This window comes from Malania oleifera, chromosome 9 (assembly GCF_029873635.1).
Source record: "Malania oleifera isolate guangnan ecotype guangnan chromosome 9, ASM2987363v1, whole genome shotgun sequence".
NCBI lineage: Eukaryota > Viridiplantae > Streptophyta > Magnoliopsida > Santalales > Ximeniaceae > Malania > Malania oleifera.
In genome coordinates, this window is record NC_080425.1 from 24,565,700 (window position 1) to 24,637,788 (window position 72,089).

A 72,089-nucleotide genomic window follows, 5' to 3' on the forward strand; every position below is an offset into this window, starting at 1 on the left:
TTTTGATAATGACAAACCAAGGCATCTAATTGTGTTATCAAGTGTATTTACAGGTATTACTACATAAGAGCACAATGAAAGATGAATAATGGAATGCCATGAAGAACACAAGAAAATCAAGGATGGCTATTGAAGAAAAGTTTGGATGAAAATCAAGCTTAAGGATACGAAGACCTAGTTAGTTTATTAAGTGTATTGTTAAACTAGGTTTCTCTCAATTGGTCTTTGTTTATGAAGTTCTTAGGTTAATTACTTGGACCTAAATACTTTTTTAAAGACTTGGAAAATATTTTTACAAAGTCCAAATATCATTTCAAAAGGACAAAAATCAATTTTGGAATCAAAAATACAAAGAACATTGACTTTTAGGATGTTTGGGTGCCTGAGGCTTATGCTCAGTCGACCGAATGTAGGAGCCTGAACAAACTAGTCTGACATTAGAGAGTTCGGGCGACCGAACCAAAGGTTCAGTTGACCGAATGACTACTTGTAGTGCCTCAAAAATTCTTTCTATATTTTTTTTCCCACATAATAATAATAATAATAATAATAATAATAATAATAATAATAGAACTCTAATACCATAATATATAATCAAAGTCAACCCGGACCCAAAGGGGTAATGGGGATCAACCTGTTTATACATACATGTCAACTATGCGGTGGAAACCATAATATACTTAACCTTATATACAATACCAGAGTTTTACTGTAACCAAAATACCCATATACATCCCAAAAAGAACCATAAATACCCTAGGGTCATACCCCCAAAAATCCATGCTGATTTCAACTCAACTACTTACCCTTTAGCCAGGGTAGTACTATCAGCCTCCTCTATCTCGGAGCTCAGTCCGCTCGTCTATCTAGGTTTCCTATAATATTTGTATTTTTGGGGTGAGACACCTCTCAGTAAGAGAGATAGACTAATATCAGTGTATGGAAACATGAGTATTAATGTATTATAAACATATATTGTTCGTGATAAACTGAATGTGATAAGTAAGGAAAATTTGTACATAGTTTAACTGTATTTGACAAGTGAGGTAAAACTGTTCTGTATAAATTTAAATAAATCGTAAATCAACATAACATACTATATCATACTAAATTTTTGTATACATATAAATCATCTGCTATATCTGTATATTACTGAAATTATACCCTGGATGGAAGGCTAAGTCATGAATTAACCCCGCATGATCGGATTGTGCGGCCCAAGGGCTAGACTTATCCATGGCTGGCCTACCAAGTTAAGTCAAATATGACATAACTACGCACGATTGCCCACCTAATCTAGTCTGCCCATCCTACTCTCCGCAACACTTCTCAGGTTGGAACACAGTGGGTATCCTGCTCTCCGCAACATTTCTAAATAGTGTGGTTGCACTGTCGACTACACTAACCTAGTCCGCCCATCCTACTCTCCGCAAGACTCCTCGGGTCGGCACACAGGGGTTACATTGTCTGATATAGCTAGCTAGTTACGGTACCATGCTCTTAACATACTTAGTCCATCAGGGTTCTGCTATCATATAGTATATTTCATATATAGTTGTATAATACTGTTTCATGATTTTGTATAAAATCTATCATAATAATATTTCTAAATAACTATTATAATTATATCTAGTCACGGTATCTGCGCCAACTGAATATCATGACATCTACACCAGCTAAATATCATAATATACTGAAAATATAATTTCTGTATTATTTATAGTTTTTTCTAAAAACTGTCGTCAAATCATGCTAGTACTGGGAATTCATAAAATATTCTGACATACCATTATTTACAATAAAATTTATACTCATGCCACACACAAGTGAGTACTACTTTGTAATAAATTATCAGGCCTGGGAAAACATATTTTTCTGAAAAAATAATATTAAATCTACTTTCAAAGTTTCCTCAGTTCAACATCAGTATTCCAAAAAACTATACTAATTCATATATATACCTTTCTGAATCAAATACTATATATTCAATGATTAATTTTTTGAAAATACCTGATTTAATCTATCCCCTTACCTGTTTCCTAAGAAACCTCCTAAAAACCCTAAACTATGCCCGTGGTGTTCATAACTCCAAACCCTAAAATTGCATTATCCCTAGTTCAATCAACTCAACCCCAATATATTTATCATCTAACATATTTCCTAGGTCTACATATTCCAAATAATCATTTAAACCCTAAAATAACTCACTTACTCTGATTTTAGAGTGCCCAAGGACTCCAAATCAACAATCGGCCTTGATAAACTTGCAAAGAATCACCCCTAGATCATCATCATGGTTCCTGATCGTTGAAATGGGGTAAAATTGGGCCGAAAATGGAAAGAGAAGGAGGAGAAGCCGAAAGTTAGAGAGAGAGAGTGATGAGAAAATGAAATCCATGCTGAAAATATGATTTTAACATATATATATATATATATATATATATATATATATATATAGACTGTTGCCTATGTGTCCTCGTCGACAAGACACGTGTACTTGTCAATGAGTCAAAGAAGAGCATTCATCAACGAAGACAATGGGTTCATCGATGAACCCTTAATGATCTGAAATTCCTGCTCTCAGCATCTCCTCGTCAATGAGTGCAGGGCACTCGTTGACGAGTCCCTGCTGATGCCCCTTTTCAAATTTCTTTTTCCTTCTTTTTTTCTTTCTCTTTTTCCTTTTTCCTTTATTATTTTCATAAATTAAATTTTTCCGGGTCTCTACACTGCTGCCATTATAAAGTTCCAAACAATGTTTGTTCGGGTGACCGAACTCAGAGTTCAGTCGACCGAAAGGCCACTGCCTGCTTTGAAATTCATAACTTAAATTGGTTCAGGTGACCGAACTACCAGTTCAATCAACCGAAACGTGCAATAAGTTTCGCGAACGGCAGAAAATCTTTCTAATTTTCAAATATAATTTTACCAAAACTTGCACAAACGGTCAGAATTCAAACTTAACTATAAATAGCTAACCCTAATCGTGTTAGGGAAAGAGAATACATTGATTTTACATCGAAAATTTTTCTGTGCACTGTTCCTTTGCTGAAACTAATTTTATGGTTTACACTTTCAAGTTTTATGCTTTCAAACCTAGAAAACTGAGTCAATCTCTTTGAGCTTCTTAGCACATACCTTCTAAGAGTATTATAGTGATTATTGTGTATGAATCCACTCTAGTTGGAGAGTATTTCTTTGTATAAATCCATGCTTGTTTGGTTGTGAAAAATTGACGACTCTGTGATTGAGTTTTTGACAAGCGGAAGGTTGTTTTCACTTGAGAGGCTTCTCCGCCTACTGAAGGAGAGAGGTGTCTCCACTTATTGAAGGTGAGAGGTGTCTCTGTGAAATTAGGTGTAATCCCAAGAGGGGGTGTGAATGGGTTATTTTAAAATTTCTAAGTCTTTAAGTCCTAATTTTAAAATGACACAACCACACAAACACAAGTTTGGAGATACACATATTTCAGTATTGCACACCCTCATAGATTCAAGCTATGTATTTCACAACCAATCAGTATTTCCCAATCAATCACAAGTGCATGAAATATTTAAGACATACACAATAGGTATATATAAAATAAATAATCAAACGCAAGCAAAAATAAAAAAGAGATAAGGGAAGAGAGATGCACACTCCAGATTTACGAGATTCGGCCAACCCAACCTACATCCTTGCCTAAGGCAAATTACCCAAGGATTCCACTATACCACTCTTTAACCTGGGACAGAGCTTTCCGATACAATCTACTGCTTACAAGAGGCGTAGCTACCTCCTTACAATCTGTTGCTTACAAGAGGCGTAGCTTCCTCCTCCAACCCGGTTCACAACTCGAACCATCAATACAATAAATGAAATTTTTGAATACACTCAAATGCTTCTTAACAAGCTAATGAGTCCAATAAAATCCTGAACATACCTCACAAGATATAACTTGAAGCTCAATGGAGTAAATGTGTTTTCTTAATAAGAATTTTATAATAAAGGAGTGTATGATCTTTGTATAAAGAAACATATATATATATATATATATATATACATATATATATAATAAGTTTTCTCGAAGATCTAAACCCAATGCAATATATCTCCAAAAATTTATTTCTCAAAAATATGTGTGTTGGGGATCCTAGGGTTTGCTCCCAAATATCTTTTGCAAAAATGAAATCTTTCAATAAAATATAAAAGTGAATAGTTCCAAAGATTCAAGTCCTAGTGAGAACTTTTTTCCAAAAGATTTTTCAAATAGTGAGTATATGAAAAACTAGGGTTCTTGCTCCCAGTAAAGATTTTAAATAAAATAATATAAGAGAAAAAAATACTTTGAAAATGATGATTGAATGCTCAAAATAAAAACTTGTTTTACCAAACCTCAATACCAAAGATGCTTGCCAAATATGTGAGTGAATGCCCTTTGATCTTGACAATAAATGTAGAGAATGCCCAAGAATGTTTGAGTGTGAACGTATATTGGCAAAAGGTGTAAAACTAGGTTTTTGGGTTGATATTTATAATTACTTTCGGCATCTAGACGTTTTCTAACCGTTGTATCATTGAAAGATATTTTAATTAAAAAATTCTTCCCATTGAGCGTTGGAGCGTCATTCTACTTGACAGACTTGTCGACGAGTAGAGAACTAGTCGACGAGTGTTCTTCACTCGATCATTGAAGAGACTAGGGGATTAGTCGTCAAGTGGCCTATTTGAGAAAATTAGGGTCTCAGTACTTTCTCGTTGACGATACTAGGAACTAGCCGACGAGTGTACTTCACTCGCTCGTCGACAAGACTAGGTGACTAGTCGATGAGTGCTCTGTAATTCAGCACTATTAACCTTCTAAAATGCAGATCCAACCTAAGACAAGTGCATATGAATATTTCATGAAAAACATGCATCCTAGGGTTCGTATATTGGTCATTTTGAGCTTCCTATCATATCTTATGAGACATGTAAATACAAATATGACTAAATGCACATTACAATTGAAAAGTTGAATTATCTTCATCCTTTTTCTTTTCGACTTCTATGGAATGAGTTAAGTCGTATGTGCTTCAAGTTCTTCATAGCTTCCATAGCATTCTTACCATACATGCATGCTAAGTAATGATCGTGTTCAAAATCTCAATGCACAGGTAAGATACTATTTGATTTGTCATTATCAAAACAAGATTGGAATCATAGTGTCAACAGTCTCCACCTACTAAAGAAGGGATTAGTGAATCCTCATAGCAAGTAGCTTGAGGCAAGGATTTAGGCTCGGTTGTTGAACTTTGTAAAAAATTTTGGTGTCACTCTATCCCTTATCTCCTTTATTTTCAAGCATAGTTATTTTGACTTGTGGATATTGTTAATATTGTCTAGTTAAGGATAATCATATTGATATTGATCAACGGTGAATATTATTAATATTGTACAGTTAAGCATATTTATTTCAATATATATATACGTGAATGCTAAGAATCCTCTTACTTTTTATTGTGTTGATTGGATTAATTTCTAGAATCATTGCAGCAACTTAGTCGTAGTTGAGCACATCTTTATTCATTAAAATCTGATGAAGTTGAACATAAGTTTTGTTTGAAATTTGATGTGAACACTGCTATTTGTGAGGAGATTAATTATGTATTAAAATTTTAGCTTAAACTCTTTCGTATTTAGAAATATCTATATTGGTATAGTTGTTTGCTGAGAAAACACTTCTATGATTATTGAAAAGTTGGTGCACTTGTGAAAATCATAACATTTAAAATTGGTTAAGTTTCCGCGCGTAAAATTTTAAAATACCCAAATCACCCTCCTTTTGGGATTACACCTTAACTTTCAAAATGAAATCTTTAATACAAAGTCAAAGGCACTTTAAAAAACTTCATTCCAAACATACCACTAGTTTCAAGAATTTGATCATGTAAATATGCTAATGTGTAGAAGATTGAAAAAGGGATACCTTGCTCTTCTTGAATATCAAGAAGATTCAATGATTCAAAAACACAACGAAGAAAGAAGCAACAAGCTTCAATCAATCCTCACCTTCAAGCATGTTTTCTCTAATGAAGTCTTCTCCAAGAGCTAAGGGAGTGGGGAAACTTGTTCTCATGGCTTGGACATCTGTCCTTTTCTCTTTGCGCTGTCCAAATGGGAGAGTGAGCAATTGGATGTGTACTTTTCTTTCTTTTGGCTTCCTCTTACTTCCCTTTTCTAGAGAAACAGAAGCAAGAGGTATTGCCTTAAACCTTAATTTCTAAACACCCCTAAGAAACAAGGAAACCCTTTCCTTGTTTTAAGAGGGTGTTCATTCACAAGCTCATTCAAACCTAGGGAATATATCTTTATCCAAGTTAGGGATAGCCCCCTATTGGACGGCGAAAACAATTAAACACCAAAAATATAAAATTTGGGGCCAAGACTTGGTCAAATTTAAGTTGCATGACAAGCTTAGAGAAAAGCGAAAATCACAATTAATTGTTTCTAAACCAATTATTATCCATTATACTCCAATTAATTGAGAAATCCCCGAATTTATTCAAATCTACTTTAAACAAAATTGGGTGTCACAACAAACATGTTACATGTTGTGTCTGTAACATATTTTTAATTGATTCTTCTAAATTATTCTTATAAAAGTAATAGTTGAATATTAGTAATTTGTTAACTTTTTAAATGTGTACGGTAATATTTTAGAGAGAAGGTTAAAGCAAAGGTATCTAACATATATAGACTTTTGTTGTAAGCATAAAGATAGTCATACATAAACGCCTTGTGTTAGATGTGTACATACTTATTTTTGTTAAATGTAAATATAGTAAATTTTATAGAAATATTTAGTAGTGCTGCAATTGAATCGATTGAAGTTAATATTTAATATGTTCTGATTTGACTCATTTAATAAATGAATTTTAAAATGGAAATTGATTTGGGCTCATTAATTGAACAAGCTAGCTCAACCTTGTTTATGTTCAATTCATTAATTAGTTAAGCTTAAAACAAGCCCAAAAAAGTTGATTCTAATCCAATTTAAGTTTTCATTATTAATTAATAAGTTTTATAATTAAGTCAAGACTTTCTCGTTAATGTAAAGGCACAAACGATTTAGTTCACTCACAACTAGTGAAATGCTTTGATATGTCTTTTACTATCACTATTTATGTCGTAAAAAAAATTTAAAAGATAAATTAACATGAAATGAATAAAGAGAAAACACACCTAAAATATATAGGTAAAACAACATTTATTTAAAATAAGCTTTAAATTGAATATATAAATTAATGGCTCTTTTAACATGCCAACAAACAAGTCAATTTTGAGCCGATATACAAATATAAATAACTAAATGAAAACTTATGAACAAACTTAATTAGTTATCTAATAAGTATGTTAAACAATGTCTATTGGCTGGAAGCTTGTTAAGCGGGGCATCTTGCCAGCTTCATAAACCAACTATCTATTAGCTCGTACTTGAACTTATTATGTTTTCCAAATTCAAATATAAGTTTCAACTTGCATTATTTATCTTAATAAATGACTTCAAACAAATAATTGTCAAATGAAGCTAACTATTCATTTACTTGTTACCAACCTTATATTTAGGAGGATAATTAAAACAAATGTCCGTAATTATGAACGTATTCTATATTTTTTGTAATTTATCATTTTAATTATTGTAAAAATATTTTATACAAATTCATAAAAGTTTCATACAAAAGCGCGAGAAACTAGTATATTGAAAACCCAAATATACCAACCTAAAAAAAGCTTAGCCCAATTGCTTGCGCTTGTCTTTATCCCTTCTATATCCCAAATTTAAACATTTTCCTTTTCTAATTTGGATCCTGCCGTTATATATCATCTCTATATTTTCCTGTTTTTGCTCTTTGGCATCAACAAATATGCACTTGACGTGTAAACATGAGTAGGGTATGTCGTATTTGATGAGCGTATGTAACGACCTGATTTTTCATGCCATTTTTTTTCCTCTTATAAATAAATACTGTGAAGTTTCACTACTCTGATACCCTTTAATATAAATCAACCATCATCACGGTCCAGGTAGGACTCGTGGAATCTGAGACACCATAAACTACCTAAACAACGAGAAGCAGAATTCATACAACCAAAACCATATATATGTACAATACAAGAGTGTCAAAATCTTTCCCAGAATATACATACACAGTTGTATCCAAAATACCCATAACTAGACCTAGGGACCAATCAAAAATAACTTCCCAAAATACTCACCCTACAGACAAGGTAGTACTGTAATCCCTTCTATCTGTGAGCCTGTTCTGCTTGCTTAACTGGATCACCTGAAAAATGTTAAATCACTGGGATGAGACAATGCTCAGTAAAACGAAATATGCTATTGCTAGTGTGTGGCAAGTGAGCTTACATATTTATAGAACTGATTTGGAAATAGCATAAATAATTGAGTTTGAAAAACACGTATAAACATTTCAATAGAGCTCATACCTATGTTGCTTAATATAAACTGTTTTTTTATTTTTATTTTCTAAACATAATACTTCTAATATTCATAGGTACATCTGTGGTATCTATAAATTTGGATATACATATATATAATAATTGAGAAAATTTCCCTGGATGGATAACTAAAAGTCCTTATTTAACCCCTCAAGACAAGGTTGTGCGGCCCAAAGGTGGGACCTATCCTAGCTGGCCGACTAGGGTAAGTCAATTGAACTCCGAAAGTCAGATCAGCCTCCTTAACCCTTATCTGAAGGAGAGCCTCTCCACAACGTAGGCACAATTGACTACTGAATACAACATACTATCTAAGTAATGTGGTCGCACTCTAAACTGAATATAGCTACAGTACCATACTCTACTGACTGAATCTGGTCCATCAGGGTCTGATACTATATACATATGTAACTGATATATCTACATTACTATTTTACCATGATTTTATAATAACTAAAACGCTGTAAAATTGATCTACTAATATGAATAACTGGCTGAACATTCAATATCTGTATATCTAATTATTTGACTGAATTCATGTGACGACCTGCTTAAATTCCACATTTTTTTTTTCATATTACAAAATAAAATCAATATGGCAAATTTCAGCAGATCATAATCAACCTAAACTCGTGGGTACCAGGGATACATCAGAAACACATCACGGAAGCCTATGTAGTAGGAAACATAAATCATAAACACCTTATTGTACCATACATCACAATACCAGAGTTACTACAATCACTATGTATATATATATATATATATATATATATATATATATATATATGTACACAATACACAACCCAAAAGATTTCTAGGGTTATCCCACAAAATACATTCGACCTTATCAAAACACTTACCCTTCTAGAAGGGCAGACCAACCGTATTAGATCAGTGGGGCTTTACCTACTCTCCTATCAGAGGCTCTTGAAGTATTTATAAAATTCGGGGTGAGACACCTCTCAATAAGGGAAATAAACTAATACTAATATGTGGCGACATGAGTATTCTGTGTTATACATATACCATACAGAACATATTCAGTAAGTTGTTATGTCAAATGTGGGAAAACATATGTATCATCAAAACATGGTAGAACATACTGCATTTTTATAAACATATTTCATCTCATATAATAATAATAACACAAAAGCATTCCTGGTAGGTTAGTTGGCTATTGTCATGTATTACCCCCATATTACTGGGTTGTGTGGTCCGAAGGCGGGACCTGACAATGGTTGGCCGACCACTGTCAAGTCAAAAATACAGTCTGTAACTCTTATGGGTCTGCCAGACCTGGTCCGTACACCAAGGGTGCTCACACACTTCTTAAAAACCACATCAACCATCCAATCTCACACCACTCCGTACAGCGGCGTTAACACAAATATCATGATCACGAAGACCATGGACACATAGCAACGATACCGTGCAAGTGCTAGCATAGACCAAGCCAACCAGGTTCTGATATCATAAAACATATACTGAAACTGTGATACATGGATATTTCATATCATTAATTATCAAATCAATCATGTCATTTTGCATATATATGTATATCATAAAAATCATCGGCCCGTACGCCAGTATTACATATTTTATCATAGCTCGGCCCGTACGCCAGCAAATCATAGCACAATCCGTACGCTGGCAAATCACATCCATAGCACGGTCCGTACGCCGTCAAATCATATCATAGCACAGCCCATACACTGGAAAATCACATCCATAGCACAGCCCGTACTCCAGCAAAATATATCCATAGCTCAGCCCATACGCTGGCAAATTATACACATAGCACGGCCTATACACCGCAAAACATATATAAAAATCTCGGCTAGTATGCTGGTTTTCCATTATAAAAATTCGTATCATAATCACATTTCCAGAAAACAGTATTTCAAAACAATTTCTACTCATGCCACACTAACAGGTTTTCCACATATTTAACATACCATCATTCTCAACAGTGTTTTCTCAAATATAAATCATATATATGAACATATTTACTTTCCTGAAATAAAATGCTATATATACATACATTTCTTAAAAAGAACTAGCTTAGTTTATCCCCTTACCTGATTCCTGAAAAGCCCCTAAGAAAAAATGTCCTACACTCGCATGGTTCCCAACTCAACACCCTAAAAACAAAATTTCCTAGAATTAAAGTTCAGTATTTCTACGCGTATAACACTTTCTACAACTGTCAAAAATTCAAATATTGAGTAGAAAGTCTTACCCTAGATTTGGGATGGTTTCCACTTCAACCCCACCGATGATCCGCTCCGGCAGACTTGCAGAGAACTTTCCCAAAAGTGTCGTGGTGGCTTCAGATCGTCGAACCAAAAATCCGGGCCAAAATCGAAGAGAGAAGGAGGAGGGACCGAAGGGTAGGAGAGAGAAAGGATCTACGCAGAAAATTTCAGCTGAAAATGAACTTTAGGCCTATTTAAACTGTGGCCTTCGTCGACGAGGTTAGTAAAAAATTTGTCGACGAACTCTCCCCTTCATCGATGAAATTCAGAAACCCCAAAATCATCCTCTCAGTATTTCCTCATTGACGAGCCCAATTATATTTTCGTCGACAAATCCCATCCTCGTCGACGAGCTCCTGTTATACCCTCGTCGACGAGTCCCCTATATTCGTCGATGAGGAGCTGAAAAATTCCTTGGGATTAATCCTTTCCAAAATGCAATGTTTTCGACTACCTCCTTTTATTTTTGGTTTCCATTTCCCTCTCTTTTATTATTTAAATATCATTATTCTTCGGGTCGTTACATTCTCTCCTTCTTATAAAATTTCGTCCTCAAAATTTACTGTTCACGTAACTCATCATTCCTTAACAGGAAAAAAGGTCTACTTATTTTATTACTTACCCTCACTTATGGCAGAGGAATATCGTGGTTACATTCTGAGTCCTGAAAGATTACATATACAAAAGAAAAATTCTCTCAAAACTAAAATGTTACACTAATTAAACCATTACATGTACCTGCAAAAGAAATATAACTTAACTACTTAAGTTTCTTGAAATAGTTGTGGGTACTTCTGCTTCATCTACTCCTCGGACTCCCAAGAAGCCTCTTCTACTGCATGATTCCTTCACAAAAATTTTACCTAAGGAATCTTCTTGTTACGTAGCTCCTATACTTTCCTATCCAGAATTTGTATTGGTACCTCCTCATACACCAGAGAATCACTAAGTTCTAATTCATCATAACTGATGATATGAGAATGATCTGGGACGTATTTCCTCAACATAACAACATGGAATATGTCGTGAATTCTGGACAATACAAGTGGTAAAGTTAGCCTGTAGGCTACCGGTCCCACTTTCTCTAGAATCTCAAATGGACCAATAAACCTAGGACTAAGTTTACCCTTCTTCCCAAATCGCATAACCCTTTCATCGGAGCTATCTTCAAAAACACATGATTACCCACATCAAATTTCAGATTCCTGCGGCGATTATCAACATAACTTTTCTATCAGCTCTAAGCTGCACTGATCCTGTCCCTGATAAGTCGAACCTTATCACACACTTGCTGCACAAGCTCCAGCCCCACTACTCACCGCTCACCCACTTCATCCCAAAATAAAGGAGAACGACATCTCCTACCGTATAAAGCCTCAAACGGTGTCATGCCAATGCTGAACTGGTAACTATTATTATACACAAACTTTACTAGTGGCATGAACTGAGTCCAACTAGCCCCAAAATCCAATACGCACGCACGGAGCATATCCTCTAATGTCTGTATCGTCCTCTCAGTTTGCCCGTCTGACTGAGGATGGAATGCCGTGCTGAAAGATAGTTAAGACCCTAAAGCTTCCTGTAAGCTTCTCCAGAAACGTGATGTAAAATGCCAGTCTCAATCTAACACAATTGTTACTGGCACCCCATGAGAGCGAACTATCTCCTAAATGTAGATCTCCACTAAACGGTTGAGGAAGTAGCTGATCTTGATAGGTATAAAGTGGGAGGTCTTAGTCAAACGGTCAATAATCACTCAGATGGAATTCTGGCCATGTAATGTCGTCGGCAGTACTGACATGAAGTCCATCGATATATGATCTCATTTCCACTTAGAGAGAGAGAGAGAGAGAGAGAGAGAGAGAGAGCTGCATGAAGTTTTCTGCGCTAAAAATCCGATTTTGGCATACTTATACACCAACCTTCGTCGACAAGACATGTCACCTCGTCGATGAGGTCAAGAAGGGAGTTTGTCAACAAACTCATAACCTTCGTCAACAAATTTCAAGCCTTGAAATAGCCCTCTCAGTAACTCCTTGTCGACGACACACGTGTCCCTATCGACGATCCCAATAAACCACTTCGTCGACAAATGCGTGTGCCCCCCTTTACAATTCCCTTTTTCTAGCTCTTTTATTATTTAAATACTATAATTTTTTGGGTTTCTCATTCTCCACTCCTTATAAAAATTTCGTCCTCGAAATTTACTATTTGAGTGATTCACCATCCCTTAAAGAAAATGGGCTACTTATTTTATTACTTACCCTCACTTGTGGTGAAGGAATACCGTGGTCACATAAGCAGTTCTGGGAGATTACAATTATACCCATAAAAGAAAATTTTCCCAAAACTAAAAACACTACCTATCCTATATTCTATATCACAATGACACCGTACGAACCAAATTAAACTACCATTTAAACTTACATATCCCTACTATAGCCCACTAAACAGGTGTAGGTATTTCTGTCTGATTTCCTCTTCAAGTTCCCAAGAAGCTTCCTCCACTATGTGATTCCTCCACAGGACTTTTACTAGTAGTATCTTCTTACTGTGCAATTTCTGTTCTTTTCTATCTAAGATCTGTACTAGAGCTTCCTCATATGCTAGAGCATCACTGAATTCTAATTTTTCAAAACTGATAATATGGAAAGGATCTAGGGCGTATTTCCTTAATATATAAATATAAAATACATCATGTATTCTGAACAAAACAGGTGGTAAAGCTAGTCGATAGGCAATTGGCCCAACCTTCTCAAGTATCTCAAATAGGCCAATAAACCTAGGGCTCAACTTACCTTTCTTCCTGAATCTCATGACTCCCTTCAGTGGTGCTATTTTCAAAAATACAAGGTCATCGACTTTAAATTCCAATTCCCGGCGGTGAGTATCTGCGTAGCTTTTCTGCCAACTCTGTACTGCACTGATTCTATTTCGAATGAGTCGGGCTTTATTATACGCCTGCTGCACTATCTCTAGCCCCAAAACTCGCTTTCACCTAATTCATCCTAGTATAAAGTATAATGACACCTCCTACCATCAAGTGCCTCATAAGGTGTCATGTCAATGCTAGCCTAATGGCTGTTATTGCAAACAAATTCAATCAGCAACAAATACTGGGTCTAACTACCCCCAAAATCCAATACACATGCTCGCAACATATCCTCAAGTACTTGGATCATTCTTTATGTCTAACCATCTGTCTAAGGATGGAAAGTGGTGCTGAATGCTAACTGAGACCCCAAAGCCTCCTACAAGCTTTTCCAAAATCATGATGTAAAACATGGGTCATGGTCTAAGACTATAGACACTGGAACTCCATGGGATCGAACAATCTCCTGAGTGTAGATCTCTACTAATCTGTTCATAGGGTAGCTAACTTTAATAGGTAAAAAGTGGGTTGTTTTCGTCAATCGATCAACAACTACCCAGATGGCATTCTGACCATGCGGTGCCGACTGTAGCCCAGTAACAAAATCCATGGATATGTGAACCCACTTCCACTCAAGGATGTAAAGTGGCTGCAACTGCCCTGCCGGCCTCTGGTGCTCATCCTTAACCTATTGGCACGTCAAGCACTGCTGCACAAATTCTGCAATCTCCCTCTTCATGCCACTCCACCAGAAATACTCTCACAGATCCCTATACATTTTAGTACTGCCAGGATGAACCGTGTATAGAGATCTGTGAGGCTCCTCTAGAATTGTTCTCCTAATATCATCATCTGCAAGAACACACAATCTGGTGCGAAACTTTAGAGCCCCGTCATCAGAAATGCTGAATTCCTCTCCTTGACCATCTTGTACTCTGGCTATTACCTCTGCTAATTCTGGGTCATCCCCCTGAGTGGCTTTAATCTTTTCATATAGCATAGGCTGCACAACTAGGCTGACAATAAATGCCTGAGGATCATCCTCTACTAACTCCACGTCGAGCCTTTCCAAGTCTATCTGAATTGGGTGCTGAATTACTGCTGCTAACTGCGTTGTACCCTCTAATTTATGGTTCAATCCATCAGCCACCACATTTGTTTTACCTAGGTGGTAGCTGATAGTGCAATCGTAATCCTTGATAATTTCTAACTATCTCCTTTGCCGCATATTCAACTCTTTTTGCGTGAAGAAATACTTTAAACTTTTGTGATCAAAGAATATCTCGCATCTCTCACCGTACAAGTAATGCCTCCAAATCTTTAGTGCATGTACCACTGCATTTAACTCTAGATCATGGGTAGGGTAGTTCTTTTTAAATTCTTTCAATTGTCGGGAAGCATAAGCTACAACCATACCATGCTACATCAACACACAACCAAACACTTTCGAAGGCGCGTCACTGTAAATTACATAGCCATCACCTCCAGATGGAATAGTCAGTACTGGTGCAGTGATGAGCCGCTGTTTCAATTCCTGGAAGCTCTACTCGCATTCATCATCCCATGCAAATCTGGCATTCTTCTTGGTTAGTCACGTCAAAAGCCTTGATAATCTTGAAAATCCCTCTACAAACCAGCGGTAATATCCCGCCAGTCCCAAGAAACTTCTAATCTCCTGAACATTCCTCGGCCTTTCCCAATTTACCATTACCTCTATCTTACTGGGATCCACTGAAATTCCATCTCCTTATATAATATGCCCAAAAAATGCAACTTTCTCTAACCAAAATTCACCTTTACTAAACTTGACATACAATTTCTTTTCCCTGACCATCTTAAGTACCAGCTGTAAATGCACCTCATGCTTCTCAAGTAGACCAGTATATCATCAATAAAAACCACAATGAACTGGTCTAGGTATTGATGAAACACCCGATTCAATAAATTCATAAATACTGCTGGTGCATTAGTCAACCCGAATGACATCACCAAAAACTCGTAATGCCCGTATCTGGTTTGGAAAGTTATCTTAAAAATATCTTCTGTTTTAACCTTCACCTGATGATAGCCTGATCTAAGGTCGATCTTAGAATAGACCCATGTACCCTGAAGCTGATCAAATAAATCATCTATACAAATTAGAGGATATTTGTTATTAATGGTTACCTTATTTATTTCTCTGTAATCTATGCACATCTTCATAGACCCGTCTTTCTTCTTTACGAATAACACTGGTGCTCCCCAGGGTGATACACTGGGTCTGATAAAACCTTTATCAAGTAAATTTTGCAATTGATTCTTTAATTCTGCCAACTCTACTGGCGCCATACGGTAAGGTGCTTTAGAGATCGGCATTGTACATGAAAGCAAATTAATGGGAAAATCTATCTCATGATCAAGTGGCAAGCCTGGTAGCTCATCTGGAAAAACATCTGTAAACTCCTTTACTAGTGGCATCCTAGTGAGCTTCAATTCATTCCCTGACATTTCCTTCACAAAGGCTACAAATCCCTGATAACTACTCAGGAGTGGTCTCCTCACCCGAATAGCTGAAACTAACTAAGGTAGGGATTGCACTCGCAACCCTATAAACCTGAATTTTGGTCTTCCCAGGGATTCGAATATTACTTCTCTTAAACGGCAATCTATACTAGCAAAGTTAGCTGCTAGCCAATCCATGTCGAATATTACTTCAAACTCATGCATGTCCAGGACTATCAAATCAGCAAACAAAATGTTCCCCTGGATATCCACTGGACAGCCTTAGGGCACCCTACTACACCTCACTACTGACCCGGTCGGTGTAGATACTAACAATTCGGTGTCTAACAACTGTGTTTCTACCCCACATAATCTAATACATTCCATAGACATGAATGAGTGTGTGGCTTCTAAATCAAATAGTACAATAACTTTAAATGAAAGCATGCTAACCATACCTGTCACCACGTCATCGGTTGTCTCAGCATCACCAAGCGTCAACGCATATACCCTTTCCGGAGCTATATTCCTCTGCTGGCCTCCATGAGGCGCCTGATAACCTCTACAGTAGGGTCTGGGAGCTGGAACCTGAATTGGCGATCCTGGACATGCTCGTTCCATGTGGTCTGGTCTTTTACACTGATAATAGACGTCTCTTTAGCTCGGCACTCTCCCAGATGTCATTTCCCACATATCTAACACATAGGGTAGGTCTGCACTCCCTAATTCTCACGAGGTCCTGTCATCTATCTCTGACCTCCCCTATAACAGTTTCCTCTCCATAGGCCCTGACTGGAACCTGCCTGAAAACCCTGAGGCATGGGCCTCTTTCTTTGACTCTGAGCTGCGATGTCTCTCTACATGCCACTCTCAATATCTGCAGCCCTATCTATGACCTCTCAAATGTCTAAGCCTAAAAACCGATAACCTGCTCAAACAAGTTCTGCCTCAGGCCTTCTTCAAACTTTCTTGCCTTCTTTTCCTCTTCTGGTGCCAAATATGGGGCAAAACGAGACAACTCAATAAATCGAGCTATATACTGAGATACTATCATCTGCCTTTGGACTAAGTGCATAAACTTTGCTGCCTTCGCACTATGAACGATAATAGGGAAATATCATTCGAAGAACAACTCCTTGAATCGACTCCACGTGACCGACATTGGATCCGACCTCTACTCCTCAATCAATCTTGCTGATCTCCACCAGCGTTTTTCCTCTCTTGTCAGTTTCAACGTTGCAAATACTACCTTCTATTCATCTGTACATGGAAGCACTACCAATGTCTCCTCAATGTCCTGGACCCAATTTTTAGCCATAATTGGGTCAGCTCCTCCAACAAAAGATGGGGGCTTCATCCGCGTAAACTGCTCGATCGTGTAGCTACGCTCCCCTAAGCTCCTAGCCATCTCAGTCATCACCTGCTAAGTGACGCTGCATAACACTGCATTAGTATCTCCACCTCCTATACTGGAAGGTCCTGCTCTATCACCCCTAGCATTCGTATCACTGCTCCCTGGGTCCATCCTGAAAAAAAAAAAAAAAAACACAATTTAAGGACCCTATCTCCCGTACAGATCTAATTTATTTCATCTAATTAAATTCTCATTCACATTTAACTATTCTCCCTTATTTTAATTCAAAATCAAATCCTGTAACCTAGACACACGACCCGACAATAGTTTACTATGACTTTCTTGAAATCGTCACCCCAGGAAAGACACAGAAACCACCACGAAAATCCTGCACCCAGACTATAGAACAAAACTTCAAAGCCTTCCCTATACTCTGGTATTGCTTCTGCTGCACTTTAGAGTCTGCAGAACCTAGTAAACCTGGCTTTGATACCAAACTGTAACGACCTGATTTTTCATGCCATTTTTTTTCCTCTTATAAATAAATACTGTGAAATTTCACTACTCTAATACCCTTTAATATAAATCAACCATCATCACGGTCCAAGTAGGACCCATGGAATCTGAGACACCATGTAGTGACCCGAAGAACTATGGTATTTAAATAATAAAAGAAGAAGAAAATGGAAATTGTAAAAGGGGCGAAGCAGGCCTCATCGACGAAACTGAAGGGTTCATCGACGAAGTGGCTTTTGGGCTCGTTGACGAGGGTTTGTATCATCGACGAGAAGATACTAAGAGGTTATTTTCCAGCTCTGAATTTCGTCGACAAGGAATAGCATTCGTCAACAAACTTCCTTCTTGACCTCGTCGACGAAATGACGTGGCTCGTCGATGAAGGCCCGTGTATAAATAAGCCTAACCCTCATTTTTTGGGCGAAAATCCTGCAAAAATCCCTCTCTCTCTCTCCTCAATTCGTCCGTCCTCCCTTCTCTCTAAGATTTCGAGCCGAATTCTCGCTGGTTCGACGATCTGAAGCCATCATGACACTCCTAGAAAAGTTCTCTACAAATCTACTGGAGTGGATCGTCGGTGGGGCTATCTTGAAATTCATCCCTAATTCAAGGTAAGGCTTTTTATTTGAAATTTGACTTTCCTATAGTTATAGGAAATGTTGTATATGAGGAAATACTGAAATTTAGTTCTGAGAGATGTTGATTTCAGGATATTGAATGGGGAACCCTGCGAGTGCAGGACTAGTATATCATAGGGATTTTTTCAGTTATCAAGTAAGGAAATAAACTAAAGCAGTGATTTTTCCATGAAAATTATTATAAAATAATTAGTAAATTTATGTTCAAAAAGCATGTATTATATGTGAGTATCACTGAGAAAATGTAAATTTGAGGAAATACTGTCGTTACACTAGAATGTATGCTTTTAGTATAAAACACCAGAAAATATGGTTTCAGTATAAAATGCATAGTTTTATTCAGCATTGTGTGACATGAATATTATTTTACACAAATTATATATTATGTTAAGGCAATTTTTATAGATAAAGTATATTAAGTGATTTTTAGAAATTATGGAAAAATGAAGTACATTATGATTTTAAAATACATGATAAACGAATTATTTATTCAGATTGATATGTATGAAAAGTTCGGCGCAAGGCCATGTATTTATGTATGATTTCAGCGCAAGGTCGTATTTATGAATGATTTTGGCGTAAGGCCATAGATATGAAAGTAAACGGCGCAAGGTCACATGAATGTATGTTATTACAGAAAATGCTATCAATCTATTTACGTTAAATAGTATATTATCATGTAATATATGTTATCAGAACCCGTATGATAGTTTAGTTCAGTTTCAGGAGCATGGTACCGTAGCTATACAGATCAGATTATTACAGTTCATACTTGTGCTAACCACCCCTGCAAGTAGAGTGAGTGAGAGATGAATAGTCGATGTGGCTTTCAGTGTAGAGTTGTTGACGTCCACCTGGCATCCGGACCAAGGTGTGGCGGGCCCATCGTACTTACAAACATTTTTGACTCGGCAGTGGTCAGCTAGCCATTATCAGGTCCTGCCTTCGGGTCGCACAACCCGTCATGGGGGGTAATACATGACATCAGCTAACTATACATCTTGGGTAAATTATAGTATTACCAGTTATATTAGACATTCCATGAGCAATATGATTTATTAGAATTATGAAATTATATATTTACTCAACCATGTTATTTTCAGTATTTTCTAGCAAGTGAAATGTATAGTATATCTATTATAGCATTAAATATTCATGTTGCCACACAACTATATTTAGTTTATTTTCTCTTACTAAGAGGTGTCTCACCCCCAGCTTAAATAAATTTTCAAGAAACCCAAATAGACTGGCAGATTGTGGTCACCGCTGAAGCTGTAGTTATTACCCTGCTAGGAAGGTAAGTTTTTGGAACTAGGATAAGGAGATTTTATTGTGAAATCCTAGACATAAATGTTTTTTTGATGTTGTGGTGGATTATACATAATTACAGTGTTGTGGTGGATTATAGACAACTTTGGTATTATGTATTTTATAGTTTGATGGATGTAATTTACATTTACTGCTGCTTAGGTTTCCGCTATGTATGTTAGGTGTACGTCCCCGTTACCCATGGGTTCGGGTTGACTATATTATGTGTGTATAATTATATGGTAAGTTAAGCAGTTCGTTACACACCATAAACTACCTAAACAGCGAGAAGCAGAATTCATACAACCAAAACCATATATATATATATATATATACAATACTAGAGTGTCAAAATCTTTCCCAGAATATACATACACAGTTGTACCCAAAATACCCCTAACTAGACCTAGGGACCAATCAAAAATAACTTCCCAAAATACTCACCCTTCAGATAGGGTTATACTGTAGTCCCTTCTATCCACGAGCTTGTTTTGCTCGCCTAGTTGGATCACTTGAAAAATGTTAAATCACTGGAATGAGACAACGTTCAATAAGATGAAATATGTTATACTAGTGTGTGGCAAGTGAGGTTACATATTTATAAAACTTGATTGGAAAATACCATAAATAATTGAGTTTGAGAAACACGTATAACCATTTCAATATAGCTCATACCTATGTTGCTTAACATAAATTGTTTTTCTGAATTTTGTAAACATAATACTTCTAATATTCATAGGTACATTTATGGTATTTGTAAATTTGAATACACACACACACACACACACACACACACACACACACATATATATATATATATATGTATGTATGTATAATAATTGAAAAAATTTCCCTAGATGGATAACTGAAAGTCATGATTTAACCCCTCATGACAGGGTTGTGCGGTCCGAAGGCGGGACCTATCCTAGCAAGTCGACCAGGGTAAGTCAACTGAACTCCAAAAGTCAGATCGGCCTCCTCAAACCTTATTAGAAGGGGAGCCTGTCCAAAACGTAGGCATGATCAATTGCTGAATACCACATACTATCTGAGTAATGTGGTTGCACTCTGAACTGAATATAACTACGGTACCATGCTCTGCTGACTGAATTTGATCCATCAAAGTCTGATACTATATACATATGTAACTGATGTATCTATATTACTGTTTTACCATGATTTGTAATAACTAAAACACTGTAAAACTGATCTGCTCTGAATAACTGGCTGAACATTCAATGTTTATATCTAATTATCTGACTGAAATCATGGTATTCTGAATATGTTGTAAATATATGTTTCTATACATATACTGTAAATCATGATACCATGGAAAATAGATAAACCATGGTATTCCAAATATTCTGTAAAATTTTTATCTGCATGTATATTAAAAATCATCATTTTATGAAACATATATTTATTCCTCGATATTTTCTGCCTGATACACTGTAAAACTTGATATTTGTAAAATGTAAAAATACAGTACTAGTTTGCTATAAACTCATGCCACACAATTCAAATAAATAAATTCACTTGTTCTAAAATCTGTATTTTTTGCGTTACAAATATATAGTATAATCTGAATAGTAATAGTCTAGTAAAACATATAATTTATGCTGACTATCATACTAAAATTCCTAACATAACATATTTCCCTTACCTGACTATCTAAGCACTAACTACTATTTGCAATCCACGTGTGCGACATTCATAATTTCAACATCCTAAGATAATACATGTATATTTCCTAAATAGAACAACTGAATTAACCTAAATAATTATCATACACATACTCCCCAAATCCACACATGCACAAATCCTAAATTATAATTCATATATCATTTTACTTGGGTTCCTAAAGTACCACCCACTAGGGTCCTCAACCCTTATCTGAAGGGTCCCAAAACACCCTATTCCTAAAAAATAATATCTTAATTTTACATCACAAAATCCCAATATTTTCACATATAATGCAGAATCTAACTTCAAATGAACTGGGTAATACTAAAAATGCTTAAATAATCGACTCACTCTAGTTTTGGGATGATTCCCAAGTTGGCCTAACCAACGGATTACTCCAGCAGATTTGAAGAGAATCTTTCCAGGAGTAATGTGGCGACTTCAAATCGTCGATTTGGCAAATAACTAGGCCAAAAAGCTAGAGAGAAGGTGGAGAGGATGAAGTTAGAGAGAGAGAGAGAGAGAGAGAGAGAGAGAGAGAGAGAGAGAGAGAGAGAGAGAGAGCTGCATGAAGTTTTCTGCGCTGAAAATCCGATTTTGGCATACTTATACACTTGCCTTCGTCGACGAGACGTATCACTTCATCGATGAGGTCAAGAAGGGAGTTCGTTGATGAACTTATAACCTTCGTCGACAAATTTCAGGCCCTGAAATAGCCCTCTCGGTAACTCCTCGTCGACGAGACACGTGTCCCCATCGACGATCCCAATAAGCCACTTCGTCGACGAACGCAAGGACCTGCTGTGACCCCCTTTACAACTCCCTTTTTCTCCCTTTTTTATTATTCAAATACCATAATTCTTCAGGTCTCTATAGCGTATCTATGGGTTCAGAAGCTCGTCATTATCTCAAATAATTTGTACCTTGATTACAATCTTCTAACTCTTTTTTTTTTTTTTCCCTTTTTATCTTTATTTTAAAATAATATATTAAATAATATCCTGTTTGAAAAAATATTTCCCAGAATGACTCTGACATAATCTCGCTGCTTGGTTAAACAAATCTCGCTGGACCAAGCGACGAGATTTAAAAGTCTAGGGCAATTGAGACGTTGACACGTGGCAAGAAAATCTCGCTGGACCATCTAGCGAGATTTGCTTGAAAATAAAATGGTGTCTAACAAAAAATGAAATCAAAGGAAAACCTACAAGAGAGCTCAAAACTGAAGCTCAAACCTACATCGTTCTGTGGAGGCAGTAGTAGAAGTGTTTGAATCAAAGATTTCAATCCTAGAGAGCTCAAATCAAAAGCAAAAATTGTACAACCAATGGAAGTACCCTCGAGTTGTCGGATTGGAGGAGAACACGAAGATTGTTGAGGCAGGGGTCTTGAATCTCGAATTAAAGATTGGTTGAGGCAACTCGAATCAAGGATTTATTGATGCAACAGCCTGAAGTCTTGAATCTGGACTCAGTCTGAAGTATATTGAGTTCATCCGAGCACCTTTTTTTTTTTTAATCAACCTGAATTTCTCATCCAACATAATTGAAAATGAAATCTTACATCCACATGAACAGATCTTGTTACCTAAAAAAACATGGAAATTTGGTCAGCTGAAAGCAACATACTACCAAAGAGACAATACTAGCAGAACATAAATGAAGAAAAAAAAAGGGCGAAAATGAAAATTACAATCACCACCCTAACGTTTTTTAGCTAATAAGCTCCATCAAGACAAAAAAAGTTCAGAGGTTGCAGGAAACAACAATTATTATAAAAAAGCTTGTGCTTCGACGACCGCGGAGAAACCCTAATTACTCCACCAAAAGGACTCTCACTTTTCTTCCCACTCTTCAATTTCGTGCTCTTAGGTGTCGATCTTCTCACCTCCTTTACCGACTCTGCCTCTGAAATAGGAGCACTGAGACTTTCATCTTCCTTCACAGATCCCCGGCTACGTGTCCTCAAAGCCACCGACTCGAACCCATCTTTCTTAAAGGGATTCTCCTTGCTTTTCCGAGCACTTCATCTGAAGAAGAAAGGGTAGAATGGTCGTCTCGCCGGCCACTCCATTCGACAACCTTCAATGGAAGAAACGTTAGAGAAAGGCTACAACACTTCATCAACGGTCACTCCATTTGAAGAAGAAAGGGTAGAAGGCATCGTCTCACCGACCACTCAATTTGAAGACCTTCGATGGAAGAAACGGTAAAGAGAGGCAAGGGATTTTGGGGATTTTTAATTTTCAGAAAAATCTTGTTGGATGGTCTAACGAGATTTGCTTACACGGGTCGCCGTATCAGCAGTCTTATCTTTTCAAACAGGATATTATTTAATATATTATTTTAAAATAAAAATAAAGGGGAAAAGACTAGGTAGATGCAGCTATGGAGATTGGTTTAAATTATTGGAGTCAATTCTCTACATACATATTTAATTGGGAAATTTTTTAAAAAAATTTTAAGGGGAAGTTGACACTGAAATATCTATTCGTGGAAACTTCTTGTATTCCATCCTCGTTCCTTTGACATTTTTCCACGTTATTTTATAATTGATAAATTAGTCTTTTACTATTTCAAATTTCTCCGCCCTGGCTGGTTGTCAAACGACTTTTCAAGAAGGCTAAGGGGGTGATCTGTGATGGGTCTCGATGTGTGGTGATGTGGGTCCGGTCGTTGAGGGCATCGGCTGTTGAGTTTGGAGGGTTTAAACCAGGTAAACCGTTTGTTGGCTTTTATCATTCGATTTCAATTTTTTTTTCTGGTTGATAATGTGTCTTGATTTAGATGGGCATTTTGTGAAAGGATTCCTGGGGTTGAGTAGATGCTGAAATATTGGTTTTTGATGAATTTTTTTTTCAGGGATGGATGAATGTTGACAGAAATTTCAGAAATTTCTTGGCTGGTGATGGTGGATTTTTTTTTTCGTTGCTCTATTGAATGATTCTATTTGGGGTTTGCTTTGGAGCTGTTGCATTGATTTTTTGTCGATGTGATTCAATTCCGTTTGATTCAGTATTGCCATCTTCATATGTTTGAATTTGTTCAAGAGGGATGGATAGTCTAGGTTCTTGGATGCTGAAATATTACAATTTATAGAAATTCGCAATTGGGTATTATTGGTACTGCAGTTGAATTGTTGTGCGAGAGTGGGAGTCGATCATTTTGTCATTTGTTCTGTCTACTGTGATTCATTGGAGTTTTTTCTGAGATAACTGGGAAAATAATGGAGCTAGTTCAAGCAGAACCAAGTGGCGATCGGGAGGAGGACGAGGAGGAATTGGGTCGAGAATCGTCTTTGGACACTCCTATGAAGGAACCCCGTCACTATCGAACCCATTACCCGGGTGCCGTGAGAAAGAAAGCCTATATATTTGATGGACTTGGAAAATTTTATGACAAGGAATGGGATCTTGCAGAAGGGACAGGTAGAGAATTTTGTTGGTACCATGTGGAACTTCCAAAAGGGAATCAGAAACTGTCACAATCTGCCCAATACCTCATTGATGTTCTCTGCCCACCTTTGAAACTCCAGGACATTCTCTCACTTGTCAGTAATGGACCTTTTTGCGGGCATGTTGATGGGGCCCTTGTATTTAGGGTTAATTCTCATGGCCCTGCCTCTAGCAATTTTACATTTAGAATAGCTGCAAGAGTTACAGAGAATTCAGTGATTACTGTGTCGTTGGGCCGTGTCCCCAGATTGGGCTTCTCACCAATGGGTCAATCTCTGCTTTCAGAGATCCCTAGTGTGGAGAGTCCCAGTTACAGTAGGGGAGAGCAGACGGAAGGTGGTGGGATTGTGATTAGAGAGCATGTTCTTGAATTTTTATTAACAATGAATCATTCCGAAGAGGCTGATAATCCTGTGCCAACGTCTGTCTCAAACCTAATTGTTCACATTATTGACACGCATATGGATCACCTCCAAGATGTTGTGACTAAACTTGAGATGGAGTTGGACTCTGTTGAGATCGAACTGGATAAAGGTGAATTCCATTTGACAGCATATTTGAACTGCCCCATACTACGTCCTCCCTCCTATCCCTTCTCTCCTATTGTTTAATCTCATTTACCATATGTTTACTGATCAGCACCTCTATGAGAAATGACTCATGGGTATTTATTTCCTGAATTCGTTATGAACATAGAAAAAATTGATGTTTAGCAGGTACAAGTTTCCTTTTCTGTTTATTATTTTTCTTTTTAATGTTCTATATATTTTGTTGCAAGCGACCTACGTAGATGCTTGGCTGGGATTTTGTTTTGAGGTACATCCAAATAGGATGTCATTACCTGACATTCACTTGCTTATGGCATACATTAGCCTAGCCTTTTTCTTTTTATTGAATACCTTGATGTCATCTCAACATGAAATTATGAAAATTATTATTTCAGCTCTCACTTCTGTTGGTTCCCAGTAAAGAGTTAGCCACTTCTTATGTGCATTAGAGATTTGAAATAATAGAATCTGAATGATTTCTATTTCCTTCACTTTCATGCTCTTAATCCTTGTATCATTTGGGCTGGAATACTCCTTAAAATTCTCATTTCTTCATTTTCTTTAAATATTTTGATAGAAAATTATTTTCCTTAAATTTAGTAAATGATACAATTTCCAAGGTGGCTATGTGGATGTACAGGCCTCCCTCACCCTGATTTTCATTTGATTTCTACCCCGTAGAATGACTTCTATTAAATTGGAGATACGTGCTAGTTTTGGACAATTCTGGTTTTGAAGATTGTGTATAGATTAGATTTGTGTGTATACTCTTGTAACTACATTGGTGATTCTCTATATGTGGCAATATTATTTAAAGAATAAAAAATAATTATGTTAAGAGATTATAATCTTGTTCCAATTTCCAAAGCCACGTTCTAGAAAATTCTATATAGACCACAGTGGGAGACAAACCATGCAGCAAAACTACAAGGTGCATGGATGCTTTTAGGTCAGTGAAGTACCTACTTAGGACTTGCCCAAATCAAACAATTCATGGATTCTGATAGACAACGTCAAGCTCATTTTACTGTAAAATCTTTAATATGGATGCTCTACAAATTATAGGTTATTTTGACGCCTTAATTCTTATGATGTGAAAAAAGAAAATATTAGCAACTTTCTGTTTACTTTGAAATTTCCTCTCATGCAACTGTAAGATTTGATAATTTTAACTGATAGTTGCATGCATAACATGTGTTACCTACAAATGCTACCAAAGTCTAGAAATAGCTGTCATTTTATTACTATTTTTCTTTGGTCATCTTAATTCAGAGCCTACCTACATGCAGCACAAGGACTAAGGAAGCCAGGGAGGTCGCTACATGGAACCTGGTTAATAGGGCTAATGATTATCTTTGTTGATAAAATTTACAAATTGCAGAAGTAGTTTTCACTTAGGATGCTGCTTTTCCATTTTTTATATCCAACACTGCATAGCTATGTCATAGTCATGCTGATAGCCTTGGAGGGTTTTGACCGTATCAGGGAGAATATATAATAGCGTTTTCAGTTGTTAGAAACATTTTTCCTTTTCCATTTTCAGTGTTCCAAATAATTACAACATTTATATGGAGAACTTGGAAAACAATAAAAAGATGTTTTCCAACTTTCCTAAATAAATGTCAGGAAACTGAAAAATAAGGTAGTAGTTTTGTAATTTTTTGAAAAAAATAAAAAATGGCTTCCGACAACTAAAAGCCCCTAAGGACCTGTTCAGTTCTAGCAAATACTTTTTTTTTTTTCCTCTAACTGGCCCTTAGGGCCTTTTTAGTTTTAGGAATCCATTTTCAGTTTTCCAAAGAAGTTTAAAACTACCACCTTGTTTTCCAGATTCGAGACATTTGGTTAGGGAAGTTGGAAAACATCTTGTTATTGTTTTCCAGCTTTCCCATGCAAAAGTTGGAAACATGGTGACATTCTTATAATTCTTTAGAAAACTGGAAATGGAACATGAACTGTTTTTCACAACTGAACAGACCCTAAATATTTGCATTTCAACTGTTCGAAAACAACTGCAGATCATCTTGGCTTCAGTATATAACAGAATCAAGACTTTGTGCGAGTTCCCCCCCCCCCCCCCCCTCCCTCTTTTTTTTCCCCAACTTCTCCTTTTTAAAAGCAAAAGTTGGATCTAACATGTTTGGTAATCATATTTTCCGACTTCTAAAAGCCAGCTTTTAGCTTTTTGGGAGAACTTTTAGAAGTTACAGATTTGAAGCTTTAAAAAGTTAAAAGCTAGCTTTTTCTCCAACAAATTATTCTATTCCATTGTTGTCCTGAATTTTTTTCAAATATTACAAAACTATCAAAGCATTAATTATATTTCCTAAAAATAGATAACCAGTTTAGTCATTTTAAATACATTTGGGCACCTTACAACTCTTTTACTAGACACTCAATGCTTTTTCTTTCTAACAGCTCCTTTTTTTTTTTTTTTCACAGGGGGCCAAACATTTTTAAAACAATATCAATAAGCAGCTTTTCATTAGCTCCTTTTTAAAAGGTCATTTTAAAAAGCCGCAGGGGGCTAAACTAAGCCTTAGAACATTATGTTTTTTTTTTTGGCTAAACATATGAATCATTTTGTCAATAGTCATGCGTGTCCAATGAACTGTGTAATTGTATGTGTATGTCTTAGAGTTTATTGTTATTTTGTTTACTGGGGTAGGTGTCCAATGAACTGTGTAATTGTATGTGTATGTCTTAGAGTTTATTGTTATTTTGTTTACTGGGGTAGGTGTCCAATGAACTGTGTAATTGTATGTGTATGTCTTAGAGTTTATTTTTATTTTGTTTACTGGGGTTGGGGAGGGTGCAAAGCTGACAACCTTCATATGTTTAATTTTTTTTTTTATGTAATTATCCCATATATCTTGGATAACATTGTGGTTCTTATCTTAATTATGTTATAAAAGTCATATATACACACAGGATTTCTATAGACAGATGTTGCCACTATTTATGAGAAATGATCCTGTAATCTTGACAATTTCTCCACTATCAGAAAAGCAGGTGGAATGTGTGTTAAACTTCCAAGACTCAGAATGTGCCCTGATTCGTGTTTAGCTTTTCTTTGCTGAAATAACAAATAATTTAAAGTATGGGTGTGAAAAAACAACAGATTATTCATGATACATAGTTGACTACTGTTAGATTACCACTTTTCTTAAAGCTTAAGTTATTAGGTTGTTGGCCAACAATGTATATCAAGCTGCACATGGAGAGGTAAACAAATGATAAATAACACCCATTACAGGGAATAAGATGATCTTTGTAGCAACCAAACAGTAAGTGTGGGCAACAAGGCTAGAACTCAATGCCTCTTGAGAATCGTGGCTCTGATATTATGTTAGATTACCACTTTATCTAAAAGCTTAAACTGTATGGTTTTGTGCCGACAATGTATATCAAGCCTAACAATTAGGTTATACCTTAATTAACTCTTGACTAAGAACCATATACATTTTTCAACAAATTGAATTAAGATTTTGACGTGACAATTGTTTTTGATCCTATGCATCTCTCTCTCTCACACCATATTATGAATTTATGAAGAAATGTGGATGTAAAAGCGCAAAAATACCAATGTTTGTGCCATGCATTAACCAAACCAATAACTTGGTTCTCACAAACTTATTTTTGGAAGGCCTGATATCTTTCAAGCTAATTCTGTGTGATGCCTAATAGGGGTCCTTGGTGTTATCTGTCGTGATGGCAAGAATTTAGTTGAGTTTATTAACTTCAGCTGCTTTGTACAAGGTTAAAGGAAAATGGACTAAAGCTTATTATTATTATTATTATTATTTTCTTATAGCCAAAAGAAAGATTTATTAAAGGCACCAACAGTGCCACCCAAAGCCAAAAAAAAAAAAAAATGGAGAAGGAGAAGAAGACAAATATGGTTGACAAATCATTGGCAGGTTGACAATTTGTAAAATTCTGACCAGCAAACCAAATAACTGTCTTTTAAGCCAGCTATCCTTATAGTGTATAACGGGAGTCAACACCTTTAGAAGCCCTACAATTTCTCTCCCTCCTCTCCAAATAGTTAGAGGGATCAACTCAATAATGTTTTTCCTCTTCGATTAGTCAGGATATCCACCAAGTCAACAATTACCGGAAAAAGAACCTGCCACTGCCCAACTGATTCACATCTTGATTAAAAAGCACAATTCAACAGATTTTTAGTCCTGCTGCAACCAATAAGGAGGTGGATCAATGTCTCAATTTCTTCTTACACAGATAACATCTGTTCACCAGAAGAATAACCCTTTCTGTAAGTCATCAAGTGTCAAATTCTTATTCAAAGCTGCTTCCCAAGAAAAAAAGGCAACCTTAGCAGAGCTCTAGTTTTTCAAATGGCCATTCATGGGAACAAATTATTTTCAACTATGCATGGACTTGACTCAAAGATTCTAGACAAAATAATCAAAACCTGTAATCAAGAAACTGTAGAACCCTTCCAGCTATCCTATGCCCTTCTAATTAAAGTTACATCCCACATAATCTCAAGGTCTGAAATATGTGAGTGATAGCTCACCCCAACATTTTTGTTTCTGGTCAGTAGAACATGTTTGGATACTGCAGTTTTAGTAGTGGATCTCCACACCAACAGCTGTGCCCCAAAAAAAGAAAAAGGAAAGATTCCTTATCCCCCATGATGAAAGAGAGATGCTCCATGAAACACTCCAATCTCCTCTTCTGTTCTTCCATAATTCATCCTTGCTGCCACATAAAAATCCATAACAATTTTTCCCAGTGAAGCCTATTGAAAATGGGTAAATCTTTAATTTACTGACCTCTCTTCCAATGAGATTGACCGACTGCTCCCCAACTCACCAAGTCGTATTTGAACATCTCCTCACTGCTACCCTGCAAAAATCTTCTCTGAATCCTTTCAAGCCTTCTAGCATTGTGTAAAGAAAAGGGACATAAAATACTCCAGCAAACTAGATAAAGTGTTCTTTATGAGGGAGGTTCTTCCTCTTTTTGCAAGGTATCTTCATTTCCACCTTGACAACTTCTTCTCAGACCTCTCCACCATGTGATCCTAAATCCTTTTTTCCTTGATTTTCTCCCCTAACAGAAGCCTCAAATAAGTCAAGGGGAGATCCCCTACTTTGCATCCCAAAGCATTAGCAAGCCAGTCTCCTTCGAACCCTTTGCTTGTTGGAATTAGCTCACTGTTGCCCAGGCCAACTATCTTGTGTCCTCACATTGCTTAAAACATTGCAAGAGGTACCTCAAGTTCAAAATTTCTTCTGTATCTGCACCACAAAATATAATTGTTTCATGTGCAAAATAGCAATTAAGAAAAAAAAGTCTTGTTACCATCCACCCCTTCCACAGTGAATCCAGTGATAAAGCCACAATCCACTGTGTGACCCAACATGTTGCTAAAAACTTCAGTGATGCGAATAAAAAGGATGAGAGATATGAGTCCCCCCTGCCAAAGCCCCTTAGAAGAACCAAAGAATCCCTCTGGCTTCCCATAAAGATAAAGGATAGAAATAAACTTCTTGATCGAACTCTACTGCTGCCCAAAACCCACCCTCCCCATGACATAGATTAGAAAGTTCCATCAAACTCAACCATAAGCGTTTTTCCATGTCCAATTTACATACCACCCCAAAAACTACCCTCCTTGAATTTTATGTCAACAAACTCAATGCTATAAGGCCCGCATTGAGAATTTGTCCTCTTCACAAAAGTATTTTTTTGTCAAGGACCTACAACTTCTCCAACCACCTCCTATAAAATGTTATAACTTTCAGGAGCAATTTATAAATGCACACCACAAAACTAATAATGGGTCGAACATCCTTTATACATATTGCTCCACTCTTCTGCCACAAAAGTATTATTAAGGTTGTTGACAAATCCCCCTATCTCATGGAATTCACCAAAGAACATGAGAAGATCATCCTTAAGTAAGCCTTAAAATTCCTCATGGAAGGCCATAGAGAACCCTTGCGATTCATAGCTTTATCCCCATCACCCTCCTTGAAAGCCTCCAATATCTCTTCTTCACTGAACAGCCTTTCTAACCTGCTTACTAATTCTTCCTGAATTTTTTTGAAGTGAAGTCGAACATGGTTGTGGATTAATTAAATTTATACATTTGTAGGCCAGAGAGATCCCTTGGGATCCAGAGCTTTATCTCCATCACTGTCCTTGAAAGCCTCCAATATCTCTTCTTCACTAAACAGCCATTCTGACCAGCTGGCTAATTCTTCCTGATTTTTGTTGAAGTGAATTATATAAATTTAATTTACCTATAACCATGTTCGAGCTTTATATGCTTGTATACAATTTATGAAACTAATATTAATTGATTTCTTTCCCCATGGAGCCTTAAAGTAGAATAGGTTGTGGGCATTGGCAGTCTAGTTTGAGTGCAGTAGGTAATGTAAAAAGACTGGTTTGGAGGGGATGTTGAAGTCTACATTGCAAAGCAAGGGGCATACTATGACAGCTGTTTATCACTTTTAACTGCAACAATATGGAAGCCTTGGAATCTATGATTTAACTATCAAAAACTTGCTAAGTATCATGGTCTCACATTCTTGCATTCGTGACATATATAAAGGGCTATAATGGCTGCCTTGGAGAGGCATCAATGTACTTTGGATGTGACATGGAAGGAGCTCTAGTAAAATATGGATGTCAATGGAGAGGTCATAGGCGTACATAACCATATAGCATATGCATATTCAACTAGCATTTTGGTAAGTAAACAGAGTATGATCCCTTAGACATACTAATGTCCCCTATAACTATATAGCATATCCATATCCAATTGGCATTTGTGTTAAATAAAAAGAGTATGATTTGTATAGATGGATGTGTTCCTGCAAGTGTGAGAATGGCACAAAAAACTCTCGGGGAGGGGAGTCCCTGTGTCCTAAAAGGCACTAAGTGAGCACCGTAAAGATAGCTTGGGTTTGGATTCGTGACAATGAACAATGAGAGTCTTGGAGCTTCCATGTGGGATTGAGAGTCCCATGGACAACATTATGGAGTATCATGTTGCGCTTGATTCTCAATGTATAGGTTGAGATATGCATTTGCTATCATGTAGATTTACTAGTAGATGGTGCCTTCTTGTACTCATTAGGCGATTAAGGAATACTAAGGTTATGTTTGGTTTGCAGAATAACTATCACTTGGAATAAGATGGAATGCATTGAGAAATTTGGGAATGGAGGTAATAGTTATTTCTTGTATATTCCTTTATATTTCATCCATTATGCAATAAGAAAGGAATGGACATTCCCAGGGTGAAATTTGGGACTAGTTATTCCTTATCTATTCCTTGTTAAGGATTTATTAAAAAAAAAAAAAAAAATTCGCATTGTTATTTGTTTTATGTTAACAACATATTTTTCTGTATAAACTATTAAACTCTTATATTATAGCTACTCTATTCCTAGTGATAGACATTCCATGATCCATTCCATGTAACCTAAACCTTTGTATCCCTACCTCGATTATTTGTGGTATGCCACTCTACTAATAACTCTGGCCTGTACACTTGCATGAGGATTGTTCTATGGCTTTCGAGAGCCACCATCAAGGCTTGTGGGATGTGAGCACACACCCATACCATTCGAGTCATGGCTCCTCAACAACAACCATCCCAATTGGAACAAGAGTTGTCATCCCAACAATACTTAAACACTAAATTTATTCATGAGTATTTTGATGTATTTGGATGAGTACTCGAGGACTTGGTGTAGTCTTGTTGTTGCACAGGTATGCTTCCATTGAATATTTATTCAGCAGCCCAAGGCAAAGGTGACTCTTGACCATAGTATTCTACTATCTAGTGATATGACTCGATGGGGGGTGAATAGACTCTTTTGCTTATTTTTTCTTTTCTCTACAAAATATAAAATCTTGACAAGATACAAATGATTATATTACAATATTTATATAATATGAACCATGCACAAGATATAAATTAAAGAGTAGGGAAGAAAAACTCAACAAACAATATTAACGTGGTTTAGCCCCTTGAGACACACTCAAGGATTCTCAATCTACTATCACGATTTCTTTCAAGGAAAGAGAAGCCTTTAAACCTCAAGGGAACAAATCCCTTTACGCCCACACAGAGCCTTTCCAAGGGAAAAAATCCCTTAATGCTCACACAGAGCCTTCACACGGGAACAAAACCCTTTTGCTCACACAAAGACTTTACAAGGGAACAAATCCCTTCAACACTTGGTTCACAAAGAAGCCTTACAAGATGAATATGATTTACAAAAACAATGCTCCTTGAATGAGTTGATATTTGATACAATGAAAACCTCAAACTAATCTCTTAAAGTAATGAATCACACTAAGATTAGAGAGCAAGAGAGATATTGAGCACAAAGATGATGAATTAAAATGTAGTATACTTGGAAATGATATTCACTATGTATAAATTACTAAGATTGATTATAAAACAAAATTTTTGCCTTGTATTTATAGGCTATTTGGAGTACTAGCCATTTTATGGTCGTTGGGTTTAGAAAAAAATTTAATACTTTGAAAACTAGTTGTTTATAGCCGTTGGGTTTGGAATCCTGACACAAACCGTCGACGGATTCACAAAACCGTGGATGGTTTCCTCCAGGAAAAATTCCAATTAACTCTCTCCCTGAGACCGTCGATGCACTTGGGCCAAACCGTTGACGGTTTGCCCTGTTTCTTCACAAACTTAATATTTAGGTGCATAATCATGGTTTTAACCCAACCGAGACCAAGTAAATAAAAGTTTACAACACTAAAATCATTTAATACTTGTCCCATATTAAAATACATTTGAGTATTTGTTCTTTGAAAACTTCATAAGTATGAACCTTATGAGAACTAGTATGCATATGCAATTTGCTCAACTCTTGCTCAAAAAACATGCGTGAATCAAAACTACAAGAGTTACAACAAATACTACCTCAAACACTCCCTGAACGAGTGCCCTCTTGATCTTTGCCTATTTGAGCGTCCACTCGATCTTTGCCTATGAGAGTATTTGCTTGATCTTTGCACTTAAACCTATATTTGTATGATTTCGCCACTTATACCTATCACAGCTTGGTATGCAAAGATTAGTTTAGCTTATAATCACTAATGATTTGTTATCGTCAAAATACGACAATTAGGATTATGTGGCCACTAAGGCTAACAATCTTCCCCTTTTTGATGATGGCAAACCATTAGTATTCTCATAGGATATAATTTTATGCTCCCCCTTAATTTAAGCATATTGTTGAATAAGATGAAATTTTACTCCACCTTACTATATGCATATAAGGCATTATTTATTCAACTAGATGTATCCTATCCATTGGAGCTATAACATGCAATTATATTATCTGAAAGTTCATATAAGATAAAACAACAAGTGAACTGAACTTTCATTAAGAAACAGTTTTAGGCAACAAATCTGAACTTCCATTTATAATCATTTAAGCGACACTACATATTTGTACTTAATACACCCACCTACAGCACCCAACCTACAACACCAACCTACTTCTCCCCCTTTGATCATCATCAAAAAGAGAGGAACTATTCATTTAGCTTAAAGTGTTCCAAGATGAATTTAGGGTTCGATGGTACGTGGTACTCATGTTGTTATGATTAATTTCCCTAAGACTCAATTTTATGCAAGAAATATTTTGACTATGCATATTTATAAGTTTTACATCTTATGTTCATATGACTAAGGAAGACATCTCTTGTATATAAGAGGTGGATTTCTTGGGCATGATTCTGAGACTTTATTCAAAAGTAGATGACTTAGGTTTTTCATCTCAGAAATGCAAGTTTCTTAAATGGTTTCTTTTGTCACTCACAAATATATTCCTAAAGAACAAGCCTGAGTTTAGAGCTTGTGAGGGTGTGCATGCTACTTCATCCCATAAACTATAGCCAATACTTTCATTCATAAAGAGTGACCAATCGATGAGGATATAAACAATTTAAAGATCATATTGTATTTGAACTCATCATATGGGCTTGATTCTCTAAAGTCCCCAACATAGTAGTCAAGCAATTATTATGCGTAAATTGGGATTTTACACCTTGAGCACTATTGTGGCAAGTGTCTCTAATTTTGCATTGTATAAACTCACTTAGTCATTATTATCCCTTTTCACTTAGGTATTCCTATCAATTACTAATCCTAGTTTCTAAGGAAGTAATAGTTCAAAAAAATTAGGTAATTCGTTTTGGTACCCATTCTTCCTTAGGTCTCAAGGGGTTTATCTTCTTAACTACCCATTCTAGCTTCCTTTCTTTGCCTCTAGTACCTCTAAAGGGGCAAGTGTAACGGATGTGACATTCCTTTCACAATACAAGCAAGTCTTGTTTGCATGTGAAGGATCTGACCTATTAGCCCTATTTGATGAGACATTAATGCGGCCATGGGAATTATAAGAGAGACCATAACTCAAACCCTTTTTGTAAAATTTATTTCTTTGGGTTCCGAAGGGCTTATTAAAGTTTTCTTTCCCATTGGTGAATTTACTATAATCATCAATCCTCTTTTTCAATTGTGTATTTTCTTTTAAACTATTTTCAATTTGATCTTTCAAATTTCCCACTTCTACTTGAAAATTTTCATGGTCTTTTCGAGCATTTGAAACAAGCTCCTCATTTTTATTTTTAAGGGAGATATTTTCCTCTTTTAAGGTGGAACAAAGACAAGGTTCCTTTTGTTTGCATTTTGACAATTTTTCTTCCAGACTTTTGTTCCTTCTTTTGATCACAACCAATTCTTCTAATAATTTAGTATATGTAATCTCTAATTCATCATAGGTAAGTTCATCGTCATCGGAACTTTCCTCTTCTTGTTTGTTAGCCATGAAGCAAAAATGTGCTTCTTCCTCTATTTCATTATCGGTGGAAAGTCTATTGATTTCATTCTAAGCAGTAGCATTCATGGCATTATAATCTCCTTGTCGAAACTTCCCTTTGTTTTTGTTCAAGGGACAATTTGTCATCATATGGCCAGCCTTCTTGTTGTTGTAGCACCTAATGCTATCATTTTTGCTTGCTTCCTCTCTTCCAGTTTGCTTACCAAACTGTCCTCTCTTTACTAGGAATTTCTTAAATTTTCTTGTGAGTGATGCATATCATCCTCACTGTCTTCATCTTCTTCTAGCATTTCTTTGTGATTTGAACTAAATGATTTTAAGGCAATACCTATATCCTTCTTAGGCTTCTCAGGATCCAAAGTCGTTTTTTTCTTAATTTCATAGGTCATAAATGACCCAATTAATTCATCAAGTGAGACTTTGGTTAGATCCTTTGCTTCTTCAATGGCAGTTAAGTTCGCATGTCATGACTTGGGTAAAGATCAGAGAACTTTTTGTACATTATCTTCCATAGAATAAGTTCTATCGAGTGCATTTAATCCATGTATGATGTGTGTGAACCGAGTGAACATGGATGTGATTGCTTCTCCTTCATCCATTTTAAACATTTCATATTCGTTTACTAGCATGTAAATTTTAGACTTCTTAACTTGGGACATACCTTCATATTTGACTTCAAGCTTATCCCATATTTCTTTTGCGGTTTCACATCCACAAATACGATTATATTCATCATCACTCAAAGCACAGTAAAGAAAATTTTTGGTTTTAAAATTGAGTTGTACTAACCTCTTTTTGCTTATTGAAAGCTCCATTCTTGTCTTTGGAATATCTCCGTCTTTGTCATTTTTCTTGGTGAAGAAAAAATCTCCATTTGTGATAACCTCCCACATATCAAGATCGTGCGACTAAATGAAGATAGTCATTCTATTTTTCCATTATGGTAGTTGGTGCCATTGAACCTTGGTGGTCTGTCCACGGATTGTCCTTGGGAAGAAGTGTCCACTATGTATGCCATTGATCTTTCCGCTCTAGAAGTTACTCCGAAAATTTAAGCGCCTTGCTCTGATACCAATTGTTGGTCCTAGAGTCGAGTCTAGAGGGGGGGGGGGGTGAATAGACTCTTTTGCGTATTTTTGCTTCTCTACAAAATATAAAATCTTGGCAAAATACAAATAATTATATCACAATATATATAATATGAACAATGCACAAAATATAAATTAAAGAGTAGGGAAGAAAAGTTCAACAAACAATATTAACGTGGTTCAGTCCCTTGAGACACACTCAAGGATTCTCAATCCACTATCACGATCTCTTTCAAGGACGGAGAAGCCTTTACACCTCAAGGGAATAAATCCCTTTACGCTCACACAGAGCCTTCACACGGGAACAAATCCCTTTTGCTCACACAGAGACTTTACAAAGGAACAAATCCCTTTAACACTTGGTTCACAAAGAACCCTTACAAGATGAATATGATTTACAAAAATAATGTTCCTTGAATGAGCTGATATTTGATACAATGAAAACCTCACACTAATCTCTCAAAGTAATGAATCACACCAAGATTAGAGAGCAAGAGAGATATTGAGCACAAAGATGATGAACTAAAATGTAATGTGCTTGGAAATGATATTCACTATATGTAAATTGCTAAGATTGATTATAGAATAAGTCTTTTGCCTTGTATTTATAGGCTACTTGAAGTACTAGCCGTTTTATAGTCGTTGGGCTTAGAAAATAATTTAATACTTTGAGAACTAGTCGTTTATAGCCATTGGGTTTGGAATCCCGACACAAACCGTCAATGGATTCACAAAACTGTGGACGGTTTCCCCTCAAACTATGGACGGTTTGCTCAAACCGTAGATGGTTTCCTTTAGGCCAAATTCCAATTAACTCTTTTCCTGAAATTGTTGATGCACCTGGGCCAAACCATCGATGGTTTGCCTTGTTTCTTCACAAACTTGATATTTAGGTGCATAATCATGGTTTTAACCCAACTGGGACCAAGCAAATAAAAGTTTACAACACTAAGATAATTTAATACTTGTCCCATATTAAAATACATTTGATTAAAGGATATTTTATTAAAACTCATTGTTTTGTCTTTGAAAACTTCATAAATATGAACCTTATGACTTAGTGATATCTTATGTACTCTTATGAACTAGTATGCATATGCAGTTTGCTCAACTTTTGCTTAATAAACATGCGTGAATCACAACTATAAGAGTTACAACAAATACTTCCTCAAACACTCCACATTATATATGTTTTTATACTTGCTTCCATTGGTATGTGCTTGAGATCTCCCAAGAGAGTATCCTCTTGATCTTTGCCCATTTGAGTGTTCATTCAATCTTTGCCTATGAGAGTATTTGCTTGATCTTTGCACTTAAACTTGTATCTTTATGATTTCGCCACTTATACTTGTCGCAACTTGGTATGCAAAGATTAGTTTAACTTATAATCACTAATGGGGTGTTATCATCAAAATACGACAATTAGGATTATGTAGCCACTAAGGCTAACATATTTTTTGAAAATTCAATTGAAACTTCGTAGTTTTGACAACTTAACTATGGCAAAGGTAATCATGGAGCTATGAGACCTCAACGCAAATAACTAAAACTTGGTGTCTTGCTATTGTCTTATACATTCCCAAATGTATATGAGAAACAAATGCATGATGGAAAAGATTAAAATAATAAAAAACGGACAAAACGTGTATCTCCAACTATATTTACCCTCTACCTGCATCTCTTTTCTTTTCTAAATATATATTTTAAAAAAATGTGTAAGTCTTCATTATTTTTTTGCCCAACTAAACTCTAACTGAATAATGCTTATTTTATACACCCACTTACTCAGGTCACCTACATAAGGTTGTAAATTTGGATAATAGGCCACAGCTCCTCTTCTCATTGCTTTACTCTGTAATCTCATCATCCTTCTAGCCTTTGCAACAGCATAGGTTTGAGTCAACAGACTCCTCATTATTGGCATCTTCATTGGTTTTAAGGAATACAGCCAAACTGTCATAAACAGTATAGTCTCATTTTGCCATCCGTCTTTGGATTCTTTGCTGTAATCTTCCCTTTTTTTCTTTTTTCTTTTTTAGGGTGGGGATTTTTTTACTGATATCCTCTTTTAGTTCACAAAAAAATTGTTTTCATCATCGGTGCTAATTTTTCGCACTCAACTGAGTGAAAACTTGAACCTATCATGTTCACTATAACCGTCTTTGGACCAACTCTTGTATGCTTATTGGCAATAGTCATTTGAATGTATCTTCTTATATTGTAATAATATTATCCTCAGTACTAAATTATATATGTACCTTCTATTGAGGCAGTAACATCTCTTGTGTTTATATAATGCTGAATTTTAAAATTTTGGGGGGTCTATGATGCTGCAATGTTGAAAATATAGTTTGTTCCAATTGCATGCTTTTTATCTGGACTGTCTTTTTTTCCCTCTTTTTTATATCTTTTTGTTAAAATAAAAATAAAAATGCAGCGTGCTATGTTAGACCATTAAATTTGCACTATATTAGAGGTGTTCTGAAGCCCCCTATAGCTTCAATTGTTAAATGCATCTCACTAAGCTTTCAACCGATGCCACTACCTCTTTTCTTTTCTTTTTTTTTTTTTTTTTTTGTTAATTTAAGTATTCATGGAGGGATGCAGTGAGTTTTTCGTTCCCAAAACCTTGAGTGAGTTTTCATAATTTTGAAGCAATTGTAGGCTGGTTTACAAATCAAGAATTTCTCAACATATTTATTGCCTTTGAGGATTTCCCACGTTTTATGAAGTGAGGTGATGTTGAAGTTCAGTTGGAAATTTGAATTTTTTTCATTTCTTTGGTTAATTTTATGCTTTCTAATGCACCTCCCTTATCAAGCATGGATGACCTTGAATTACGTCTGAATTCCATGATGAACTCGTGAGCTTAAATTCTGGCTTGCACTACTTGTTTGCAAAAGGTGGAGGAGTTGTGTTAGGTAAAAAATTAAAAGAACTTGACGAAGTTCAGTAGCAAGCATGCATGATATTGAACAGGTTAAAAATGAATCACGAATACGTCAACCTTGAATAATTTGTTTGCAAGAAGTGAGTTTTTCCCCTCTTTTGGCCTCCTTATTGTGGGGAGGGTTACTTTCAGCTCTCTTTCTCAATTTATAGGTCAGCTCTCTCTCTCTCTCTCTGAGCTACAAGCCTACAAGAGCAAAACCACAACTATATCGAATTCCTAAGGTAGGAGTATCACCTCTCCAGTTACATCTGACCAAATTGGGAAGAATTCCTCTGGGGGAGTTCTCTAAACATGAAAACGTACTAAGAGTGAAGAAGCATTTTGGGCTAACTGATCTGCTTCAAAGTTGTACTCTCTGTACACATGCATCTACAGGATCTAGACAGGCCAATGCTTTGGCACTTCTTGCACCTATAAATTAAAGAGGCCCTTTGGTTAAATTTGCCAACCCCATACTTTATGGTCTCAATAGCTACACTAGAACCTGATTGTACCAGAAGTCTTCTGAACCCAGCTCGTATGACATACTTGTCCCTTTTATCAGAGCCCAACACTCAACGGAAAAAGAACATGGACCTGTCTTGTACTCGAAGCCCTCAATTCATTTGGCTTTATCATTTCTCAAAAACCCTCCAGCTGCTCCTTCCCCCGGATTATTCCTGGAGGTTCCATCATTATTGAACTTAATCGGACAGGTCCACCTCAATAACTTCTCCTGCCTGCTTCTGCTAGCACAGGTTCCTCACCACCATCTTCATCATTCTGTGCATCCCCAATCTGACAAGCCCAATCAACAACCAATGCCACCTTGTTCAAAGGATATATCTTTGTGGTTTAAAAATTCACAGGTTACACCATAATCAATGCCACCAAATTGTTTGACTAAAACGACCATTCCCACCCTTACGAACTTTTTTTTTCTCTCTATTTTTTTTTTTGGTTTTGTTTTTATTTTTTTAGCTTTACTTTTTGCTTGTTTGTTTGTTGGGTGATTCTCTTCTTCCTCTCCTTCTTCTTCTTCTTCTTCTTCTTTTTTTCCTGTTTTTGTTTTTGTTTTTTAAGGAGGGAGAATTGCATGATTTGTTTGGGGTTGAATGGAATTTAACTATATTGCTTGATTGCAGGTGGTTTTGCTCTGAAGAAACAAATGCTAGATGACAGAAGATTTCCAAAAATGCATCTTAATTTGCAACGGCTTCTGCAGGTATTTTCTCCATCCCACATTTTTCGAATTCATACTTTGCCAAGAATTCCATGAAAAGAAATGCCTGTGTGCGCGTGCCCTTACTTTTCAAATCTTACAATGACCAATAGAGCTGCATTGTGTTGTAAGAATCTAAAAATTCAGTTATGATCCTCAGTTTTCTTTGCAATCAAACACAAGGAGCAAAATGGAAAGAGTGGAAGGAAGAAATAAATTTATTATGAGGAATTCTGAGTTTCTTGTTTCACATCCAAGTTCCAGCTTGAATAATGAATGGTCTTTATGCACTTCAACTAGGATTTATGAATGAGTAGGAGATTATGAAGTGGAGGATATAGGAATGGTTTTGGATGGTTTTAAACAATGGTATCCAACACCTCTCTGGTTTGTGGCTCCTTTTAATTAAGCTGAGTTTAGGGGATAAAATTACTAGCACTTTTGTGTTGGTCTGGATTTTCTGGAAAAGGTTCTAAGCTGCAGTGGAAAAGATCAACAAGTTGTGCTAAAGATTATGGAGTGCTTTGTAATTTGTTTCTATTTCCTCATCCTGGTCACAAAATAGAATTTGATTATTTCAGCCCATATTCATTTTATATTTTTACGTTAATAAAATTTTGGAACTTGAAGCTGTTAGTAAGTTGTTAACTGTAAAAATTTCCTGATACATTTAGGTAATTGCACACGGGGAGCAAGTATTTCCAAGAGTCAAGGAAAAATGTTCTTCAAAACAGTGGTTTGCTAATGAAGACATTAGCTCTCTTGAAGAGTTAATCGGACGTCTCAGGAGGTTAAAAGAAAATGTTGGATTTATAGCTAATCGCGTCACAGCAATCCAAGCTAGCCTTGATAGCTGGCAATCTGAGCAAATAAACAGGAAACTGTACTATCTCTCATTCCTGTCAATAGTATTCCTTCCATTATCCGTAATAACAGGAGGTAATAGTTCCCTTTTTAATATGACTTTTACTTTTAAATTATGTTTGGTTCCATTCCTAGGATTAAAACGGTCCTAATATAAGGATTTGATAGGTCACAATGGACATTGTAGATCAAATGGCAATACAAAATCTTTTATCCATGACATGGAATGGACAAGGAATGATTATTCCCAAACTTTGTCATGGGAATATCTAATCCTTTCAAATTCCATGTTGGATGAAATTAGACTTTTTTCTAAATTATGTCCACGTACAATTTTTAACCATTTTCCCATCTTATTTCATTCCATCTTAGGATCAGATATTCTGCAAATACCAAATATAACCTTAAGTTTATTTTAAATAAGCGTTACCCTAAATATAATCTGTGTCACAGTGATGAGCATTTAACACCAAATATTTTATTGCTTACTCTTACCAGTGTTTGGAATGAATGTGGGAGGAGTTCCATGGACGGAGCAAAGAGATCCACGGCTAAAAGAAGGGTTTCGCAATGTCATGTTTCTTTGTCTTGCAATGCTACTGCTGCTGCTGTTCTGTTTCTCTTTTCCAACTCTTTACACCCATTTAGCTGCTTGGCGGAGAAAGAGGGCTTTGAGGAGAAGCTGGTCACTCAATAGGAAGTCTTTCTTGAGGAGAACCCTGAGAGGTGGAATTTCAGAAAGGGGGGATTACTTCCGGATTTGAGTAAATTACAGGGCCATATCATGGTACACTTTCTAGTTCATTTCTTTTTTCACTTTTTTTCCTCCACTCTTTGGAATATATATCTTTGATCCTTCATGTTTTATTTATACAAATTCTTCTTCCCATTACCCATTAGGAAATCCTGTCCCATTTGCCCTTTTGGGCGCGTATATTTTGGTTCGCTCACATTGTATAGTGATTGTTTTTTCATTTTTCAAAATAGTTACATGAGCAGTGTATTGTTATTTTCTTGTTTAGCAGATAAAAGTGCTAATTTTTTGGAGACTTATTTTGGATGATAATAGATTTTGAGTCCTCTATTACCGTTTTTGGGAGATCACACTAAACTAGATTATTAAGGCTTCATACAGCCTTCATTAATCACTACAAAAATCAATTAATAATAATTATAATATTATTGTTGTATGGATATTAAAATTTTCTGCTTTTCTTACAGTGGAGAGACAATGAACATAGCTTCTCTGCATTCACATAGAATTATATGGTATTGCTGCCTGGAGCACTGCATTCTCAAAAACTGATTATCCATTCCTACTCAACCAACCTTGCATTGAAATGCTCCAGAAGTTGCTTAAGGGGTTGAAAGGATCTTCTTCTATGATTTAGAGAGATGAAGCTTAATTGGGTTCCATTCTTTTTCTCATGTTCATTTTTCTGTGATGATCGAGATGGTTCCTTACCCAATTTTGTTCTCTCCAATATGGCTCTAGGTCTAGCGCCCTTCTTGATTTTTATAGATTTGTGTCATTCATGCAATTTATCCTGCCTTGCGAGGCAGGGGGGAGCGATAATAGTAATAATAATAGTATTAATAATGACAACAATAGTAACAATAATAATAATACCTTGCTATGGAGATGGAGGTCATTCCATGCTCACAAGGCCACAAACAACTAGGGTTGTGTGAGTTCGGCTTGCAGATCTTGAGTTGTGTGAAGTTCTATTTAATGCAAATTAAATTTAAGGCTTGAAATTTCCAAACATGGGGGTAATTAGCAAAGGCTGTTTTGGATAACATTAAAATATGTATAAATAGTATGATATTTTGCTTGTAAAATATAAGAAATAATAAAAAATTTGGTTAAAGATTGATTAGGCCCCTGATTTATATTATAAAATTTAAACTTAAATTGTTCAAGTTCGAATTAAACTTGCACAGAGTTGTCATGCTTAATCTGAGTTATGAAGGGAGTCCAACTCAAATACTCCAGAGGCTATTTAAGGAACAACTGAAAAACAGTGTTCCTTTGTAGCATTTGGTTGCATGTAATTGAAACTCTAATTTTGTGGAATCAAAATTTATGGAATTGGAATCCAATGAGAAATCCTACAATTTGGATCAATCTTGGAATTCATATGGAATTGTATGCAAAATCCAATCAAATTTTATCAATTGTGTGAACTTTGGGATTCATTTAGAGTTGTTTGCAAAATCCATTTTATTGTTAGAATTGAGCTTGGAATTCATTTGTCTTAAGTTTGAGAGTATGGAATTTGAGATTTGGATTTGAACTTATGTACATTAAGATAAAACGCAGCGTAAATTTGTATTAAATTTCTTTCTAATTCACACGAATCCAAATTTAAGACTAAAAATTTACTTCCAAACACTATTTAAATAAGTACTATTATTATTATACCGTAAACACGATACATTAAAATCAAATAAATAAAATGTACCCCAATTTGGCTTCTTGTGTGTGAGGAAAGTAGGTTGTTGGGTTTGATAATAATAGTGGGAGGAGAGGGAGAGGAGTTTGGGCTGACGTCAACTTGCAAAGCATATAACTTCCATGTCATGTTATGTATTTTTTTTCTTACGAATGTCTATGTGTACATCGATTTCTCATGATTTATCCTTTAATTAAATTGCTAACTAGCTCATCAGTAATATTTTGTAAATAGAATCATTTAAACTTTGATTTTACGAGATAATATGAGTTCAATTCAATTATTCATCTATTACTAATTTGATATTATGTTTTATGTATAATTATGTTGAATAATTTCTTCAATATTGTGAAATTACAAAACAAAACTAATGAAGAAAAGCAATACAAACCTGTCAACTATAAGAAGAGAACTCAAACTACTAAGACGATACGACTTATAAAATAGTGGAGAAGTGTTTAACCCCTACTTGGCTGAATAATTTGCACATTATTGCCTTCACATAAGCTATGTTGACATATTAAACTCCAATTCAAATATTTGAAATGTTTTCCATTTGCAATAAGTGACTATAAAAGTTTCCAAGGAATTGAAGTCAAGAACTACAAGGTGCTTTCTTAGATTCCAAGTTAAATTGAGTCTATACCAAATGCTTCCCTTTCTCACCATATAAGTAACTAACTTAACTAAACCAGAAAACTAATTACTCTGCTATAAGATTACCCCTAATAAGGCAATCGATTCTCCATCGATCCTAGCTTGACCTCGATTGCCTCAAGAGCTATCATCAACATTTATCTCCGGCCATTATTAGGAAGATTCCATTTAAGGCTAAACTACATATAAAAACACAAAGTTGTATGACAAAGACCATAAGTCATATCACAATCTTCCATCAACCTTTTATTTGAAATTTTTGAGAAAAAATTAAAGAATATGTCCTTTCTATGACTTCAACATTTGTATCCTAAAAATTATCTAATAGGTAATAATGAAAGAGCTTGTTTTAGTTAAAGGAGATTTCCACTTTGAGGGTGTAGGAAGATTCTCCTTAACCAGATATCAAAACCTTGACTAAAAAAATTTTGATACAATGGCATAGAATGAGAAAGGAACCAAACTTCCTTAGCCTTTAAGCAATCCTAAAGAAGATGCAAAATATTTTCAATTCCACCCCTACACCTATCACAGTAATCCAATTAATAAAATTCAATTTTGCATAGGTATTCATTAGTTGAAAGCTAACCAGGATATGCAAGCAAAAGAAATGTTTTATTCTTTTGAGGGAATTTGCACTTCCAAATCCAAAGCCACTACATCCCAACTAAAGCAAAAGGCAAGTCAACCACTAGTATGCATTTTTTTTGGGCTACAAATCCCATTACTAGCAAAAGGCCAATTCATGATCTTCTAGCTACACCCAATTGACTAGTGGTGTTGATATAGAGACATCTTTGAAACAATGTTCCCAACCTTTAGGAGTTGTTCCTCATTAAGGATCTCCACCCTATTTTTTGGAGGTCTAATATCTAAATGAAGTAGCAATTGATTCTCATCCGAAGTAGGGTAAGTGCAAAATTCCTATAGATGTTCCAACATCCAAGGTACAGTAAGTGTGAAATCCCTACGAATGATCTAGTTTATTCTTATTTGAGGTAGGGTACATACAAAATCCCTACAAAATGATCCAATTTGGTTCTTACTTAAGGTAGGATAAATGCAAAATTCCTGCGAATGCTTCAACTTTTCTTTGTGATTTTCTTTGTTAACTTGTGCTTTGGTTTCATTTGAGATGGGATATTAATCATTATGAATGAACCAACTTTGCTTGATTGCGGGCTTTTTTGTATTTACTAGCTAGTCAAAATACGCATTTCTTTTTTTTTCCTAATGTCTTCACACAAAGACATTAGCAAAAGAGGGGCGTCAATGCCCATTTTGACTAGGAATCTTTTTCCTTAGCTCAAAAGAAATGGAAGAAGCTTTGGGACCCATTTTGGCATTTGTTCCAGCCTCAAATGCATTTTTAGAACATCTTAGAACATCGATTTTAGATTTTGAAGCCTTTTCAAGATTATTTCAGCTTTCTTTGTGTGCTCAAACACCCTGAGGAGACAAGGAGGTATTTTTTCCATACTTCCAGGGGTACTCTGGGAAGTTTGTTTTACCCCTAGTCTCTTTCAAATAAATAGGAGGCTAGGGTGGAGGGGAGAGCACACTTCCATTGGAGAAATAGAAGAGAGAGAGGCCACATTAAAAGAAGATGTTAGCCCTAGTAGCTAAGGGTTCTCATTCTAGCTTGTTTTGATGACAACAACCCATTAGTAGTTCTTAAAGTATGCTAACATTTTTCCTTAAGCCCAGCTCAGATATACAAGAAAACTCCAAGGCAAGCATAAGGGTCAAACATATATCGAACAAGTAAAAAGAAAATGACCATCAACAAAGTCCAACATATGGCACATCCGGAACTTAACCACTCAAGCAAAGCACTTATGATTTTTACATTGCAAATATGTGTTGGGTTGTATGCGTAAGATTGATATTGTACTCCTGTGCATATGGTATATTCAAGAGTATCTTGCAAGAGACGAACAAATCACGCATGCATATAGTTCATAATAGGTTAGAACATGATTCCGAGTTCACACATGCATGTCAAATCACTTAAACTGCATAAGATGTCAAAATGGCTTTCAAACGTATTTTATCAAACCAAGACATCTTGAAATTGGTAAAAATTAATTCTAGACAAGATGGAATTTTTACTCGAACGAAAACCAACTTTGAATTTGTCCACATTCATATAAGTAAAGGGGCTCATTGATGAATACAGGGGATTCGTCAACGAACGAATGAAGTGATTCGTTGATGTGCACTGGGGAATCGTCGACAAAAAGATACCGAGACCACCTAAAATCTCAGAGCAAGTTCATTGACAAATACAGGGGATTTGATGAAGAAGGCACAGTGGTGGCTCGTTGACGTACACAAGTGACTCGTCGACGAAAAGAAACCAAGACCTATCTGAATTCAGCAGAGAAGGATCGTCGATGAATAGATGGTTTCATCGACGAAGGCATGTTTAAGAATCGTTGACGAAGGCATGAAATCATCGACGAACGTCAGGCTGCTGGCAGCATTTAATGTGTATTAACGGCTAGTTTTCAAATTGTCCTTTCTCCATTAATGCCCAATGGCTCTCCAGCGCGTTGCTCGTCGCTTTGCCGTTTAATATGAGTCTGGTGCATTCATTTCTATCAAGTTGAGTACTTTGTGATTATGCACATTGAATGAGCATTCATTTTTAGGGTTTTCATTCTTGTTCATACTCTCTTGCTCTTTACTTTTGTCTTACATACCATTCACAAAAAGAGTAGTGTGAGGTTTTGACTTGTAAAATGAGCTTAAAAAGGAGCAATTGAAGTTGCATCTTATTGTTTTGATTCATTGTGTTGAAGGGTTCTTTGTGAGCCTTTGTAAGGTGACTCTTGGTGAGTACCTTGTTGTAGCTCTTGGTGAGCAGCTAGATTGTAAAGACTTCTGCACTGGTGAAGGGGGATTGCTCAGTGGATTTGGGGAATCCTTGAGTTGGCATCAAGGTGTGGACATAAGCTTGGTGTCGAACCATGCTAATATCGTCGTGTTAAGCTTTTCTTCTCCTTGCTCTTTCACATTGTTTGCTTGTTATTATTTGCCTTAAATATAAATTGTGATATAATACGCTTGCATCTTGCCAAGTTATTTTTGTGATTAGAATAAAGTTTTATATCCAACTCCGCCTGTGATGCACTTAATGTCCTAATTTTTTCACACACAGTCGGTCCCAAGCCCGAGTTAAGGAGGAGGGTTGCGTTAGGTAGCTGACAGCCAGCGTAAAATTTGTCAGATCACTATGATATGAATCCTTACCGAATATTTGTTGGGGCGTCCCCTACGAGTGATGCGTTGCACTTGAACCACCCAAGTGTAGCGAAAAGTGGGCAAGGGTGGGCTAGGTGGTCGCCCCGAAGTGACGCGCCGTGTCGGAGCCCGGGTACGGTATCAAATATGCGAGGGTTCCTGCATCATTCTGGACGTGGGCAGGAGTTCAGGAAACTAGGATTATATTAGGAACTTGGAATATAGGGACACTTACGGGTAAAAGTATGGAAATTGTGGATACAATGATTAGAAGAAAAATTAATATAATTTGCCTTCAAGAAACTAAGTGGATGGGGGAGAAAGCTAAAGAAATCGATAAATCAGGATTTAAACTTTGGTACACTGGAAAAGAAAAACATAAGAATGAAATAGACATTATTATAGACAAAAACTTAAAAGATTGCGTTGTGGATGTAACTAGATTAAGGGATAGAATTATAAAAATCAAGATGGTATTAGGACAAGAGATAATAAATATCATTAGTGCTTATGCTCCTTAAGTTGTAGCAGAAAATCTTAAGAGACAATTTTGGGAAGATAAGGATAGTATTATACAAGGCATACCAGGGACTGAGAAAATATTTATAGGAGGAGATCTGAATGGACACGTTGGAAGAGATAATAAAAATTATGAGATGATACTAGAGGATATGGATATGGAGACAAAAATGAGTCTGGGGAGACGATCTTAGACTTTGCTATGTCATATGATTTTAGTATAATGAATATTTGTTTTAATAAAAGAGAAAAACACTTAATAACCTTTAAAAGTGGAAAAAATAGAAGTCAAATAGATTTTTTTTTTTAACTAGGAGGGTAGATCATTTATCATGTAAGGATTGTAAAGTTATTCCAGGTGAAAGCCTAACCACACAACATAGAGTCTTTGTGTTAGATATATGTATTAAAAAATAAAAGAAAAAAGGATAAAATAAACCAGTGTAGGAGAACTAGATGGTGGGACCTAAAATGAGAAAACATAATAAAATTTAAAGATAAAATGATCAAAATGGGGATTGGACCTTAGAGGATGGGATAGATACAAATACTCTTTGGAATAGATTAGCTAGCTCTATTAAAAAGATATCAAAAGAGATTTTAGGTGAATCAAGGGAAAGATTCTTAAATAGCAAAGAGAGTTGGTGGTGGGATAAAGATGTACAAAAAATCATAAAGACAAAAAGAATTTGGTATAAAACGTGGCAAAAATGTAGAAACAGAGATAACTTTGAAAAATATAAGGAGGTAAGAAAAGATGCAAAAAGGGTCATTAGTGAAGCTAAATATAGATCATTTAATAGTTTGTATGATAGATTAGGTACAAAAGAAGGGGAAAGAGATATATTTAAACTTGCTAAAGTTAGAGAAAGGAAGAGTAAGGACTTAGGAAATGTAAAATGTATAAAAAGTAAGGATGATATTGTCTTGGTTAAGGATGAAGATATTAAAGAAAGATGGCGAAGTTACTTTAGTAAGTTGTTTAACGAAAACCATATAAAAGGTTTAAACTTAGAATTGTCAAATGAGGAAAAGACTAAAAATATAAGATTTATTCGCAAAATTAGAGGTAGTGAAGTTAAGTTTGCACTAAAAAAGATGAAAAATGGAAAAGTTATGGGACCAGATAACATCCCAATTGAAGTTTGGAAATGCTTAGGTGATAATGGAATTATATGGTTAACTAATTTATTAAATACAATTATAAAAACTAGGAAAATACCAAATGAATGGAGGAAAAACATTTTAATACCTATATACAAAAATAAAGGAGATATTCAAAATTATAATAACTATCATGGAATTAAACTTATGAGTCATACGATGAAACTATGAGAAAGGGTAGTTGAACAAAGATTAAGGTTAGAAACGAAGATCTCAGAAAATCAATTTGGTTTTATGCTTGAGAGATCTACCACATAAACTATTTATCTTTTAAGAAGACTAATGGAAAAGTTTAGGGAAAAGAAGAGGGACTTGCATATGATATTTATTGACCTTAAAAAAGCATATAATAGGATACCTAGGGAAGTTCTATGGTGGGTTTTAGAAAAAATGGGTGTATGTTGTAGGTATACCGATGACATTAAGGATATGTACAATGGTGTAATGACTAGTGTAAGGACTATAGATGGAGAAACTAGAGAATTTCCAATTTCCATAGGTGTACATCAAGGATCTTCTTTGAGACCTTATATTTTTACTTTAGTGATGGACTAATTGACTAAGAGTATTCAAAAGGAGGTTCCATGGTGTATGTTGTTTGCAGATGATATTATATTAATTGATGAAACTAGGGACGGAGTAGAGGCTGAGTTAGAATTATGGAGAGAAGCTTTGGAATCTAGAGGCTTTAGGATAAGTAGAAATAAAACAAAATATATGAAATGAAATTTTAGTAATGATAGGAGGAATATTGGAAACAAAGTTAAACTTGATAATAAAGAAATAAATAACACCTGTAAATTTCGATACCTTGGATCTGTTATGCAAGCTGAAGGAGAAATTGAAGATGATGTAATGCATAGAGTTAAAGCGAGATGGTTAAAATGGAGAAGTGCTTCAAGTGTGCTATGTGATCATAGAATACCCTTAAAATTGAAAAGGAAGTTTTATAGGACAGCTATAAGACCAGCTATGCTATATGGATCGGAATGTTGGGCGACGAAGAAACATAATATCCAAAAAGTAAAAGTTACCAAGATTAGAATGTTTAAATGGATGAGTGGTATAACATTGAAAGATAAATTAAGGAATGAACATATTCGTGGTAAGTTAGGTGTAGCCCTTATAGAAGATAAGATAAGGGAGGGATGACTCAGATGGTATGAACACTTGCAACGTAGGTCTTATAGTGCACCTGTGAGGAAGAGTGACTTAGTTACTGTGGGGGGCAGTAGAGGGGGTAGGGGTAGACCTAAAATAACTTGGAAGGAGATAGTAAGTAAGGATTTAATATCCTTGAATCTATAAAAAAAAAAAAAAAGGTCAATGATCGCATAAATTGGAGGAAAAGGATTCATATAGCCGACCCCACTTAGTGGGACTAAGGCTTGGTTTTGTTGTTATTGTTGTAGAATAAAGTTTTATATCTGCAAAAGATGTATATTCACCCCCCTCTAGACGCACATCCAGGCCAACAAGTGGTATCAGAGTTCCAATCGCTAGACATTCAGAGTAACATCCAAGAGAAAAGATCAAATAGCGGATATGTTTGCCCAAGGACAATCTTTTGACCGTCCACCCAAGTTCTGTGGAATCAACTATCCGGCATGGAAAGACTGAAAGTCAATCTTCATCTAAGCATATGACTACAAAATGTGGAATGTAATCACTGAAGGAGATTACGTGTTTAAATATGATGATGGTGAGATCATACCGATTGGAAAACTCCCAAAAGTTGATGCAAAGTTGGCACAACTAAACTTTAAAATGAAAAACTTTCTTTATTGTGTTGTGAACGATGAAGAATACAACTGGATCTGTGGATGCAACACGGCCAAGGAAATATGGGAGAAGCTCCACGTAACATATAAAGGTACAACTTAGGTGAAAAAATCAAAAATTTATATGTTAGTTAAAGAATATGAAATGTTTAAAATGGAAGAAGGTGAGTCAAGTACTTCCATGTTCACACGTTTTACACATATAATAAATGGATTGAAAGAACTTGGTAGGGAATATTCTATGAAAGATAATGTGTAGAAAGTTCTTCGTTTATTACCGAAATAGTGGCACACAAAGTCTACGACAATTGAAGAAGCAAAGGACCTATCTAAGGTCACTCTTGATGAGCTCGTTCGATCTCTCATGTCTTATGAGATCAAGAAGAAGAATGTTGTAGCCAAAGTAGAAAAGCCGAAAAAGACAACGGACATGGCTCTAAAGACAGCAAACAAGAAGGAAATTATGGAAGAAGAAGAAAAGTATGACAACGATGATGAAGTAGCTCTCCTCACAAGAAGATTCAGAAATTTCTTGCTAAAAAAATGGGTTGGTAATCAAAAGGAGAAAGGAGAATAAAGCATAAGATGTTATGACCGCAAGAAGATCGAACACCGAATGGCTGATTGCCCACACTTCAAAAGTAAAGGCAACAACCAGCAAGGAGACAAGAAGAAATACAAAGCTTTGAATGCAACCGGTTGGGATGAACTGGACATAACTTCAACCGATGAAGAAAATGAAGTAGAAGTTGCAAACTTCTATTTTATGGCAGATGAGCAAAATGAGGTAAATTCTGATGACGAATACTTTCCCTTATATGAAAAAATAGAAGAAAATTGTAGGAAACTTTATATTGAGTTGATTGCTATTAAAAAGAAAAATAGGCTTTTAGAAAAAAACTCATTCAAAATGTAAACAAAAGCAAATCTGTTCATATGATGCTTTAAAAGATGGAAATACTTCTCCCAAAGTTGAAAAAGAAAAACTTGTCTAGAACTCCAAAAATGATAAGGAGACCTTTCAAAAAGAAGTTGGAAATTTGAAAAACCAAATTGTTGAAATTCTTCAAGAAAATTCAATTTGAAAAAGAAAATTGAAGATCAAAATAACATCATTTACAAATTTACAAATGGAAAAGAAAATTTTGATGAGTTACTTGGAATCCAAAGATTTGAAATTTTCAAAGAAGGATTAGGGTATGGTTTGTCATCATCTAAATCAATAAGCTTTGTAAACCTTTGTGCTAAGAGAAGCTTTTTGTCAAGAAAAAACCCAGCACCCAAACCAAACCCTTTGCATGCTAACAAAGTTTGCTTGTATTGTGAAAGAAAGGGTCATGTGTGCTTCACTTGCCCTTTTAAAGGAAACAGAGGAAAATGAATGAAGTATGAATGGGTGATTAAGGATACTAACCCACTAGGACCCAAGGCAATTGGGTATCAAAACAAATTTCTTAGTGCTGTGTGTAGGTTTGCTTGAAGACAAATTCTACAAGAAACAAATGGTTCCTCGACAATGGTTGCTCAAGACACATGACAGGAGACGCCGGCAAATTTCTCTGTCTCACCTACAAGATAGAAGGGTTAGTGAAATTTGGAGACAACACTAAGGGTAGAATCATCGGCAAAGGTAAAATAGGTAATTCTTCTTTATCTATTGAAAATGTTGCTCTTGTAGATACACTTAAGCATAACCTATTAAGTGTTAGTCAACTATGTGATAAGGGACTGAGTATTATATTTCAATCTACCCAATGCTTGAAATATTATACTAGTAGGTAAGCGTGAATCTAACATCTACACAATTGAGTTTGATGAAGTTAAAACTTATGATGTTAGATGTTTGGCTGCAACAAATGAAAATAGTTGGTTATGACATAGGAGGCTAGGTCATGCTAGCATGGATTTATTGCATAGGTTATCCTCTAAGGAGCTCATGAATGGCTTACCAAAAGATAATTATGTCAAAGACAAAGTATATGATGCATGTCAATATGAAAAACAAGTTAAATCATCTTTCAAAACCAAGAAAATGATATCCACAACAAAACCATTAGAATTGATTCATCTTAATTTGTTTGGACCAAATGATATTGCAAGTATTAGTGGAAAACTATATGCTTTTGTGATAGTTGATGATTTCTCTAGATTTTCATGGGTAATCTTTCTTGCAAACAAAAGTGTTACTTGCAATGCCTTTATTCATTTTTGTAAAAAAATTCAAAATGAAAAAGGAATGTCAATTGTTCACATTACGAGTGATAAGGAAACAGAATTTTGGAAGAAAGAATTTGAAGACTTTTGTAACGAAAATGGTTATTCACACAACTTCTCCACACCAAAAACTCCACAACAAAATGTAGTAGTTGAAAGAATGAACCGAATGCTCCAAGGTATGGCTAGGACAATACTTAATGAACATAATCTTCCAAAATATTTTTGGGCTGAAGCCGTTAGTACAACTTGCTATGTTAGTAATTGTGTCATCATTAGATCCAAAATAGGTAAAGCCCCATACGAGATATGGAAGGGTAGAAAACGAAACATCTCACACTTTAAGGTCTTTAGATGCAAATGTTTTATATTAAACGATAGAGACCACTTAGCAAAATTTGACTCAAAATCCCATGAAGGAATCTTTCTAGGATATGCGATGAACAACAAAGCTTATGGAGTGTTTAATAAAAGAACCCAAACTGTTCAAGAGTCAACACATGTTTTTTATGAAAGTAACCCATATTCACCCAAAACAGTAGCTGACCTGGATGATCAAAAGACTATCATGAGAGTTGAAAGGGAACTTGAGCAACTTAAGATAAATGATGAATAAAATGAAAATTCCCAAGAAATAAAAAATGATCATCAAGAATCATCAACTCAAGAAGATTCTATGAAATCGGAAGAATCACCCAACTAATCTCATCATTGGTAGTCCATCCCATGGAGTTAGTACTATATCTCAGTTGAGAAGTGGATGTAATCATATAACTTCCGTGTCCCAATTAGAGCCTAAGAACTTTAAGGAAGCTAAAAATGATGAAAATTGGATATTTGCCATGCAGGAGGAAATTGACCAATTTGAAACATAGCTAGATTGGTCACGCAAGTGTATAACCAACAAGAGGGTATTGACTATGATGAGACTTATGCCCCTATAGAAAAACTTGGAGTCATTAGGATGCTGCTTGCCTTTGCCTACTATAAAAACTTCAAGTTATTCCACATGGTTGTAAAGAGTACTTTTCTAAGTGGGTGCATCAATGAAGAAGTCTATGTAAAACAGCCCCTAGGTTTTGAGAGCCATACACACCCTGAATATGTATTTAAAGTCTCAAAAGTTCTTTATGGACTTAAGCAAGCACCAAGAGCTTGGTATGAAAGATTAAGTAAGTTTCTCTTGGAAGATGGCTTCATAAGAGGAAAATTTGACACTACCTTGTTCTTGAAACATAAGGAAAATGATATACTAGTCATACAGATTTACGTAGATGATATCATTTTTGGTGCTACAAATGAGAATATGTATAAAGAATTTGCCCAAATTATGCAAGAGACATTTGATATGAGTATGATGGGTGAATTAACCTTCTTCCTTAGGTTGCAAATAAAACAAATGAAGAATGAAATTTTTATTAATCAAGCCAAATATGTCAAGGACATGCTTAAGAAATATAGTCTTGAAATGGGAAAATATAAAGCAAACCCTATGAGCATAACAATGAAACTTGATAATGATGAAAAAGGGAAGAATGTTGACCAAAAACTATACCGAGGGATGATTGGTAGTTTGTTGTACCTCACTTCCAGCAAACCTGATATTATGTTCAGCGTTTGCTTATGTGCTAGATTCCAATCATGTCTCAAAGAGTCACATCTTAATGCCATCAAGAGAATTTTTAGATACCTAGCAAGAACACATGACTTAGGGCTCTTTTACCCTAAGAATGCCCCATTTGATCTCACCTGCTACTCAGATGCCAACCATGGAGGGTGCAAAACCAATAGAAAGAGCACCAGTGGAACATGTTACTTTCTAGGACATTCACTCGTCTAATGGTTTTGGAAGAAGCAAACTTCAGTTACTCTCTCAACCACTGAGGCTGGATACATTGCAGCCAGCAGTTGTTGCGCTCAAGCTTTATATATGAAGCAACTACTTGAGGATTTTAGAGTTTTGATTAAGGGTACACCAATTCGTTGTGACAACACTAGTACCATCAATATCACAAAATACCTGTTCCTTCACTCTAGGACCAAACATATTGAGATACGACACCACTTTATTCAAGATTATGTTCAAAAGGGGGACGCTGAATCAGTATACGTAAATACCGAAGATCAACTAGCTGATATTTTAACAAAACCCCTAAACAAAGAAAGGTTCAGCAAAATCAGGCATGAATTAGGCATGTGCACTTCCAAGGACCTATCTTAGTTTTTGCCATAAGGAATGCCCTTAGATTAAGAAGTTGCAAAGGTCTCCTTAAACCCCTTTCTTGGACGAAACTCTTTCAAACAGGGACCTTGTCAATAAAATAATAGAAGAAAATAAATTTGCTCTTTGTTTTAGAAAAGGTGAGTGAAAATCTCTCTAACGAACATCAAGTTGCTTTTCAATGGCTCAAAATTCGCAAAAATCATAATGTAGCTCACCGACCCGCCACGTGGGCCCGGAGTGCTAGTAAAACGTATAAGTCTCTCTAATACCACATATAAATATACTGCAACCCGCCCTAACTAGGGAATCTTGGGTGCACCTGTCATTACTGGAACTAAAACTATACAACGGAAGATTTCTAAAACATCAAAACACTTAATCAGAGTTCTAACTGATCCCAAATACATACATACAACTACCTGTCTATATAATATAACCTAATCAAATAACAAAATTAACCACCGATGACTCACCAGCTTTGTTTATTGCCCCCAAAATGTCTAATCTCTACCCCGTAGTAAGTTAGGCACGATTCCCTGAAGGACTTGAAAAATGATTTTTATAATGGGGTGAGACACTTTTCAGAAAGACAGATTATATTATTATCAGTATATGGCTAGCATGAGTTCCCGTGTGAATATAAAACTTCCATTATTTAACCACATATGAAATGACATTTAAACTATACTAATAAGTAGTACTAAAAATACATAAGTTCTGAATAATAAATTCTCAGCTCAATATAGCCCATTTTATAGTAAATTTTCCCATATGTGCATAAAAAGATACAACCTGAACTGCTGAATTAGCGTCATCACACTATCACATACTCATACGACATGTTTCCCCCCATAACCGGTTGTGTGGCCCAAAAGCTGGACTCAGCTTATGACTAACCAACTATAGTTGAGTCAGAAAATGGTTGTAAGTACGATTTTGTCTACCTGCGGTCACCCGAAACTGCATTGGATGGGGGCCCCCAGCACTGACCTCAGGGGAGTACTGTGCCCAAGTCTCCAATCGACTATTCCCTAACACACTTCCATCCCCATGTGACTACACCTCCTCTAAATCTAGTTATGGTACCATGCTTATAATATCAAATTTCATATCCATAGGGCTCTAAAATCATAAATGGCAATTTACACAATAAAAAATGTATTATATCTCATTTCGTATAAAACTTGTCATTCAATAAAACTCGACCCTTGGCCATCAGGTAAAACTCGGCACCCAGTTGTTATGTAAAACTCGGCCCCCGGTCGTTACGTAAATATCGGCCTCTGACCATTATGTTAATCTCAGCATATAGTCGTCATATCATACTGTATAATATTAGTGAAAACATTCTATTCATATATGTCATTTAAACCATTCTCATGCCACACAATTTTCATCTGATAAACCATGATTATATTATCGACTGAAAACATGTCATATCATACTAAATATCTGCTTTGTTAAAAATACGGGTTTAATTATCTCCATAGATTTTATTTGATTAAAATATATAAAGGAAAATAGAGATAATCAACCCTACTCACTTTGAACCTTAATAAAACACACATATCAATTTGAAATCAATAATTTCAATCGGTCAAAACATTCAGAATATCCAGTACTTCAATCTAGTAATCTCATATTCAAATTTAATCAGTTGGTTTCGAAAATTGTTGACCTTATAGGTCACTCCCGATTTTGATAATGACAAATACTTGTTGTATTTGATGCATGTTTGAGGTTATGTGTAGGTATACTATTTATTGGCAGGACAATATGATGTCACAAGGAGTAAAAGTTAAAGGCCTTGAAAACTTTATTAATGATTGCATTTAATTTCAATATTCTTTAAGGATTTGTAATAGTAAATAGGGCTTTGATTATAATAACCATATGCATCACCTACATGATTTGATAAGTAGGCTCAAACTAAAAAGGACCTAAAAATGACTCCAGGGTACTCACTCATGCATATATATATGTATGTATGTATGGTCATTTGAATAGGGTGATTGCATGCTTAAATAGGACCGAAACGCACTAAATAGGCACATTTAGTCGACCGTACTTGTATGTACAAAAACCATCCGGTCGACCGAACTTACCCAATTCATTCTCACCCGGTTGACCGAACTCCCTAGAGGTCAACACATTGACCATCTGGTCGACCGAGCCCAAATTGCATGCCAACATCCTAGTCGATCGAGTTCCCACGTGTGAGAACTCAATGGTCTGGTCGACCGAACTAGTTAGTTCAAAAAGTTCCCGATCAACCGAACCGCGCTAAAATGGAAAATCGCCCTGGAACCTCCATATCCAGTCGACCGAACTTTCAGTTCAATTAATACCTAGTTGACCAAACTTAAAGCAACTCCATCAATCGAAATTCCTTCAGTCAACCAGTGCTCTCAGGTTGCCACTTTATTTTTACCATGGTTAATATTTTTAAACGGGGTTAAATGATTAAAATATATTAATACTTTTATAATTATTTCATATATGTTCTGAACGGTTACATCTTTGGGGAAGTCTATATATACCCCCTCATTTGGAATAATGAGCATAAAATTAGCAATCTTAATTAGGAGAAATCCTTTGAAATTCAAAAATCTATAATACTCATTTTTGAACATCCAACACTCATTCTTACCATATTTTATTGCTCAAATATCTTTGTAAGTGTGATTTGAGTGTTCTTGTTCTATTGGTTTGCTCTCTCAAGTTTGTGCTTGTTTGATATTATTTTGGTTGAAAGCAAGACATCAAGTTTTCTTAGGGGACTTTATTAATAAGTCTTTCCTAAGAAGAATTCACTTGAACTTCTAAGTATTGCACTATCATTGCAATATCTTAAGAAGTTCTTATTTGATTTTGGTTGCTAAAAATCTTTGCAAATCATTTTCAAAATATCTCTCGTGCTTATATTTGATAAATATATATTTTGAGATATTTTCTTGAGTGCCAAAAGATCTTTTTTGCTATACTCTTGATTAAGACCATTATTTTAATACAAAGATCAAACAACTACTTTTACAAACCATTGTTGAATATCTCTTGTAAGTTACTTTGATAAAAACTTATGTTGAGATATTTAGTGTATGCTTGTGATCTTTGCTGGTGCACTGTGATTGAGAACATTATTTTGACACAAAGATCCTGTCACTTACACTCTTACATACTGGTTGCAGTATTTGCACAAATCCTTGAGAGTAGACACTAAGACTACATTGAGCTTATCATATCTTATCATTTGGTAGTGTATGTGATTGATTATATTGGTACATATCGGCTTATGTAAGAAGCATTTCCTTGTACACAAGAATCTGTATTTTAAATTTATTGTATTCCAAGCACGCGCCTGAAGAGGGAGACTAGCCCTGGTAAATAGTCCCGGACTGGCTTAGACCCGATTAGGAAAGTTAAGTGTGTCATCCTATTAAGGCATGTTGGTTGAGGTCAATCCCTTTAATTGACCTGGTTGTAATCGGTGTCGCTCCACCCATTAAGTGAGCCTTTAGTGGAATCCTCGGGCTTGCGAGCTAGAGGCAGAGACGTAGGCACAGTTCGCCGAACCCCGATGACCTTTCGTGTGTGTTCTTTACATTTTTGCAATTTACATTTCTACACGTGTATGTTATAGTTTGAATGAAGCGCATGATTAAATTTACGTTTCTTATACTTATCTGCACATTTGAAATTATATAGAAAGACCGTAGGTTACCAAATCATATTGACTTCTAACTTAACCTAGGAGCAAAGTTTAAAATTCCAATTCACCCCCCTCTTAAGAATACTCTAAAGCTAACAATTGGTATCAAAGCCTCATGGCATTGACTTAAACGTTTTTGCTAAAAGATGGAGATGGCTCTCGTTGGTGCATCCCCATTCAGAGAGGGACAATCACCTACTAGTCCTTCATTGTTTTGTTGTGTCGATTACACCACCTGGAAAGTTAGAATAAGTGCATTTATAAAATATATGAGTTGGAGGGCCTAGCAGGTGATTGCCAAAGAAATTTGTATGCCTGTAAACAAAAATGATATTACCTTGATGCATGCAAATTCATATGTCATGGATTTATTATATTGTGCTTTAGATTCTCATATTTTTCATGAATTTATGACATGTAAAAGTGCACAGGAGGTCTGGGTTGAGCTAGAAAAGAGATATGGAGAGTCCCAAGGAAAAAGAAATTGTCACTCCAAACGATGATCAGGTAGTGGCTAAACATAAACAGGTTGTATTAGTAGATGATGAGGTATATGAATCTTACCCTACCTCATTTACTGATTTATGTAATGAAGCATGTGATGATTCTTATACTAAAACTTGTGACATGTCATATGTTGAATCATCAGTTGCCTCTAATGCCTGCTTTGACGATGATGCGTGTATTAATTCATGTGATGTTTACTGTGATGATTCTTGTGCCAAATCATGTGATGTGGCAAATACTGAATCATCTGTTAAGTTTCATAATAATTCTGTTAATGATGCATATGATGATTTTCATAGAAAATATTGTAATATATTATATGTTAAATCATCTGTCAAACTTTGTGATAACGCTGCAAATGATTCATGTGATGTTTATTGTGATACAACTTATGATGAATCATACATTATCTTTGTTGATGTTGCTATGAATGCATGCAATGATTCATGTGATACTTATGGTGATAAATCTTACAATGTTGAATCATGTGCATCTAGTTCTGAAAGCATGACATCTTATGAGAAATTGCATAAGGAATTTATTAGTGCTCATAAGTTCATTGTTAGGATGCATAAAACGAAAATATTACAGAAAATAGAAGGTTGACTAAATAATTAGAGAAACTAAGAGATTATCATGCCACCCTAGAAGAGAAAAAGATAAATAAAATATTGAAAGTAATATGCTAGGAGGGAGAAATGAGAGATAATAAACCCTTAGGACTTAAAAAGGAAAATATGTTCAAAAAGGGTTCAAGATCATTTAACAAATCCCATACAAATTTTCATGCCTTATCTCGCAAACACAAGATTAGTAAGCATGGCTCCTCATGAAAATTTGAAACTTGCTGTCGTCATAAAATTAAATGGCTCACTTTATCCACTTGTCCATCCAGAATTGCTGGAAGCTTAGGAAAAGAAATAAATTGGATAGTCAAGAAAGCAAACCTCGTAGGACCTAAGGAAAAATGGATTTAATTTAAAATTATCAAATTAGTTAATTTTCTCCTTAGACCCTAGGATTAAATTCAGGGGTTGATTGTGATGACTGTAAGTCTGGGAAGGGGTCTTCGCTCAAAATATCAAATCTTGGTATATGCTTTAGCTATGTAATATTGTTTTACCAAGAAACATCAGAGAATCACCTCAGTGTAGAAATTCATGCAATATATCCAATCTGAACCTAAGAAGGAGCTCTTGGTCAAATTTTGGTCAAATTTGAAAAATTAACCATGCTCGGTCAACCGAGCATTAAATGAACTGGAGCTCTCAGTCGACCATTCCATTAACTTTTGATCGTGCGGTCAACCGACCCATTTGAGCTTCACTAATTCGATTGACCAAACCCTTCGGTTTGTCCTCAGTTAACCAAACCGTGAACCGTGCGCCTACTTCAGTCGACTGCCCAATTCAGTACAAACTTCTTTCGGTCGACCGAACACTGCCGGTTTGTAAGGAATTTAAAGCGTTGTTCGACCGAACCTATCCCTGGTCGACTAAACCTCGGTGCTTAAATACATTCTTCACATTCAGAGCTCAATTTTTACTAGAAAAACTGCAGAGCTCCTTCATTGTTCCGCTAAGTATTATCCCACATTCTTAGACTAGTACCAAACTCATCTCCTCTAGCTCTCATGGCTCGTCAAGATGATCGTATTGAAGCCCATGATATGGCGCACACTGAGGACGACTGGTTTTTGTCAAAACGTGCCAAAATCAAATATGTGCGGGAGTTTCGCCCAAAAGAAGCTATTTTGGGTAAGATTCTAAATCTTGAATTTATGGAACAACATTTTGGAAATATTATGAATATGTTCCAGTATCAGGGGTGGAAAAAATTTATTTCTTATTAGCCCAGTGGCCATTACTTGACCTATATTAGGTTGTTTTACGCAAACCTAAGGAATGACGAGAATGGATACTTCTCCAGGGTAGTGAGGACCGATATTCGATTTGATGCAAAGTATTTATCTGATGTCCTAGATATTGATCGTGGCGATTTTGAATGCCCGGACTCAGTAACATCCTGGATACACGAACGGGATTTTACTGTTGCCACTTTTGCAAATCTAATTATGTCTAATCCACTGGCCGCCAGTTAGAATCACCCACCTCAGTATAGGCAGTTCACCTTAGAGGCCAAGATTGTGCACCACCTAATTACGTATAACATCCTGCCTAAGGCAAGATCTAGGGTGCATGTCTCCTTTCTAGACTGCTTTGTTATGTGGTGCATGTTTGCTCGGAAAAAGCTAGATTTACCCAGCTTAATGATATGGTGGATAATGGCCAAGACGATCGACCACAGGATCATTATGCCATACAGAGGGATTTTGAACAAGTTATTTCGAGTCGTAGGAGTTACCCGCACCAATGTGGTTGTGCTGAAAAGGAAGAGGTATGCTGATATATTCTCCGCTATCACCTTGAGACTGATGGGATATGACTTGGTCGACAACATTTGGTTGCCATCTGGTGCGAGGGGTGCAACAACTTAGGAGGAAGCCTCGCAGGAGGTACCATCACAGGCCATGCCGCCGATGAACACTGATTTGATGGCTGCTATCACCGGTCTCTCTGACTCCTTCGGGAAGTTCAAAGGATCAGTCCAGTTAGATCTTCGAGATCTAGCGTGGTCATCCACTGCACTTCATAAAGAGTTTACATAGTTCTCGATCTCTTCTGCTAGCCAGTTCACAGAGATAGAGTGGGTCATCGCTGTTAACTTCAGCGAGTTGAATGATCGGATCCAGGAGATGCAAGACGAGAGAGATAGGATGACTATGGATTTTGACTTTGATACAGTTGATGGTGTTGATGGCGATGTTGATGAGGGCGACATCTAGTTTCAGGGGAGCATTCTGCAAATCAGGAATTATCTTTATGATTCATTATCTTTTATATTCTCTGGTCTGTACTTATGAAATAGCTTTTATTTTTCTTTTCTTTCTTTTCTCTTTTGTTACATACTACACTCTAACCCACTGTCTATTTTGGATTCTTCGAATAGTTAGGTTACTTGTTTTTATTAATATTTGTTGGTATGTATTAATTTTGGGAATGTCGGGGTTGTCTATTTTTTAGGTATTGCATGTTCCCATGATTATGTTTGTGTGTAATGCCTAGATGATAGTTTTCTGCTCTTTTGTTGGATATCATGTGATAAACGGCATATAAATCATTGTCTACTTGGTTGCATGCTTAGTTTAGAATGTCTTCTGCATAGCGAATGCAGTTGATGTGTAAATTGCATGCTGGTAGTTGATATAGGTTCTTGCATGCCCTAAAATTCTGATATATTGGCTGTTGAGAATCTTTTATGCAGGTTTATTTGGGAAATGTCCTATTTATAGACAGCATGCTATCAAAATTTTGGTGGACTTTTCCAACATAAAACCTTGTCAAATGATGATTATCATGAAATTAAAAGTTAAAATCTTTTTGAAAGGATGAGTGAAAAGTCAATGAAAATTAAATTTCATCCTTATATAATCATCAAGTGTTTAAAAAGCGTAGCTCCATCCCTAGGGAAAGACCATAAAGAACTCATATGCATCATGGTTTGACTTGTTGAATATTAAGGCTCTTCAAAGAACCTTGATCATCATTGTCTTCCATGTGTTTTGATATGGAAGGTTCTCGGTTATGTGCTTTATTTCATGCTTTAATGTCTATCTTTTGATGCATGCGTAATCTATAGGGATGATTATACTTATTGAATGGTAAAATGAATAAATCTTAATCCAATATATTCATTTTAAAAGACTTAAAAATTGATTGCTTATACTTCTTGGCATTCTTAATGAAATATTTATCCATCTAGTCTAAGTGATTTATTTCATCAAAGGTTGGATTCAATCTGTCAAGGGGAGCTTTCAAATAGATTTTACAAGTCTAAGCAATTAATATAACTATTGATATCTTGCATTGGCTTAGACTTTATAAAAATTGGTTATTGCTTGTAGTGCATAATTCTCATATCTATTGCATGTTCATGGAATTTATATATATATATATATTTACATTTTGATCATACTAGAACTATTTGAGTAGTTGTAAATAAATTGCTAAGTCTTATGAACTCAAACAAGTCATTTTTTATACATGATTTATTTTGGAAAGTACTATTTACAAACGATACTCTGCCGAAATTTTTCAAAATTTTCCAAAACTTATTATTTATAAAAATATATTTTACCCATTGCCTAGAGTTGTTATTTTTATGACCTTTTTTGCTGTTGCCAAAAGGGGGAGAAGAAGAAGGCAAAAAAATTGGGTTGAAATTAAGTTGCACTTAATGCATATTGTTAGAGGGAGCCTTCTAAGGCTATACCCATATTTTTTGCATGATGTATTTGTCATCATAAAAAATGGGGAGAATGTTGACCTTATAGGTCACGCGCCGGTTTTGATTATGACAAATACTTGTTGTATTTGATGCATATTTGAGGTTGTGTGCAGGTATACTATTGGCAGGACAATATGATGGCACAAGGAGTAAAAGTTGAAGGCCTTGAAGACTTTATTTATGATTGCATTTAATTTCAATATTCTTTAAGGGTCTATAATAGTAAATAGGGTTTTGATTGTAATAACCATATGCATCACCTACATGATTTGATAAGTAAGCTCAAATTAAAAAGGACCTAGAAATGACCCTGGGACACTCACTCATGCATATATATATGTATGGTCATTTGAATAGGGTGATTGCAAGCTTAAACAAGACTGAAATTCACTAAATAGGCACATTCAATCGATTGTGCTTGTATGTATAAAAACCACTCGGTTGACCGAACAGGAACCGGGTCAACAGTTTGACCACAACCCGGTCGACCGAACTTACCCAGTTCATTCTCACTTGGTTGACTAAACTCCCTAGGAGTCAACACATTGACCATCTGGTTGACCAAGCCCAAATTGCATGCCAACGCCCTAGTCGACTGAGTTCCCACATATGAGAACTCAACGGTCTGGTCGACCGAACTAGTTAGTTCAAAAACTTCACAGTCGACCAAACCGTGCTAAAATGGAAAATCGCCCTGGAACTTCCATGTCTGGTCGACCGAACTTGTAGTTCAATTAATACCCGGTCGACCGAACTTAAAGCAACTCAGTCAACCAAACTTCCTTCGGTCGACCGGTGCTCTCGGGTTGCCCCTTTATTTTTACCATGGTTAATACTTTTAAATGTGGCTAAATTGATTAAAATATATTAAAACTTTTATAATTATTTCATATATGTCCTAAACGGTTATATCTTTGGGGAAGTCTATATATACCTCCTCATTTGGAATAATTACCATTGAATTAGCAATCTTAATTAGGAAAAATCCTTTGAAATTCAAAAATCTATAATACTCATTTTTGAGCCTCCAACACTCATTCTTACCAGATTTTATTGCTCAAATATCTTTGTAAGTGTGATTTGAGTGTTCTTGTTTTATAGGTTTGCTCTCTCAAGTTTGTGCTTGTTCGATATTATTTTGGTTGAGAGCAAGACCTCAAGTTTTCTTAGGGGACTTTATTAATAAGTCTTTCCTAAGAAGACTTCGCTTGATCTTCTAAGTATTGCACTATCATTGCAATATCTTAAGAAATTCTTATTTGATTTTGGTTGCTAAAAATCTTTGCAAATCATTTTCAAAATATCTCTCGTGCTTATATTTGATAAATATATATTTTGAGATAGTAGCAAAAGATCTTTGTTGCTATACTCTTAATTGAGACCATTATTTTAATACAAAGATCAAACAACTACTTTTACAAACCATTGTTGAATATCTCTTGTAAGTTACTTTGATAAAAACTTATGTTGAGATATTTAGTGTATGCTTGTGATTTTTGCTGGTGCACTGTGATTGAGAACATTATTTTGACACAAAGATCCTATCACTTACACTCTCACATACTGGTTGTAGTTTTTGCACAAATCCTTGAGAGTAGACACTAAGACTACATTGAGCTTATCATATCTTATCATTTGGTAGTGTATGTGATTGATTATATTGGTACATATCGGCTTATGTAAGAAGCATTTCCTTATACACAAGAATCTGTATTTCAAATCTGTTGTATTCCAGGCATGGGCCTGAAGAGAGAGACTAGCCCTGGTAAATAGTCCCGGACTGGTTTAGACCCGGTTAGGAAAGCTAGGTGCATCATCCTATTAAGGCTTGTTGGTTGAATTCAGCCCCTTTAATTGACCTGGTTGTAATCAGTGCCGCTCCACCCATTAAGTGAGCCTTTAGTGGAATCCTCGGGCTTGCGAGCTAGAGGCGGGGACGTAGGCACAGTTGGCCAAACCCCGATAACCTTTTGTGCTTGTTCTTTACATTTCTGCACGTGTATGTTATAGTTTGAATGAAGCGCATGATTTAATTTACGTTTCTTATACTTATCTGGCATTTAAAATTGTATAGAATGACCCTAGGTTACCAAATCATAAAGACTTCGAACTTAACCTATGAGAAAAATTTAAAATTCCAATTCGCCTCCCTCTTGGGAATACACCAAAGCTAATAAAAATAATATTTATTAACCGAACCCTAGGCTCAAAAACCTCAATTGGAATGGTTGGATTGGAAAATAAAATCTGTAATCATATGTACGTAAACATATATTGCATTTTAATTGGTCCATAATCCAAAAACAACTGACATAATATAATCCCCTTACTTGTTTTCTTGAAAACGACCTGAAATGAATGAAAACCCAAAACTCTAGCTTTTCGAACTGGCTGAAAACGAGATCCTATAAGCCGGAAGAAGGGAGAGAGGATCGAGGAGCACCTGAAGATGATCTGGGAGGCCTAGGGGGGGAGAGAGAGAGAGAGAGAGAGAGAAAGAGAGGGTCTCCAAAAATCCTAAGTAGAGAGAGAGAGAGAGAGAGAGAGAGAGAGAGAGAGAGGATTGTGAGAGTTATGAAAAAAATACATAACTTAGCCCTTAAGTAAACAGGCCCGCAGGAAAACTGTCACCGGTTTTTCTGGGCTTGACCAAACCGACAACGGTTTGGCCTTAAACCTGCTCTCGGTTGTTTACCTGTAGGAAAATCATCGATGGTTTTTCTAATCCTCACAAAATCGTCGCCAGTTTTCTCTTGGCCAAACCAATTTCCTCTTTTTCCTTTCCTCTCACTTTTCTTTTATTTATTTCTTTATTTTATTGGTTTGGGTTTCTAAAAACTCCCCTCCTTATAAAAATTTAGTCTTCATCCTCGAAATTTACTAATTGAATTACATCGCATCCTTAGAATGATTACTAATGTGCTGATCCGACTCTAAGAAAAGCCGACGACCACCCACATAGCAGCTTCGTCCCAAATTTATTAATTACCCTCACTTATGTTGGAGGAATACCATGGTTACACATACTATCTCGGGGGATTAAATTACCTATATAAAACCTCCTAAATACCAACCATATACTAAAACATCAACAATTAATAAAGCTAACAAGCCTACTCTAAGCAACCTATATACAAAACCAACACTTACCTACCGATCTACCTACCTGATTAGCGCTAAGCCTCTTTGAACAGTTGTGTATACTTCTGATGTATTTCTGTCTCTAATTCCCATGATACTTCCTCCACTGCATGATTTCACCAAAGTATCTTCACAAGAGGAATCCTCTTAGTACGTAGTTCCTGTTCCTTATGGTCTAAAATCTATACTAGTATCTCCTCACAAGCCAAAGTGTCCCCGAGTTCCAAAGACTCGTAACTGATCACATGTGAAGGATCTAGAACATACTTCCTTAGCATGGACATATGGAACACGTCGTGAATTCTAGACAATGCTAGGGGTAATGATATTTTGTACGCTACCGGATTGACTCTTTCCAGAATCTCGAATGGCCCGATGCATCTAGGGCTTAACTTCTCCTTTTCCCCAAATCTCATTACTCTTTTCATCAGAGTAATCCTAAAAAATATGGCATCACCTATCTCAAACTCCAGCTCTCGCTGGCATATATCCGCATAGCTTTTCTACTGACTCTAAGTTGTCTTAATTCCTTCCCTAATAAGCTGGACCTTCTTAGAGGTATGCTGAATAAGCTCCTGCCTCAAAATTTGTCGCTCAACCTCATCTCAGTATAATGGAGATCGGCACCTTCAACCATACAACGCTTCATATGGTGCTATCTCGATACTAGACTGGTAACTATTATTGTATGCAAACTCAACTAACGGTAGATATTTAATCCAACTACCCCTGAAATCCAGTACACACGCCCGCAACATATCCTCCAAAATCTGAATGGTCCTTTCTAGCTGACCATCGGTCTGTGGGTGAAAAACAGTACTCCAAAATCCCAATGCTTCTAGTAGACTCTTCCAAAACAAGGAAGTAAACCATGGGTCCCTATCTGAAAAGATAGACACAGGCACCTATACAATCTGACTATCTCTTGCACATAGAGTTTTGTCAGCCTATTCATAAGATAACTGACTTTAACCGAAATGAATGGGCAGTTTTCGTCAGTCTGTCAACAACTATCCAGATAGCATTCTATCCATAAAGTGTCGATGACAATCCTGTGACAAATTCGATGGAAATGTGCTCCCACTTCCACTTAGGGATGAGAAGTGGTTGCAACGGTCCTACTAGACTCTAATGCTCAGCCTTCACTTGCTAACACGTCAGCCACTGCTCAATAAAATGGGCGATCCCTCTTTTCATGTTAGACCACCAGAAAGATTCCCACAAATCCTTGTACATCTTTGTGCTTCCTGGATGCAGTGTATATAGAGAGAGAGCGATGTGCCTCTTTCAGGATAGTTTGTTTAATCTCAACATCATTCAGTATGCATATACTGGTGTGAAACTCAACACCCCTTCGTCTGAAACATTAAAGTCTGCCTTCAACCCATCCTGAACCCCATTCACAATCTCTACTAGCTCTGCATCTTTCGTCAGAGTTGTTCTGATCCTTTCCCGTAAGGTCGGTTGCACTACCAGGCTAGCAATGAACACCTGGTGATTTCCTTCCATTAACTCCACACCCAACCTTTCCATGTCCATCCTGATCCGATGCTAAACTCCAACTGCTGAGACTAACAGATTCACTAACTTCCAACTCAAAGCATCAACTACCACATTAGCCTTTCTTGGGTGGTAATTGATGGTACAATCGTAGTCCTTTATAAACTCAAGCCATCTCCGCTGCCTCATGTTCAACTCCTTTTGAGTGAAAACGTACTTAAGACTTTTGTGATCAGTAAAGATCTCGCACCTTTCACCATACACGTAGTGCCTTTGGATTTTTAATGCATAGACTACTACTACCAATTCCATGTCATGCAGGGATAGTTTTTCTCGTACTTCTTAAGTTGGTGAGAAGTGTATGCAATAACCTTTCCTTGCTGCATTAAGACACACCCGAGTCCTTTCTTAGATACGTCACTGTAGATCATAAATCCACCCTCTCCTGATGGAATAATCAATACTGGGGTAGTAACTAGTCGCTGCTTCAGTTCCTGAAAACTGTGTTTGCACTCATCAGACCACTCGAACTTCATGTTCTTCCTTGTAACCATGTCAGCGCACCTGATAGTTTAGAAAACCCGGCTATGAATCTACTGTAATATCCTACCAAACCCAAGAAACTTCTAATCTCATGCACATTCTTCAGTCTTGCCCAATCAACTACCGCTTCTATTTTTCTTGGGTCCATTGAAACACCTTCTCTAGACACTACATGTCCCAGAAATGCCACTTGCTCTAACCATAATTCACATTTCTTGAACATGGTGAACAACTTTTTCCCTTTAAGTACCTGAAGTAATAACCTCAAATGAGTTGCATGCTCCTCAAGACTCCTCGAATAAACCAGAATGTCATCAATGAATACCACCACAAACTGATCTAAATACTCGTGGAACACCCTGTTCATCAGATTCATCAATGTCGTAGGAGCATTGGTCAATCCGAAAGGCATAACTAGAAATTTATAGTGGCCATACCTAGTACGGAAAACTATCTTTAGTACATCCTCTATTTTAGCCCTTATCTAATGATACCCAAATCGCAAATCGATCTTAGAGAAGACCTGTGTGCCCTGTAACTGGTCGAACAGATCGTCAATTCAGGGTAATGGGTACTTATTCTTTACTGTCACTTTATTAATATCTCTATAGTTAATGCACATCCTCATAAACCCATCTTTCTTCTTTACAAACAGAACCGGTGCCCCCCAATGTGATACACTCGGTCTGATAAACCCTTTATCAAGAAGTTCCTGCAGCTACTCCTTTAACTCCTTTAGTTCATCCGGAGCCATTCTGTATGGAGCATTAGAAATAGACATTATCCTTATAAGCAACTCAATGGCAAACTCCACCTCATGATTAGAAGGCAATCCCGGTAAGTCTTGTGGGAAAACATCTAAGAACTCCTTTACCACAGGGATATCCTCCAGTTTAAGTTTCTCCCTCAGTACTTCTTTTACAAATGCTAGGTACCACTAGCATCCCTCTAGGAGTAACCTCTTTGCCTGAATGATTGAAAGAATCTGTGGTGTAGAGCGCACACACGACTCGACAAATATAAATTCATGCTCCCCAAGAGGTCTAAACACGACCTCCTTCCTATGGCAGTAAATACTTGCATAATTGGCTGCTAACCAATCCATTTCCCGAATGATATCAAAACTAAGCATGTCAAAGATAATCAAGTTAGCAAGCATCATTCTCCCCTAAATCTCCACTAGACAGTCTCGGATCACTTTACTACACGCTACCACAGACCCTGTCGGTGTGACCACCTCTAACTTGGCATCTAACAATTGTGTTTCTACCCCGCACAATTTGATGAATCCCTGAGAAATGAAAGAATGTGTCGCACCTGAATCAAACAATACAATGGCTTTATTGGAAAGCACGTAAATGTTACCTGTCACCACATCTCCTGGATTCTTAGCATCGCTAGGAGTCAAGGAATGCACCTGCGCCTGGGTTGTACCCCTCTGATAGTTTCCACACAGTGCCTGGCTACCTCCCCGATACTGCTGCTGTGGAGGTGGGAAATTCAACATCGTGTGG

General features: G+C 36.2%; 1 protein-coding gene across 1 annotated transcript; it reads left to right on the plus strand.

Moving 5' to 3' along the window:
- The first annotated feature begins 24,020 nt into the window (after positions 1-24,020).
- On the plus strand, positions 24,021-43,671 carry LOC131164729 (uncharacterized). The gene is made up of 5 exons (XM_058122158.1): positions 24,021-24,306; positions 24,453-25,579; positions 41,627-41,706; positions 42,378-42,642; positions 43,066-43,671. Exons 2-5 carry the CDS (start codon positions 24,817-24,819, stop codon positions 43,329-43,331), a joined length of 1,374 nt encoding a protein of 457 aa, XP_057978141.1. The 5' UTR covers positions 24,021-24,306; positions 24,453-24,816; the 3' UTR covers positions 43,332-43,671.
- The last annotated feature ends 28,418 nt before the right edge of the window (positions 43,672-72,089 follow it).

Bases quoted from the DNA above. Each gene is read 5' to 3' on its own strand.
- LOC131164729 (XM_058122158.1), top strand. From the start codon at position 24,817: ATGGAGCTAGTTCAAGCAGAACCAAGTGGCGATCGGGAGGAGGACGAG. The intron at 41,707-42,377 runs GTATTTTCTCCA...TGATACATTTAG, and splicing joins ATTTGCAACGGCTTCTGCAG to GTAATTGCACACGGGGAGCA. The intron at 42,643-43,065 runs GTAATAGTTCCC...TACTCTTACCAG, and splicing joins ATTATCCGTAATAACAGGAG to TGTTTGGAATGAATGTGGGA.